Source organism: Mustela nigripes, chromosome 3, assembly GCF_022355385.1.
Source record: "Mustela nigripes isolate SB6536 chromosome 3, MUSNIG.SB6536, whole genome shotgun sequence".
Lineage (NCBI taxonomy): Eukaryota > Metazoa > Chordata > Mammalia > Carnivora > Mustelidae > Mustela > Mustela nigripes.
The window spans coordinates 128,243,545-128,315,633 of NC_081559.1; the positions used below are offsets into that span (position 1 = coordinate 128,243,545).

At 37.9% G+C, this 72,089-nt stretch overlaps 1 pseudogene; it reads right to left on the bottom strand.

Moving 5' to 3' along the window:
• Nucleotides 1-26,814: 26,814 nt before the first annotated feature.
• On the bottom strand, nt 26,815-46,858 carry LOC132014547 (glycoprotein-N-acetylgalactosamine 3-beta-galactosyltransferase 1-like; annotated as a pseudogene).
• Nucleotides 46,859-72,089: the final 25,231 nt, after the last annotated feature.

The window sequence follows — 72,089 nt, forward strand, 5'->3', positions numbered from 1 at the left end:
ACCAAAGGGGCAGGTAAAATAAACCTACAGGAAGGCAGGTTAAAAAAAAATAGGGAAATGAAAAACACAGGGAAGGACAGAAAAATATTTAAATGGCAGGCTTCATACCTAACACCAGTACTTTCACTAAATGTAAAATGATCAAAATACATCAATTAAAAGACACAAGATGGAGGAATGGATTAAACATACCCAAACTTTGATGAAAGGAATCAAAAAACAAAATAAGTGGAGAGATATTCCATATCCATGGATAGGAAGACAACAGTGTCAAGATGTCAGTTCTTCCCAACTTTAGAGATTGAATGTAATCCTGATCAAAATCCCAGGAACTTACTTTTGTGGATATTGACAAACTAATTCTAAAGCTTATATGGAAAGCAAAAGACCCAAAAGAGTCAACACAGTATTAAAGTGGAAGAACACATTTGGCAGACTGACATCATCCAACTTCAAGACTTACTGTAAAGTTACAGTGATCGAGATGGCAAGATATTAGTGAAAGAACAGATAAATAGGTCAATGGAACAAACACTGTATGATTCCAAATGTATGATATTCCAGGAAAGGCAAAAATATAGAGAAAGTAAAAATATCAGTGATTGCCAAGAGTTGGAGTGAGAGAGGGATGAGTAGGTAGAGCACAAACAGTGTTGAGGGTAGTGAAAATTTATGTATGATAATATAATGGAGAAAACATTTGTCATAGTAATAGAATATACAACACCAAGAATAAGGCCTAATGTAAACTATGGACTTTGGGAGATGACGTGTGAACTTAAGTTCTTTGATTGCAATAAACGTACCACTCTGGTGCAGGATATAGATGGTGGGGAAGTTGTCTGTGTATGTGTGTGTATGTGAGGGAGTAGGTGCTACATAGTAACTCTCTGTACTTTCTGCTTAATTTTATTTATTTATTTTTGCTGAATTTTCTTATGAACCTAAATATCCTCTAAAAATAATTTTTAAAAAATGACCCAATTACATGTCTTGTACAAAAAATTCATAATAGTGTAGGAATATAGGCAGTCTGAAAGTAAAAAGAAGGAAAATGATGTATTATGGAAACATTAATAAAAGATAATGAGGAGTAGCTATATTAGTATCATATAAAGTAGACTTCAGAGCAAAGAAAATTATCAGATAGATGGGGGCATCCTTTAATAAAAGGGTCAGTCCAAGAAGAAAACAGTAATTCTAAATATGCATGTAACAAACAACACAAATGAAGAATATAAATGAAAAAAAGGGATGATTCTTTGAAAACACCAATAAAATTGAATATACTCTAGCAAATTGAAGTAGAAAAAAAGAGAAGACACAATTTACCAATATCAGAAATGAAACATGAGATACCACTATACATCTTGTAGACATCAAAAGGGTAATAAGAGAATACTGCAAACAAGTGTACACACATAAATTTGATAACTTAGACAAAATGGACCCATTCACTGAAAAACAAAAGTTGTCAAAATTCACTTATTATGAAATAGATTTAGCTCAGAAATAATTGAGGAAATTGAATTTTTAATTTAAAAAGTTTCTGAGAAGAGATCTTCAGGCTCAGATGACTTCACTAGAGAATTCCTATAATGCTTAAGGAATTTAGTGCATTGTTATACAGTCTCTCCCAGTAAATAGAAGAGGGAACACTTGACACTTCATTATATGAAGCTATTAATACCTTGACACTAAAACCAGACTGAGACAGTATTAAAAAAAAAAAGCCTACAGATTAATATCACCAGGTATAGATGCAAAAATCCTTACGAAAACATTAGCAAAATGAACTCAAGCGATAGATACAAAAATTATACACCACGAACAAGTGGGGATCATTCCAAAGATGTAATCCTTGTCTAATTTTCAAAACCATTTAATATAATCCACCATATTTATAGACTAAGAAGAAAAATAACATGACCTATTCATCAATACAGAAAAGATATCTGAAAAAAAATTCAACACCTATTCATGATTTTAAAAAGTACTGTCGGGGTGCCTGCGTAGCTCAGTGGGTTAAAGCCTCTGCCTTTGGCTCAGGTCATGATCCCAGGGTCCTGGGATCGAGCCCCACATCGGGCTCTCTGCTCGGCATGGAGCCTGCATCCTCGCTCTCTCTCTACCTGCCTTTCTGCCTACTTGTGATCTCTCTCTGTCAAATAAATAAATAAAATCTTTAAGAAAAAAACCACCAGAAAAAGGGAATAAAGGAGAACATTCTCAGCTTGGTAGAGAGCAACTACAAAATACCTACAGCTAACATAATACATAACAGTGAAAACCTCTGTGGTTTCTTTAAACACTCTTATTTAACAAAGTTCTGGAAGATCCAGCCAGTACAAGATGAGAAAAGATCAGAGATGAAGAAATAAAACCATCCATATCTGCAGATGGTATGAAGGTCTATGTAAAAAAAAAAAAAAAAATCACCAGGCAACTACATAAACATTCTCAGAATTCACAGGCAACTTTGGTAAGATTAAGGAGACAAAACAAAATACAAAAATTAATTGTATCCTATATACTAGCAATAAACACATAGATATTGAAATTAAATATAGACTTCATTTATAACTACTCCCCAAAATTAAAGATTCAGGTGAAATCTAAGGACTCATGTAAAGGACTTTATAAAACACAGATGAAGAAAATCAGAGAAGACTTAAATATATAATGTGTCTCTCCAAATGGATACAGATGTTCATTGCAATTCCTATCACAATCTCAGCAAGAATTTTTTTTTTTTAGATACAGGCAAAATCATTTTAAAATTTATATGGAAATATATGGGTCCTAAAACAATCTTGAGAAAGATATAGTAGGAGGAATCATTCTATCCAATTTCAAGTTACATAGCTACAATAACCACGAGTGTGGTTTTGGCAGAAGGATAGACCCACAGATCAGTGGAACCAAGTAAGTCATATGGACACATAGATCAATAGAACAAAGTAAAGAATCCAGAAATGGACACATACTAATATGCCCAACAGATTTGTGACTAAGGTGCAAAAGCAATTACATTTAGACAGGATAGTTTTTCAACAAATTGTTCTGGAATATTTGGATATTCATGGGCAAAAACAAAAATAAGAAGAGCAATAAATTTCAAATTACATTTCAGATCAATGGAAAAATTAACTTAAATAAATCACAGATATTAATGCATAAATACATTGTTTAAAACTATAAAACTTTTAGACAAAAACTTTAAGAAAAAATTTTTAGGATCCAGGCAAAGAATTCTTGGGCTTGACATGAGAACCATAATCCATAAAATAAAAAATTAGTAAGGTAGAATTCATGAAAAGTAAGAAGTTTTGATCTAAAAAGACCCTTTCAGAGGATGGAAAGACAAGCTACATCCTGGGAGAAAACATTTGCAAACCATCTATCTCACAAAGGGTTAATATTTAGGCTATAGAGAGAACTCTAAAAATTCAAAAGTAAAATCAAAACAAACAATCCAACTAGAAAAGAGGCAGAATGACTTAAGAAACATTTCACAAAATAGATGTAAAAATGGCAGATATGCATGGAAAGATATTCAATGTTATTAATCATTAAGGAAGTATAAACTAAAACCACAATGAGATGTTAATAAACATCTATCAGAATCATTAAAATGAGAGTGGCAATGCCATAGGTTACTGAGGATGTGGAGAAACTGATTAGTTATGTAGTGTTGGCAACAAGGTAAAATAGTATGGTTACTCTAGTAAAGCTTTTGACTATTTCTTAAAAAACCAAACATGGAGCTACCACCATATGATTCAGCTATTTATCCCAGCGTTTATATATCCTGAGCCTTTATCCTAGAGAAGGAAAAACTTATGAATACAAAAAAGCCCATACACAAATGTTTTTAGAAGCTTTATTTGGAATATCCCAAATTGGACACAACCCAGGAGCCCCTCATCTGGTGAATGGTTCAACAAACTGATTTGTTTGGAATATTACTCAGCAATAAAAAGGAATGAACTACCAGTACCCACAAAACCTACACCTAGATGAATCTCCAGAGAATTATGCTGTGTGAAAAAGCATCCTGAGTGGTTCTATAATGTAGGTTCCATTTATATAACATTCCTTTTTATTAATATTTTTAATAACCATAAAAATTTACCTATTTAGACTGTACTATTCAATGGTTGTAGTATATTCACAGAGTTGTGCAAATATCACCAAAATCTGAGTTCAGAATATGTTCATGACTCCGAAAAGAAATCATGGACCCATTAAGCAGTTACTCTAATTCTCGTCCTAGAACCATGAAACTTCTTTCTGCCTTTATGGATTTACTTCTCCCGGACATGTCATATCAACTGAATCATGTAATAGATGGTCTTTTATGAATAGGTTCTGGTTTCAAGGTTCATCCATATTGTAACATGTATCAACACTCTATTTTTGTTGAATACTATTATATCATAGGAATATGCTCCCTTTTGTTTATCCCTGTATCAATTGATGGAAATTTGGGTTATTTCCACTTTTGGGCTACTATGAATATGTGCTATGAACATTTGTGTGTAAGTTTTTGTGTGGTTGTATGTTTTTGTTTCCCTTTGGTATCTGACAAGGACTGGAATTGCTTGTTCATATGGTAACTATGTATTTCACTTTTTGAGGAAGTGCCCAACTGTTTTTCAAAGTGGCTGCATAGTTTCATAGTATCACCAACGATGAGTTTATTTTCTAATGTCTTTATGCTCTCACTAAAACTTGTTATCTTTTTATTATAGCCACCCTAGTGGATGTGAAATGGTATCCCATTGTGACTTTAATATGGATTTAACTAATGGCTAATGATGTTGAGTATTGTTTCATGTGCTTAGTGGCCATTTGTAAATTTTACTTAGAGAAATGTTCATCAGAAATTGCCATTTTAATTGGGTTGTCTTTTTATTATTGAGTTTTTACATTATGGATACAAGCATCATATCAGATATATGATTTGTAAATATATTTTCCCTATTTTGTGGATTTTTTTTTCACTTTCTTTATGGTACAATTTGGAGCGCAAAGTTTTTTAATTTTGATGAAACTCAACTCATTACTTTTTTCCTTTGTTGATTGTGCTTTTGATCTCATAGGCAACCAGTCAGGTCAGCTGAGTGTAAGAGAAGGGTTCAACTTTATCATTTATTTATTATTTATCCATTGTACGTGGATATCTAGTTTTTTAGGGTCTTTTGTTGAAAATGCTGTTCTTTCTCCATTAATTATCTCAGCACTCTTGTCAAAAATGATATATCATATGTGAAATAACAGAATTATTGAAATGGAGAAGAGATTAGTGGTTACTAGGGGTTTAGGAAATGGTGGAGACAGGGAGGAAATTTGAGATATTTTTATAAGATTATAAAGCATGTAACTAAATATGAACATAATGTAAGATACAGGCCAAAAGAGAAAAAATAATAAAGGAAGAATATGCTGAAGATAGGCTTATTAATTTTTTTTCTATTAGGAAGAGAAATGACAGAGGAAAAATTGTAATCTAAAGTACTCATTACCCAGTAATTACACTGTGCTTTCTAAAGATAAAATGGTCAATAAGTTTTAGGAAGAGAAAAATATTGCATGATATGTCTAGGGAGATTGGCCTGGAATCAGTATCGGAGCAGGGGAATATCTGTTCTGCCCTAGAGTGACACAAACTTGACATAGTGAGCTAATGATGGGGAAGAAAGTTTATGGTCAGGAGGAAACAGCAAATGACCAGAAGAAAACAGCAAATGACCAGAAGGGAAAAGGGCGTGTTGGTGGCTGCTAGTCCATAGATGACAAAAGACATCAACACATTCCATCCTATTCTTTCCACTTCCAACCTGAGGTCTTGGCATCAAGGAAATCCATATAACACAGTCACCATTCTGGAGAAGTTGATGGGGAAAGACCTTAATTTAAGATTAAGCTTTAAACAGCCCACAGAATGAGTTCTCTAAAATGCAAATTATGTTGCTGTAGAAATGTCAGAAAAAATGCTTTTGTAGTATACATGAGTTTGTAGACTGAGATTTTATCTGCATTAAAATTTTAATATAACACTAAGAATCAGAATTATAATTTAAGAACACATGGTTCTTTTAATTGAAAGGATATTCACAGGTGCCTGGAAAGCTCAATCAATTCAGCATCTGACTCTTGATTTTCACTCAGGTCATGACCCCAAGGTCATGAGATGGAGCCCTATATCAGGCTCTGTGCTGGGCACGGAGCCTGCTTGGGATTCTCTCCCCTCTCTCTGCCCCTCCTCCCTCCCTGCTCATGCTCTCTCTTTCTCTCTCCCTCTGTCTCTCTCTCTCAAAAAAAAAAAAAATAAGACTATTCAAAAGAATATCTGAAAATCTCTCTCTAATGTATATTTGATCTTCAGACATCTTATTTTTTTAACCCCTACAGACAGATTGGCATGGTTATGATTAAAACACAAAGGAGTTATAAAACTTCTCTAAACTTTTCCAGACCTTCACATTCAGTTTGAGACAAAATCATTTCTAGTTGTTTTACTGGACCTCAAGTTTTGGTAAACATAGTTACTGTCACATTTTATATACTTGAAAAACACTTTAAGTGAAGAAAATTTATTTAGAATTTATAAGCATTTTTTCTTACTAAAATTTATTTCATCAAACTGATAATTACTCTCCTGTAAGCTTATAATATGAAAATATTATTATGTTTTTAGACACAGAGGCAATAAGAGATACAAATATAATCATTACATATATATATATAGTTTTTATATTTATATTATATATATAATTGGGTTTTGGGGTTTTTTTTTTTTGTGGTATGGAAGCTTTGACTCACTGTATTATACACCAAAACCAATATTACACCATATGTTAATAAACTGGAATTTCAATAAAAACTAAAAAGAAATAATATTTTCATTCAAATTATCATTATGTTTAACTTCATCAACTTTCAGTATTGAGGAAATGGATACTCCTACCATAAAAGTTTACACTATGAGAGTATATTCACAATGGGAAGTCATTTTTGCCTCTCTCGTGGTTATGAATATGAGACATTTTTTTTAGAATCTTAAAACATTCCCTTGTTTTCCTAAAAAGAGGAAAGAAAAGAAGGGAAACAGCCAGCTCCCTCCACAAGTGACTTAGGTAAAGTCTTGACAGCTCTATGGAGTCGGTTTCTGTTCAGGGCAGGTACTTTCTTTGAAGTGTTGATCTTCTCCCTATCTTCTTACCTCTTGTCACTGCCAAATTTGCCCCTGACATTCACGGATGACTGAAAAACACTTCTCAGAAATGGCCTCATATTCAACATCTCTTCATCCTGGCCCCTCAATTCCACTCTTCTGGCTGCTTCACTGCATCCCTCCAGCTCTGGCAGATCTATCTGTTTTCAGCTATCTGCTTGGACACTGCAGTATCTGGTATTTCTCCCTACCCAGTCCCAGGGGTCAGCGTGGCTTCTGAACCCATATAGTTTAATCAATAATTCCTATCCTATGATGATATGATAATCTCAATTATTTTCTAAATTTCTCATCTCTGAATGAATAGAAGAAAAAAAACAAAGCATATACCATTTGGGCCAACTATTTATAAGATACTCTTTGAATAAATAGTTAAATTACTTTGCAGTTACACTAATAATTCCTGCTAACATGTCAGAAATGAGTGGACTATGATTTAATAAACAAACTGGATCACCAGTGTACTAATCTAACCAGCTATTTGGTGATCAGTTATTATGGGGTCAATGGATAGAGTTCAGGAGATACTGCTAAAAAATTTCTTAAAAGATGATGTCAAGTGTTACATGACTTTACTCAACTTATACTCTTCATCATGTATAAAACACTGCACTATAAGTGAGCAGACATGGATTCTACCTTCACTGGTTTATAGTCCATTTAGAGCTGGCAGGCCAGCTGCCAGTTTTTATCAATAAAACTTTACTGGAACACAGCTACTCCTATTAAATTACATTTAATAAAAATAAAAAAATATAAATTATATATAAAAATATAAAAATATATAAAAATTTTAATAAAATATATAATTTTTTATAAAAATATAAAAATATAAATTATATTATAAAAATATAAATTACATTTAATATTTTTCAAAAATATTTACAGAGATACCTCACCTTTAGTAAAAGTTTGCTGACTTCTGGTCTACAATAATGTCACAGATATAATAACAATATCACATGTAAATCATTAAAGGAATTGAGAAGAATGTAAGAGGCATTCAGGCATTAAGAAAGATGCCTATTCTAGGGGCGCCTGGGTGGCTCAATGGGTTAAGCCTCTGCCTTCAGCTCAGGTCATGATCTCAGGGTCCTGGGATTGGGTCCCGCATTGGGCTCTCTGCTCTCTCTCCGCCTGCCTCTCTGCCTAGTTGTGATCTCTCTCTCTGTCAAATAAACAAACAAAATCTTAAAAAAAAAGATGCCTATTCTAGATGAGACACTTAGCAAATATATGTATATATTTATTTGTATACGTATTATTATTTACATATATGTTATTTACATATATGTTCAATATATAAAACATATTTAAGCTGTCATTTTATTTGAACCTTGAGATATTTGAATTGGGGAAAGAGAATTATACTGGACATCCAGTCTAGTGGAACAATGCAAAATGTCTTCCTCTGTGGTCTCTCTACATCCTACTTACCTGTAGTTAGTTACTCCCTGTATTCCGTCCAGTAAGACTTCTTGCTCTTCTCCTTAACACTTCTACCCTGTTGCCTGGCTCACATGCATTGATTCTATCAAATGCCTCTTCCCATTCTCTTCTCATTGTTCACCCGTGGAATCCTACCCACCCTTCAAGACTCACATAATGTATTATCCTGTTCCTATAAAGCCTCCTTTCTTTGTCCTCATTTTTGGAAGCATGTCCTCTGACATTTATCTTCTCTAAACTTTACCCACACTTTTCTTGTGACATTCACACCCATATGCATACAATAGTCTGTGTCACTGTTAAATTTTTAGAGGGCAAAATTTATGGTTTACTTGTTTTAGTTCTTCTCAATAGTAACAGCTTATCAGTAAGAATGTAATAAATGGTACCTGCTACCTGGCCTCCTCCTTGTTTCAACCCTCTGCAGAACATTTATTGTTATCTAGTATTTTCTTATTGATTGTTTTGGTGAAGGGCTGTGTCTCACCATCAAAATGTGGACTTGATTTGAGTAGGGACATTGTCTTTTTCCTTGTCATGTTCCACTGGCTAGTACATTTTAAATGCTCGATCAAAATGTTAAGTGAATTGATGATTGAGTGACTAAATGAAATCCTAAGTAGATTCAGGAAGTATCGGTAGTGACTTCATACACTAAAAGAATTTTATTTGGAGTCTATTTATTTATTTTTGATGTTTAATGTTTAGTAATAACTTTAATAAATAAGATTCCCTCATTATCTGAGCTAGCATTCTTATAGTTACAGTTTCCCGAATAATTATATGGGAAATAATATGCAAATCTGAAACCATTAATTCTTAAAATATAAATGTCAATTTATCTGTAGAAAGGTATAGCATTCTTCAAGATTAATTATTATAAAATATGGGCATTTTTAAAGGTTTTGTACTGATGCTGAAGTTCAGGAGATTGGAAAACTCAGTAATTATCTACTAATGCTTCCTACTGCCTTATAAATTCTAACAGGGTAATTACTAATATGCTCTATTACTATTCTCAAGGATACATGATGGACAAGAAATTTCTAGGCAATTATTCTTCTCTGGTCTGGTTTGAAGGTACTAGGCAGATAAAGGGACCATTTAATCATTCAAGAAAAGCACCCATTTACTGAAAAGCCCTGATAGAATTTTATCATGACCCTGGAAATATAAAAAGGCACTCCGGGTGGGGAAAAGCAACTATTGCACACTATTGACATGGCTGCAGAGATGATAAAGGGAAGAGATTTCTGGTAAGTCATTTGTTATAAAAGCTCAGGAAAAACAGAAGTTTCTACTTAAAATATTCTCTTTATTGCTTGCTCATTTTCTTTGACTTGCTAAACTCACATTTAAATCATACCCATATGTTCTCAGTTTAAACTACAACCATATTTCTAATCTCACCCATTTCCCAGCTCGGAAAATAACTCCACATCACTTTCAGTGCCTCCTTTTATGTTCATGTGTGATAGAGAGTATGCACACTTAGTGTGTGTGTTGAGCAGAAAAAGCTTAAAATAGCAAGGCACATTTCATACTTTCCATTGGCAAGTGGAATGATGGAGCGCTCAGACTCTGATCTCAGACAGATTCGGGCTTGAATCCTGGCTCAGACAACACTAAATTGTTGAGCAATTTATTCCAATCCTAGTCATCTGTAATTGGGGGCAACAATAGTAGTGATTTCATTTTTTTAAAAAGAATTATTTATTTATTTATTTAATAGAGAGAGAGAGAGCAAGCTGAGGGAGCAGCGGAGAGAGAGGGAGAAACGGGCCCTTGCTGAGCAGAGAGCCTGATGCAAGACTCCATCCAAGGACCCTGAGATCATGACCTGAGCTGAAGGTAGAGGCTTAGCTGACTGAGCCACCCAGGTGCCCCAACATCACCAATTTTAAAGGGCTGTGGGGGGATGGAATAAGGTAATGCATTGAGGTGCCAAAAGCAACTCGTGTACCTTGCCGTATGCTGAGCATTTTTAATGTACTGTCTCACTTAATTCTCAGAACAGCCTTAGAAAATCAGTAGTATACCCCACTGTCAGATAAGGAAATGGAGGCACAGATTATTGACAGTGACGTAGTAAGATCTCAATAAATATCATTTTTGTTGGTATATATGAAGGACTTTTATGTATTACTTGATTAAAAATATGCTAACATGGAGTGAACCAATATCACATTAACTGTTGAACTAGGCTGAACATTGTACATTAATTTCTTCTTTTTTTAATATTTTATTTATTTATTTGACAGAGAGACATAGTGAGAGAAGGAACACAGCAAGGGGAGTGGGAGAGGGAGAAGCAGGGCTCCCACTGAGCAGGGAGCCCGATGTGGGGCTCAATCCCGGGACTCTGGAATCATGACCTGAGCCGAAGGTAGACACTTATCGACTGAGCCACCCGGGAGCCCCTGTACATGGATTTCTAAATGAATCCTCCTACCTTCTGTCTGCATTACTGCGTTACACCCATTCTACCAATGAGAAAATTAACGTTTAGAGAGGTTAAAATATATGTCTGAGGTACTAGAGTTCGAAGGATAAAGGCTAAGATACAAACCCAGCAGCCTGATTTCAAGGACTGCAGAAGGAATCTGTGTTACTGGTGTTACTCCACCAGCTCCAGCCCTTCACCCACTATCCAGGTCATTAAAGAAGTCAAGTGCAATGGCTTTAACAAAGAGGTAGTTTGTGGAATAATAAGAAGAAGAGCTTCTAGAGCGACTTTAATGCAATTTAGCATACATATTAATCTAATTACACTAGGCCAAGGACTTGGGGAATACAAAGTGATACGATATTTAATTGGCTCTAAGATGCCACCACTTGTCATACAGATCATTACTTTATTTTCAATTATGGAACAAGTGCCCAGGGTGGGGGATGAGTAAGAGGAGACCCTACTGTAAGTTGAGACAAAGGCTATACACTCGATATAAGAGTTAACAAGAAATAAACATACCTGAGTGGCTCAGTCAGTTAAGTGTCAGGCTCTTGATTTTGGCTCAGGTCACGATCTCAGGGTGGTGAGATCAAGCCCTCCATCAGACTCTGCACTCAGCGGGGAGTTGGCTTGACGATTCTCTCCCTCCTTTTCCCACTGCCCCTCCCTGCAACATGCCGCATGCACTCTCTCTCAAATAAATAAATCTTTTTTAAAAAAAAAAGAAACTACCTTACCTTTAGAGAGAGAATGAGAGAGTGTGTGTGAGTGGGGCGAGAGTCAGAGGGAGACAGAACAGGAGAGAATTTCTGCTGAGATGGAGCCCAGTGTGGGGCTTCATGACCTGGCCTGAAATGGAGAGTCGGAGGCTTAACCAATTGAGCCACCAAGTCTCCCCTAAATAAATAAATAGGGTTTCTTTCTTTCTTTCTTTCTTTTTTTTTTTTTTTAAAGGCTTAAACAAGAAATAAACCTGACAGGCAGAAAAGCGCGAGGGAAGTTGCATGTTTCAATCTTGCCATTGTGTGAGGGAAGGAAAAAAATCTCCTCTGAAAAATGTGAAGCTGGTACTCACTCATCTTTGTGGTCTAAATATACAACCCAGATTTAATCTGAAGTGGTTTCAGATCTGTAGTTTCTGGCAGAAGCAAACTCAAATACTCTCCATGAGAACACGGACCATTCAAACCTATGATGATCCAAATTGCCACTGATTATAAAATGCATTCTGATTTCAGAGGTGCTAAAATGTGCAAAAATGCATCTTAGAATAGATGAAAGAGGAGGTGAACTGCATTCCTGCTTTAAAAGCATTTAGAGACATCTGATCTCATTATGATTAACAAGATAAAACACAAGCAACAACACAAGTTAGTATATTAAAGGGCAAAATGAGTGTTGCAGATGTGTAGGAAAATGAGAACTCAAACTTGACAAACTTCTGGGAAGAACAGTAAGGTGGGAAGTCTTCATGGGAAGGTGGGACTCAATCTGGACCTTAATACCTGGGTTGGGTTTTGGTGGGGGGGAAGGAGGAGAGACATAAGAAATATGGTGTGGGGTCAGATTAAATTAAACTATCCTTAGACTGTAGGAAATGAGGAGTGGAGTCCGATGGAATGGAGATCCTGCATTGAGCAGGGAAGTTTAGAAAGATATTATAGAAGACGTTACAGAAGACTATTAAGAGAAGGCCAAGACAAAGAATTAAGAATGGAAATGACATTGGTTTATTCTGTTAGCCACCTAATCAAACAGTGGCCCAACCAATAAGGATTAAGTGGCTGCTACATGCCAGGCGCTGTGCTGGGGAGTAAGTATAAAATGATAAATGATAGAGTGTTCCATCTTGTAAGTTATAATTATTTAGCAGAATAGTCAAATAGACAATTGGGATTATACCACAGTATGTCCTATCATATTAGCTGCAATTTATTGAGCAAATATTATTTCCCCAAGTACCATCTAGGGAATGTATATGTCACATATCCTTAATTAAAAGGAAATATATACTTATTTTAGAGATAAGAAAACTGAGGCTCAAAGAGATTGAGATTTCTGTATACCCCTTCCTCATACCTAATTAAAAATGGATTCTATTACTTATGATATACTCTCAATTACACAAATTATGTAAAGCCACAATCACAAAATATGAAAACTCTGGAGAATAATTTTGCAATTTTTTAAATTATATCTCGGTATTAGGAAAAATACACTGAATGATGATGCTCTAATTCCATTAATATACCTCAACTCTATATAAACTCTGGGGTTTACACACATTGTTCCAATTCATCACAACTCTGAGGGGTCATCTTCTCTGTAGGATAAATGAATTTATTTCAGTTTCTCTCTGTAGGCAGAGTAATGCTTTCCTCCCTCACCCAAAAATATCCACAACCTAATCTCCTGAACCTGTGAATATGTTAGTTTCAATAGAAGAGAGGAATTAAGGTTGCACATAGAATTAAGGTTGCTAATCAGCTGACTTCAAGATAGGGTGATGACCCTGCAAGATCTGAGTAGAAGAGGGACACAGGAGACCAGAGTGATGCAGTGTGAGAAAGATTCTACAGGTTACACCTGGATTCAAAGATGGATGAAGGAGACAGGAACCAAGGAATGCAAGTGGTTTCCAAAAGCTCGGAAAAGGCAAGAAAATGGATTCTTCCCTAGAGCTTCCAGAGGAATGCTCAGCCTATCCTGGAAGCCCTTTTTATTTTAGCCCAGTGAGATGTGTCAGACTTCTGTGGAACTGTAAGATAATAAATTTGTGTTGTTTAAAGCTACACAGTTTGTGGTTATTTGTTACATTCTCCTGATCAATTCTGCTCCCTTTCCTCCCTCAGGGGTATTGATTCTGAAAGCATTTTCTAATCAACTTCTTGCAGCCAATCCTTTCTCTAAGTCTTATTCCCATGGGACCTCTGACACTAACAAGCAACATTTTTTCCCCATTTTTCCTACTTGAAGTATAGATTCATGTTCACCTAATCACTGTTGGCGTTGATGAGACTATTATCTCAGCTCACAGGCATGAAATAGAACTGTTTTATTTTCAGTTTTGCAACTTGGATAGACTCGGTCAATCTAGGAGGGACCATGGTCAACAGTGTGGCCAAATTCTGTGAGTCTGGTGAACCAAAGACTTCTTCAGTGATGCCAGACAAGCTGCATAGGCTTGGGGTCACATATAGGAAAATCCCCTAAAGAAGATTCCAGGAACTCAGTGCTGAAGACTGGTAAGCAGAAGACTAAGAACCAAAGAGCCTGGTCAGTAAATTTCCTGTGTGAAAGGACTGAGGCAACTAATAAATGTTAGGTGCCTATTTCTATCCCCATGTGGATTTCTGAGAAATTCCTCCACTGCTTGGGAATTTTCTTTAGACTGTATTTTCCAGAGAGCAACAGGAGAAAGTATCTTTTGTTTGTGGGTACTTTAAAGCAAACAAAGCTATTATAGAAGGCGAAAGGAAAAAGTGTCAAATTGTCTCCTTTCTAACTTAAAAACAAAACTGAAATAACAAGACCCTAAAGGGAAAACAAAATGTGCTCGGCATTACCACCTGTCAGCGCAACGTATGGTGTACAGTGGAAGTGGGGATAAAAGCTACCATTAGTGTCATTGAGTCTGCACTGGGACCTGTGAGACATAGGAAATGCATTAGGCACATAATGTGCTCATCTGAGCGCTTTTCTGAAGATGTCATGAGGCTTTTCACATTAGTCTGCGTTTGAGGCTCACAGCCTTCTGAAGAGAATTCACCAGATACCAAATGGACTATGGTGCAGACTAACTTCATCCATGTTGTGAATTCAACTCAAGGCTGGAATTATCCCATCCCCCGAAGGAGGGATAGTGGCTGCGACACTTGTGCAAAGAGATCCAGAAAAGGCGACTTCTTCGTTTCTTTCTTTAATGCTGTCATTTCTTTTGAGCATGCTTTACCTGCTTTTCACAAATTTTGATATGCTGTGTTTTCATTGTCACCCACTTAAAAATGTTTCCCAATGTGTCTTCTGATTTCTTCTTTGACCCATGGATTATGCAAAAGGATATTGTTTGATTTTCAAATGTTTGAGCTTTTTCTGAAATCCTTTTATTATTAATTCCTAGTTTATTTCTGTTTCCTTCAGAAAACCTACTTTGTATGCTTTCTTTCTTCTTAAACTTACTGAGACCACTTTGAGTGTCCAGAACGGTCTCTAAGTGAATATTCCCTATTGAAGAGAATGTGTGTGGGTGGAGTGTTTTTTCTATAAAGTCAATTAGCCTTAGGTTGGGTTTGTTAATCATATTATTCAGCTATTCTTTATCCTTCCTGATTTCCTCTTGGCTTGCTCTATTAATTGTAGAGAAAGTGATATTGAAACTTCCAAGTATAACTGTGTATAGGTCTATTTTAATATCTGAGTTTTTATTTCACGTGTTTTAAAGCACTATTATCGGTGGCATACATATTTAAGAATGTTATGTGCTCCTGATGAGTTCATCTCTTTGATATTAGGAAATACACCATTTTTTAACCGAATAATATTCCTTGTTCTGTAATCAGCTTTGTGTTATATTAATTAATGGCACTCCAGCCATTAAACCATTGTGGTTAGTGCAATTATTGTTATGGTTGGTTTTATACCACCTTGCTATTTTTTCTTTTTTGTTGTTGTTCTTTTTTCTTCTGTTCCTGCCATCCTGTGATTTCATTGAATATTTTTATGATTTTTTAAAATCTTTACAGTTGGCCTATTAGCAAGGCCTCTTTGTTTTGTTTCTAGTGATTGTTCTAAGATTAACAAAATACATTTTTAATTGTCATAGTCTACCTTCAAACAATAATAAACTACTTTATTATACTACTCTGCAGTCTACTTCCATTTACCCTTCTCAACCTTTGTACTATTGTTGTCAATTACCTTACTTCTACATTTCACTCATAAATCCTACAAAAAAACGCCATTTTTGCTTTAAACAGTTTTCTATCTTATAAAGAAATTCTGTAAGTAAGAAAGATAAGGTGGAATATGTCTTTTATATTTATCCAAATAATTTCCGTTTCTGTTGTGTCTCATGACTTTCTGTAGACACCTGTGTGACATTTTCTTTCTTCCTGCCACACATTTCTTAAAAGTCCAATGTGATGAATTTTCTAAACTTTTGCATATCTTAAAAGTCTTACTGGCTTTTATTATTGTTAAAGATATTTTCATTCTTTGTGTCTTTGTAGGTAATCTTTTTTTCCCCCCAATATTTTATAAAGATGTGCTATGTTATCTTTTGGCTTGCATAATTTCTGACTAGAAGCCTGTAGATAAGAAAAGAAAAAAAGATACCTGTACTCATCCTTCTGTCTTTTTACATATCATGTTTTTCCTATGGCTGGTCTAGATATATTTTCTCTTTATCACTGATTTCAGCAATTTGATTATAACTTGGTTTGGTTTTTTAAAAAATTTTTATTCTACTTGTTTTTCTTTCATTGTTTTATTTTGGTTGTTATGCATTTCTTGGGTTAGTAGGTTTATAGTTTTCATCAAAATTGTTTACATTTTCAGCTATTATCACTTCAAATATTTTTCTGAACATACCCCTACCCTCAACTTTTTCTCTCCTTCTTGAACAATCTAATTATGTGATCAGATATTTGATAATATCGGATTATTTGATATTGTACCACAGGCCATTTTTTTTTTTCAGTATTTACTCTCTATTTGCTTCATTTTAGATAATTCCTATTGCTCTATCTTTATGTTCACTAATCTTTTCTTCAGCTGTGTCTAATATGCTGAAAAAATATTATATTTCATCGGTAGAGGTTTTATTTTAGTCTTTTAGTAAAAGTTTTAAAAAAAGATTTCTTTCCTCATATTGTTCATGTTTCCCTCTCTTTTCTAAAACATATGTGGAACATATATTTAATAGCTATTTTAATGTCCTTGTTTAATTCCATCCCCTTGGTCACTCCTGGGTCTATTTGTATTGATTGCTTTTACTGGTTATGGATCATATTTCTCTGCTTCTTTGTAGGTCAGGAAACTTTTAATTGAATTCTGTACATTGTGAACTTGCTATATTGTTGCAAGCTAGATTTTGCTGTGTTCCCTTAAAAAGTATTGGGTTTTGTTCTCGCAGGCAGTTATTTGTAATAGGTTTGGTCCTTTGAAGGCATGCTTTTAGGCTTTGCTAAGGCAGATCCAGAGTTGTCTTTAGTTTAGAGCTAATTTAGCCCCACAGCTAGTATACTTCTCATCTGAGGATGAGTTCATCTCTTTGATATTAGGAAATATACCAACTTTAGTTAGTAGGAAAACAACTATTTACAGTCGTGCATGAGCTCTGAGAATTGTTCACGCTATTGCTTTGTGTTGGTTCTTTGCTCAGGCTCATATGTGAACCAAAGCCTCTATGGGACCTCTCTCCACAGATCTCTGGATCTCTCTCTGTCTGTGTTTGTGTCTCTCTCTCTTTCTTTCCATAGCTCCCTCTTTTCTCATACACATCCCTGAAACTTTTATTTGCCTTAGCCTTTTTGATATATGATCTCTGTCTCTTAAGTCATTGAGAATGCTGACCTCTGCCTGGTTACATAGCTCTGCTCTGCAGCCTGGGAACTGTTTCTAGGAAATAAATTTGAGGGAAATCTTTAATGTTTATCTCATTTTTTCACTTATCTCAGGGATCACAGTCCTGCACTTCTACACCATAACCATTAATTAATATGCAGTTAAGTATAGATATTTGAACCATTTTTTTAATTATCCTATTTTAAGATCATAGTGTATCTTGTTTTTTTTATTATATACTATGCAACACACAGACTTGCTCACTATAGGCATGGAAGAAATACTATAACAAATGCACACTTTTCCATAAAAATGATACAGTAAATTAAGAATTTTAATTTTCTCCAGCTACCAAGACTTTGACACATTAATAGTTTTAGAAACGGTAGGAGAACACAAAGCCCATCTTAATATGTCCTCCCAGGTAATACTCATTGAAAGGGCACTGATGTTAGAATCACAACACATAATCATGATAGGCTAGTTGAAGTCTATATCTATCAACTAATTAGATGTTGACCTTGAGCAAGTTACACTGACTTCTTCGAGTTTAAGTGTCCTTTACTCTAAAATAAGAATCATGCTACTTGCTTTGTTTATGCTTAAAAATGATCACATAGGTCAAATGCCTAGCACTGAACCAACAGTGGACGCTTAACTAATTACATCTCCCTTAATGAATTAAAAAGAAAATGAAAATTACATGATACATAAAAGATAAAATAAGATTCTACTAGTTTGATTGACTTTGAAACATAATAGGCCAAGATATATAAACTTATTTCATATAGATGAGTTCTTCAGTGGAAAGGTTTGATTGAAGATAGTTGTCTAAAGAAAGAATGAGGCATTCAGAAAAAAGGATGTTGATCAGTCACAAAGTGGAGAGTTACTGGCATACATGAGTAGTGCCCACCAGAGCCTTGTTCTAAAGAGAAGGTGTTCTAGAAAGAAGGGCCACATGAAGGCCCCAAGTCTATGTTGAGGAGATGCAGGCATCTGACTTTAATAGTATGATGGTACTAAACATCTAAATTATAAAACTAATCACCTTGTTCTAGTTCCCCATATATGAGGTAATATTCAAATAATAATTTAGCTCTTCCATGTAGCTTACTTATAGGAGGAGACTGTATTGCTCAGAGTATGCAAGTGTTTGGCCCTTATGGTTAGTAATCTATTTTTTGCTTACATAAATTGTATTTTTCAGGAATACATTGATGTTGTATGAGCTCAATCAGCAAGGATCAGTGCATCAGTATCTATTGTTCCAATTGCTCTGAGGCACACACAAGGTCAAAATTCTGAGACTGTAAGAGAAAGTGGCTAGAACAAATTCAATGCCAGATAATCTTTCCAGATAGTGTCCAATTTTGAGAATTTAATTTGTTCTACTTAATATTTTATGTCTATGAGTAGAGAAAAATAGGTATTTACCTATTAATCAAGTTCCATAAAGTGAAGTAGAGTTGAGAGATAGTCTGGAAGTATTATGGTGCTACTGAGGGAAGTAAAGAGAGGAGAGAATTTGCTAAAATACAATCTGTACTCTGAGGTAACTTTATCAGTTACCTTATCAGTCGATAAAACACTAAGTCCATTTGTTTTGCATTTCACACTGTACAAAGTTGGAAATTCACATTCCATGAAGAACATCCCTAAAAATGTTGCTTAGCAAGGATGACAAAAGGGAAGAGAAAGGTTTCGGTGGAGCAATTCATGGCTCTGAATTAAAATTAAAATGCCTGGGATATATTAAAAACAGATCTTTGTCATATTTAATCTCTGCAAATATTCTCTATATAAAGCACGCTCTTGTTGATTTACATCACAAGCTCTGGTGCAAAATGGTGAAGATATACATTACATGAAACATCCAGATGTCACTCATATTCCCTTACAATAGCAACATAATGGAGGATCACTGGACACTTGTTGGCCAGCTGCCTGTGAAGTTTCCTTTTCTTCCTGACCCTTTTCAACAGCTCCCAGTTTTCTTTTAGGGAGGATTCATGTGCTTCTGGGAAAGCTGTATCTACCCACCACCACTGCTATGGGGGTGGAACAAATGATGGAGAATTAATGAAGCAGTACATTTATCTCATTACTCCCACTACAGTGATTAATTCAGGGGTGGATGTGTGATTGAATTCAATTAAATTGAAGTGGATATACAAAGTTTTGTTTAGAACTGTGAGACACGGGCATATGACTGTCATCCAATTGATGTAGGGTATAGATGTGAGGCCTAGGAGTAAAGCAGCCAATTTTAACACCACCAACAAAGAGAAAGGAAGAACCAAGAGAATTAGGAAGACAGAGACAAAGTCCCTATGACATCATAGTCCTAAAGATGAATCTGTGTCTAATGATGGATTTATATTTGTACATCATCTCAGTTATATAAACTAATACATTCTCATTTATTGATTAGGTCAGGTGAACTGAATTTGTTTGCAGCATAAAGTTTCCATGTGAATACAGAAACATATTGTACTTAAAAAAAAAAAGATTTTATTTATTTATTTGATAGACAGAGATCACAAGTAGTCAGAGAAGCAGGCAGAAAGAGAGAGGAGGAAGCAGGTTCCCTGCTGAGCAGAGAGCCCGATGTGGGGCTCGATCCCAGGACCCTGAGACCATGACCTGAGCCGAAGGCAGAGGCTTTAACCCACTGAGCCATCCAGGTGCCCCATCATATTGTACTTAATAGGACATTATTATGACTGGATACTTATTTTCTCTAATTTTTAAATAAAAAACAGAGTTAAATAGAAATTTATAAACCCACATCAATTTTATCTTTTTAGGAAAGATTCTAACAGTGTGAACAATCTTCTAATAACCCAAGTGCTTACTTATCTGCACCATCAAATCGATTTAATCTTGGCACTAAAATTTCAGTTTCACAGTTTAATCTTAAACCACTATGAAGAGCACCTGAAAGTAATAACAGAATGTTCTTGGGCACAAATAGATTTCTTAAACATACAAAGTTGAGAGATAAGCTCTCAAAAAAAAAAATTGAAAGAGAGAAAGAAAGAAAAAAGGAAATAAAGAAAAAGAGAAACTCAAACACTCAATTCATCAAGGAAAACAGGATGAGAGAAAGCCTAACAGCATTTTGTCTCACAATCAAATTGGTTGTGCCCTCTCACTTCCCACATAGATCTAACATTTCAAATGTTCAAGAATGAAGGTAGCACACTGCAACATTTCATGTAAGGATGGAAGTGTTCATGAAAACATGATTGCATCCTAAGATGCTTCATGAACTTTTTTATTCTATCACACCACTCATGCCACACTTCCATTTTTCACAAATTTAATTATGAACGTTCAACTTTGGAGGACTGGGTCAAATACACACCCTTAGAATTTTAGTTATTTCCTGTTCTATAAGATTTAGAATCATGGTATCAGTATTAGGGATTTATTTATTATTTTTTGTCACAACAGAAACTCATTCTAACCTGAGCAAAAGGTATTTGTAAAAAAAGGATATTACAGTTAGCGTATGTATATGTGTGTGTGTGTGTGTGTGTGTGTGTGTGTGTGTGTGTGTGCAATCCCAGGTATGAAATCTCACACAACTGATGCAAGGCTAAGGTAGCAAGCCTGGAAGCAGGAAACAGCAAAGAGAATAACAAAGGGACACATACATGCATACAACTGGAAACAGGCAGCACCGTAACCATCTCTAAACAGCTCTTAACACCTTGGGCAGGAATCCTGTCCCCCTACAAGAGGGATGAAATACTGTCAACCTTCCCTCTTTTTGGGTCAGGATGCAAGTTCCCAGGAGACATGGATCATATGGTCAAATGGAAGCAACATGCAAAGAAAAAGAGGTTCAGGTCTCTTTGGCTTGTGCTTCTGCAATGAGAAGTAAACCCCTGGAGTTCCTCTCCCCAGAAGAAATTGGGGTACTATTAAGAAGAGGCCTGGGCTCTATTCAGATAAACTGGTGCAACTGGCAAGTGCAGGATCTTCAGAACAGGAATCCAAAGGATTCTTAGCTTCTCAGATAGCCAGGATACTAAAGGAGTAAACAGCATGATTGCTGGCATTTTGTTTTGTCATTTTAAGCTGGTCAGAAAATTGCCATGTTTCTAGAAATATACATCTTGAAGGTAAAATGCTACTCCTCTGGTAGGACAATTTTGAGGAGGGAATTACATAGAGATCATGCTGTGTGACTCTTTGAAATGTAGTATGAAGAAAAGCTCGAGATTGTAAGCCTGCAAGCTATGCTCTGCCTCCTAAGGCGACTGGCCCCTTTTAAGTCCCATGCCAGTCCTAAAGAGCACTCTACTGAAGAGAAAGGGCTGGTTTCTCAAATCCACCTTTAAGGAGAAAAGAGCAGATGAAGTCAGTTAATTCATGAAAATGTCTTTACAAGTATCCCTCTTTTCTGAAAGACCTGCACTAGGTGGTGTGACTTTGTAAAGGCAAAAATCCAATTATTTCTCTTGGTTAGAGAAAACAGGTACTAATGTAGGACTTTCAGAAAAGCAAAGTAGCCCAACATGAACCTTCACACTTTCAGAAAGTGGAGGACATGAGTCACTTTACAGAAGGTTTCATGGGAATGCCCTCACTTTCATAGGATGGCAAGGGTGGGCGGTGAGAAAGGGGGTCTGTCATGGAAATGGCACGCTGTGAAAGAAAATAAAGTGGTGTATTTATTCCAAGTCTTTGTCCTCTAAGTTTCTAGTAAGCAATGTGCTTTATTTTTCTTGTCTATAGAATCTGCCGTGAGGAACCTGATTTCCAAGTGCCTTGCCTTTGCTGTATTGGATTGTATAAAGCTAGCGGAAGGAGTGTTCATCCTTAGACTAAAGCCTGTGAACAAAAGCTTTGGAGTTTGCTTCAGTCGTAGCTAAGCAACACGGAAGAAGTGGTAGGATGAGGAAAGGGAAAAATGCATCATTGTTCTTTAACTCCCAGGCCCTGTCCTTAACGCTCAGAAGAATAGTCACAGAAGAGCAATCCCACTTTCCTATGACACAGCCCTTTGTAAATGTAATACACTAGTGCAATATCTAAATACTCAGTGTGTCCGACGGTTCCATCCACCACATCCCGTCACTGCCGCAGAGGAATGGATGCAAGATGACAGTCATTCAACCAGGCAAATAGAACGCACCAGAGAAAATATATAATGTGAAATCACTTAAGCCCTTTGATATAGCTTTGCAATATGTATCTCTTCCCCCATCCTTTTGTTGCCTGTGTGTAAAAGCCAGCATGATTACACACTTGGCACAAATTCATAAACAAAACTCATTTCCCTAAAATAGAAAAACATAAACTCAGAAAAGGCCGTAGCTACATTAAAATTGATTCCGATTCTGTTACTACCTACGCAAGATTAGTCAAAGATGAAGGTTAAAAAAAAAAGTGTCACCTCTTTACTTTGTCCTTTTTTTATATTACTGTAGAGAAATACGGTCTAAAATTTGTAGTCAGGTAGAGTATAAAAGTAACAATTATAGCATTTACTCTAATTTTTTTCTTTTATGCAATAATTCCAGGAAAAATGGACTATGTTTTTATGTACATTTAAATGTTTATAGAGTCACTTCAAAATAAGTATAGACAATATGGATATATAGAGAGCTATATATCTATAATTAATAAATAAAATAAACGGAAAGAACCAGTTCTCTCCTTTTCTTTTCCTATGTTTGTTTTGAAATACATTGCCCTGCATATATCACTATTTAAGATTATCAGGTGTTGACTCAGCAATAAATCTAATTTTTCATCCAGATAGCTTAGTGCAGACTATTATACAAATATATGTCATCTTAAACCAACACATTTTTATTTAGCATACCATCGAGGAGAACAGCTTGAGTGGTATAATGGAAATCATACCAGGCATAAAGTGAGAAGACAGCTCTGGTCTCAAAGTCTTCTCTTACGGCTCATAAAACTAGTTAATATCTAAGTTTCAAAATAAAATTTATTCTGTTGCACATTTTGATATGCACTTTTATTTTAATAACATTAAAATGTACACTATCAAAAATCATTAAGGACACTATTTCATCTGAGGTACTGGGGATATTCCAGTGAACAAGACAAAGACCATGCCCTCTGGGAGCCTAAGTTCTAATGGGGGAGTGAAAGTCAACAAGAAAACAAGTGATATTATTTGTGATAGATAAGTGCAATGGAGAAAAATAAAGCAACAAAAGGGGAGAGAGAATGCCATTTTATTCATGGTCATTCGTGGTCAGAGGAGGCCTCCTCAGACAAGAGGGAGTTTGAAGGAAAAAGACAGTAAGATGTGGGGGAAGAACATTTCAAGCCCAACCAGGGAAATACTAGAAGTTACTTCTGTCCTGGAACAATGTCGCGCTCTCCCTGCCTGCAGAGATGACGCAACACCAACACACACACAGGTCGATGCATAAGCTCTTGTTTATTCCCTGGTCGATTTTTCTCCTCCCCCTGCGGAGAAGTTCCCTTGCCTTATATAGGGCATAAGAGCCAATCACAGAGGTGTTCACGTGAATAGGAGGTATCTGGGGCTCCTAGGCAGTGGTGGCATGCGGTGTTCATGTGATGAGCACGAGGTCACGTGTGGCCAGGGTGGATGTTTTTTAGGCTGTCCGTGCTGCTCGGGCTATGTAGCCAGGGCCATCTTAGGGGCGCGACCCTGACAGAACAATACAGTAATTTAACAAGACTCATATGTGTCTGTGAACTACACAAACAAAAGCCATTGAACTCGAACGATGTGCATCCCCAACTCAATTTCTCACAGACTAGCATTTCTTCTTACATTACCTGACACAGGAAAACTGATGGAAGTGGACAGACAGGATTGCAGAGCCTCAGTGGGTCTCATTTTGGCATAAGCTAAGTGACCCCGAATCTAAGGGCTGATAGATTCACAAATGACCCTGACAGGTGAACTTTACTGGTTGGAGCCAGAAAGAGACCTGCTCAGCAGTGGGGTGCTGGGCTCCCCAGGAGCATGCCCTGACTGAGTGAATACACTGGGAGATACATCAACTAGGCTGAGGAGAGACACAGGCAGAGTCTACAGTTAAGAATGGATCTATTTCGTCTGGACAGAGATCAGCCAGAAGATAGCCAGAACCAAAGAGCCGGTGCAGGGGGACAAGCCCAAGACCTCATGTAGGGCCAGGACCTCTTTCCTAATCCCGACATCAGGAGGACAGGAAGCTGTCATTCCCGGGAAGCCAGCCACCATGTGGGGAAGGCACAGGGGAGATGGGGAGGAGCAGGTATGTTCAAAGTGAACCACATCCACAGGCTTTTCACCCAACAGATGTGATCTAGACTGAAACTAAATGGGCACTCATCACCTACATCTCCCCGACCTTCTTGGCCCAGCCCTGAGAAGCAGAGGTTGTTAAGCAGGAGTAGGTCAACCAGAGAAAATAAAAAGGTGCTATTCTGTTTGTTTTTATGAATTCAGTGTGTGAAACTGTGACCTGTCAACTTGGAGGTCCAGGGCTGTGAGAAGGGCAGCTTCATCCAGAAACCAAGGGGTGCCCTGTAGCTCAGACAGAAAAGGACATCCCGGTCCTCAGCATTCATGGTCACACAAGGATAGTGGAGCCTAACTCGGAAGGGTGGGGAGACAGAAAACAGCCAAAGGTCCAGACCGTAGCATGAACTTACTGACCCAGGGAATACAGCTGACTGGCCTGGAGGAGGGTATCTGTGTTTTGAATCTGCTTTCAACACCCTGAATAAAGCAAGTGTGTTTGTGTTAGGATTCTACATTGTGGAGCACCAACTCTCCCAAACTGCCTGGGCTGAGTATTTTGAAATCCCTTAGAAGGCAGTGAGATTCAATTATGTACTTGACACCATGCCCTACGGCACTGTGGGTAGAGGTTATTCCATTGCAGGAACGGAAGGGGAAAAGGTAACAAAAGGAAAGTCTCTTGACGCCCAGAGGGTTACAACATAAAAGTTCCCAAGACAGCAATGATTAAATGGGCTCCTGGTTGTTGTTGGGAAGCCTTCCTTGTTCCCACAGCATTCCATTCTTGGCGGGATCTGAAGGATGTGAAGGAAGATGTAAGGAAAGGGGCTTTCCGTTGTTTGCCAAAGGCTCTACCGTTTAACCTTCCCTCATAAAATCCCCATAGCCAGAACTGGGTTAAGACTCCATCTTTTTCATCCTTTAATGCCCTTCATACTTTTCCTTTGTGAGTTACAGAGTTAAATGTTTAGTCTAGAAGATCTGATGGGTTATTCTCCATGATCAGCTTTGTTATCTCCCTGGAGAGTCCAAAACGAAGGCTGCGTTAAGGTCACAATCTTTGTGTTTTTCCAGTTCATCATCTCTCTGGATGCGATCAAGTAACTGTCTTCATTTTCTTTAGGAAGATTTTTTAAAATGTGAACTCTCATTTTTAAATGTATAATTCAGGTGTGGCTCTCTCCTCACTATTTATAGACTTAATTATGGATTGTAAAACTAATTATAATCTCTGTGGTGTTTCCCTGTGAAATTGCTCCAGATTTCCTACATTAATCTTCACTACATCTTTGTGAGGCGTGGTCATAAAAATCTATTAAAATTCCTCTAATAGAAAGAAGAGAAGGGAAGTGGTTTTCCCAAGGTCATTTGCCAAATCAGTGCTGGGACCCGGCATAAAGCCCAGGTCCCATGATTCCTGCCCTCATGTTCCATCCAGGAAAACTTGTTGCCCCCAAACCATGACACTGACTCAAGCCTGGCTCCAGTTCAGCTAAGACATTCCCCCAAGGTGTCTGGCTGGCCAGAGAGCGTGCAAGGCCGAATCTTTTTGGACCCTTACACCAGAAAGCAGCACAGACTAGAAGGATTACAGAATGACAAAGAAGCAGTTGGCCATCTCCATTCAGTGCGACAGACTGTGCTGGACCACGTCAGTCTCATAAACCCTTCATCGTCACAGTGACAGCAAACACAGAGATGCAGTGTTCCAGACAGACACATTAATCTATTAAAAAATTGAGAGTTTAATACATGCAGGACTCTGATGTATTTCTCATGTCGCATTCCGTTTAATCCTTCCAAAGCATCACAAGATACATGTAATTATCCTGACACCCGGCCCGTGTCCTCTGTTCAGGATCTGAACCCAAGTCTCAGGGCATCCTCCACTCTCAGAGCAGAAGGCGGGTCCTTACGGAGCGGGTCAATGCTGCTCCTAGGGATGGGAGAGACGAACCGGGGTAGGTCTTTCAGAAGCCGGCTTGCTAGGGACCAGGAGAGGGAGCGGAATGTGTGTCCCTCATGTTGCCTCCTGGCTGTGGTGCTAATTTAACTTTGTGACCCTAGAAATTTGGGGATGAGTGTGAAAGCGAGATTGCACAGAGATATAAATGATATTTAAACAAAATAGATGCTGGAGGAATGAAATAACGATAACTATCTTTATGGGGGAGGGATACATGGAGAAATGTCTCTACGATAGGTCTGGCCTCTGATATTTCAGGGTATCACCGCTCTTTTTCCAAGACAATGAACAATCCCTGCTTTGCAGACAGATTGCTGCCTATACATGCAGTATATTCTGACATTTAAAAATATGCCCATCCAAACTGGGACTGGTTGGAATGAAAGTGTGGCCAGTAGGGATAAGGAACAGAAATGAGTGGGGGATATGTCACTTTCTGAAGTCTAGAAGGAACGTTTCGCCTGCCAATGGTTGCACAGTGAGTGTATCAGCCATTTCTACGTAACAAGCTACCCCCAAGCAAATGATTTATTTAGCTTATAATCTGTGAGGCAGAAAATGGGTCTGGGATCAGCTGAGTGGGTCTTCTGCTGGTCGATGAGCCGGTATCTCGCATACATGTGTCTTCGGTAGCTGTCAGCTAGGTGGTTCAGACTCCAAGTATTTATGGGATTATTTAGCTGGTACAAAGGTGGTGATTTGATCACATCTTTCAGATCACCCCCACCAGCCAGCCCGGACTTCTTCACAAGGTTCCAAAAGCAGCAAGCGAGGAATTCCTAATGCCCTTGCACTTTTAAATTTTCTGTTTATATCATGTTTACTTCTAATTAATTAGCCAAAGCAAGTCACAAGGCCAGTCTAGACTCATGGAGATGGAAGTAGATTTTACCTTTGGCGGGAGGAGCTACAAAGCAACAGGGGTGGTTCTGCAGTTACCTGTGGCTGCAGTAACTCGTGCTGTTCTCACTTGCAACATACGTTCTTCATCTCAGATCCCTAAGAAGTCTTATCTGGTTAGGGCATCAGATTTGATGTCCAAGGTCTCAGCATCTTTTCTAATGTGCGTCCCTTATATCCAGAGACAAAAGAAGATAAGATATATGCCCCTGCCACACACACTCCCTACCTCCATGCCATACAGACAGACCATACCTTATCATACCGTGTCATGCCAGATAAATATGACATACCATAACAGATTCTACCAATAAAAAAAGTGACCATTTCATAAGAATTCTGAAATGCTGTAGGACAAACACACCAGAAGCAGAGGGCACTCCTTAATTAGAGCTTGGTTATGCTCCCTCTGAGTACTTGGCAGCCCATCTCCTTGACCGTGACCTGGCAATGGCTGCCTGATCCATTGTTCTTTTTTGGGCTTTTGGTTCCTTCTCTGAAAAGTCTTTTCCTTTTCATGAAAAAAGTGGCCCATTTTGCAGGTGAGCAGCAATTTCAACCTGCTTTCTGCTGATGCAGCTTTGGGAGTCTAGAAGCATTTTTGCAATTTGAACAATCTCAGTCTCTGTAAATTAAAGCTAGTGTTCTTTTGCTTGAATAAAACCCTTAAAACATGTTTTTCAGTTTTCTTAGAAGCTTTTTTATGTAGTTGAAAGGTGTTTCTAGGTATTATCCTAAATCTTTTATATAGGTCTTAACAATTTTTCTTAGAGCCACCTTCTTGATTTGATCTTTACCATTAAGATAGAATTTTTTACTGTATAGAAAAGCAGAATGTGAATTACTGTCTAACTCAACAGGTCCTGAGCCTTGTAAATTCCCTCTAAATTCTGTTTTAAAACTAAATAATTTTTAAAAGATTATATCTATTTATTTGGCACAGAGAGAAAGTACTCACACCCACAAGCGGGGGGAGCGCCAGAGGTAGAGGGAGAAGCAAGCTCTCTGCCCAACAGGAGCCCGATGTTGGGCTTGATCCCAGGAGTCTGGGATCATGACCTGATCCAAAGGCAGATGTTTAACTGACTGAGCCACGTAGGTGCCCTGAAACTAAATAATTCTATTAGAGATCCTCTAAAAACTACATCTTTAACTTATCTCCCTCTTCCCACATTTGATCACAAAAGAAATTTCTGACACGTCTGAGATTCTTTCTGGTGATCTCCTTAGCAGATATAAAAAGTTCATTAGGTACCTCCTCTTTCCCAGGTCGTGACAGGTGTTAGTTTTGTCCGATGTACTCGTCTATATAATGCAGGTCACTGTCTTTCCAAATTTGCAAACAGCTGTTCATGCCTGCTGCCTCGTCTCAAAGCCAGGGTCACATCTTCTAACTTTTTCTTTCGGCAGCACCCCGCATCTAGCTCCCAATTTCATCATCAATTGTGTTGTACAGTAGGAAACCTGCCCCCACCCAAACTCAGTTGCTTAACACAATCACCATTTATTTGACTTATAGTCTTCTGAATCGGCACTGTGGATTCACTCTGGGTCTGAATGAAACTGAGCCAGGGACCTCTGTGTTACCTGGTTGGGCAGGAGAGATGGGAGTATGGAGGGGCCATGTGGTTTTCATCATACAGTGGGCAATGGTTTTCCTGCACAGTGGAGATGGTAGGGGTCCCCAGCATAGTCTTGAGAAAGCTCTAAGACAAAAAATGAAGGCTTTGCTTGTGTCACTTTTGCTACTGTTTTACTGTCTTAAGAAAGTGCCAGGCCAGTCTAGATTCAAGGGGTTATGGAGGAAGCTCTTCTCTATCACTTATCATCTCTTCCCTTTACCCATGAGTTTCTCTTTTTCTTTTCTCTTTCCACTTCACTCTTTTTTTTTTTTTTTTTCATATTCTCCTAAGAAACGGTGTTCTTTTTTGTTTTGTTTGAAAACTTTCTTATTTGAAAACATCCTTATTTTGCTCTGGCTTGATTCATAGTTTGGCTTGGTGTATAGTCTAAATAAGAAATATTTTTCCTACTAATGTTTGAAGTGTCCCTTCATTGTTCTCTGTCTTTCAGGGTGACTATTGAGAAATGTGATGAGCCTCTAAATTTTGATCCTTTGTATTTGACCTGACTCTCTTAAGTTGTGAAGATGGGCCTCAGCTTCCTTCTGTATAAAAAGTATAAAAATCTGGTGCACCTGGGTAGCTCAGTGGGTTAAGCCTCTGCCATTGGCTCAGGCCATGTTCCCAGGGTCCCACACTGGGCCCTCAGCTCAGCGGGGAGCCTCCTTCCCTTCCTCTCTCTCTGCCTACTTGTGATCTCTCTCACACTGTCAAATAAGTAAACAAATTCTTTAAAAAATGTATAATAATCTTATCTTTTTCAATGTGTTATGTGGAACCACATAAGAAGGTGACATGAATAAAGTGGTTGGCAGAGGTCTGGCAGATAGGAACAGTGCAATACTCTAACTTCACCCTCGTTTACCGGCATAATTAAAAACAAGGAATAAGGACTTGGCATGTCTAAGGCCACTTCTCATTATGCCCCATAACTACCCTCTTCAAAATGTCCTCAGAAATATTTTGCAAATTAACTGACAGAGAAGGAAGAAAGATGGTTTCAGAGCTTTCTATTTGTTCTGTCATTTTTGGAAGGGGTTTTTTCCTTGCCCTTCTAAGAAGGCTTTATCAGTTATTAGCATTACACGGCTTTGGCATCTGTCTGGCAGTGCCGCAGACTAAGCTGCTCGATCAAAAGTGAGAGGAGAGCTTTTGGATCATATGCCAACCAAGCTATGCTGACTAATGGTAAGGAACAACTTAGATGATTATTGTTATCACTGAAAGCCCAAACTTCCATCCCAGAGGTGATCCCATTCGAAAAGAGGGGGTGTGGGGGAAGCTGCCATTACTGAACTGCCATGAATCTGAACACAGTGATGAAATATTCATTCCAAACCTTCCAGGAGGAAGATGGTTGTCTGCCACTGCTAATTAGTGCTGAATTCTGGAGGATTAGGGAAGTTGATCCAATATGAGATTTTAAAAATCCTTACCCGTTTTCATCCCTTACTTCTTTTCCCTCGGTTACTCAGATGATAAAAAGGCGTTTAAAAGTGACATAGCATCTTTTTATCATGCAAATGTGAATATGAAATGCGAATAAAAATTAAATCATGAGTTATAAATTAAAGAAAAATAAAAACGTTAAAATGGTTCTGAAAACTCCACTTTTCCCTGAGAAAATGAAGCTTGCAAATGTGTTCCTTTTTCTTTTAAGAAAATATTTTTTCCCAATGCAGATGGGAAATCAGAAAATATATTCAAATGCATTTTGATTTTCAGCATATACATCTTATTGTTTACTGCAGGTAGTACAGAAATAGCTTACTGCAGGTAAGAGTCTGAAGAAGAATGTAAAGTCTCAGTTAAGATCTTGCAGAAATAAAAAGCAGAAGGAAATGGGGCAAAGAATGATTCATCTAAAGTTTTAGTCAGTCATCACTGTTACTTGTGCTCCACCAATTTTTCATGATCTAAACCATGATGACTCAATTTATTAAAACTGTAGGACCAAGACTGACACTGGATTCCCTCTTGACCTGGTCCATGTAGCAAAATGATAAGCACTCAGATTATACTTCCAAGAGCTAAATTAAAACTTGATATTGGGGTGCCTGGGTGGCTCAGTTGGCTAAGCGTTTGCCTTTGGCTCAGGTCATGATCCTGGGGTCCTGGGATCAAGTCCCGCATTGGGCTCCTTGCTCAGCAAGAAGCCTGTGTCTCACTCACCCTTCTCACTCACGCAATGGGGGAGAGAATGACGCTCCCCCATTATCTTTCTTGCTCTCTCTCTCAGGTAAATAAACAAATAAGATCTTTAAAAAAAAAAAAAAAAGGAAACTCAATATCTACTTGCCACATGAGTATTTAAGGACATTTCTTTCCATTTAATTGCCTTGTGGCCTTATTAATGAATTGAAGTCCACAGAATCATTCTCCAACTTCAAAAAATTTACAATGCTTTATGGAAGATCTGACAGATAAACTGAAACACACAAATGCCTACAGCTACTTTTGATAAAAGGTTGGCTACTACACATGCTATAACAGAAGTATAAATACACTGTAGTTATAGGGTTATCTAATACCTCTGCATACTAAGGCTCAGACATTTGGCGAAATTACGAAATTATTAAGCTGTATGAGGGCGCAGGAACGCAGGCAGTGGCTGGAGGCACAAAGACCAATTAGGACGCTGTTCCTTTATTCTAGGCCAGTGGTTACGAGCACCTGAATCTGGGAATGCAACTTGAATGAGAAAGGAGCATATATGAGAATTATTATGACAGAAAACGGGGGTTCCAGTAACTGATTTGTTACATTTCTAAGAAAAAAAATGAAGGAAAGAATCATAAAATGGATCTAAACATTTCTACATCTAGTCTTGAGAGTGATCAGACTTTGGAAATTTCACCAAAATAGAATCTTTTCAGGCCTGAGGGGGACACCATATTCTGTGAAAACTGCAGACTGAGTGATCCTGTAGGCCAAGCATCTCAAGTGAACCCATATTCCACAGAAGTCCAGTCCTAATCCCACAATGGGATTAGGTACTTTGGAGAATACACCTTAAAATCAAACCTAGTCTTTATCATGGATTGCCTGCAATCTTTCAGAACTGAGGGGTCTGCTATGTTCTGACCCCAGAGGTCCAGAACCATAGGTTCGAGGATGCCAGACACGCTGCATTTGTCAATTTCACTTTATTTCAATTTGTCATTTTCACTTTATTTGTCAATTTATTATTTGTCAATTTCACTTTATTTCAATGTCTGTCTAGGATTGTCCTTCTTAGTCCTTTGGCAAGTAGTGAAACAGCTTTCTAAAGCTTGTGGAAAGAGGATGAAGAAGTGGTTAGAATCATCCTGACTTCTCCAGTGCTGCTGCACTGCAATCATCCTCACCAAGACCAGCGGTTTCTATCATGAAATCCAATGGACGCTTCTCTGTCTCTGTAGCAGTCAGGAGTGGCAGATAGGAGAGAAACAGAATTCTAACTGACCTCAGCAAAGAAAGGAAATTCACTGGTTCATAAAACTTGAAAGTCCCAGGCCTCCAACTCTTTACCAGTTGTTCCAGTGAAATTCCTGGCATGGAGTCCCATTGGCCTGGTGGGCTCAGGAGGTCACCTGATTGGTTGGATCTGGGAACCAGTTGGGTGGGGCTCACTGGATCCAAACTATATGAACCAAGAGTGGGGGAGGCGTGGTTTCACAGGAAAACTAACGCGTATCACCAGGAGCAGAAGGAAGGCGTGCCTCTCCAGGTCAGTGATTATTGTGTATGACTAGACAGAAAGAAACCTTAGACACACTTCTTCCTTTGTTCTCTGATATTCCTTTTTCCACTCCAACTTCCCAGTCTTCCTCACAGGATGTATCAGACCCACTTTCACTTTGCCCTTTTAAAACTTTCTGTACTTCAGAAAGTTTTTCTTCCTCTCAGTGATTTGTCTGTATTCCTAGCTCTAGAGGCTCCACTGAGACTCACATCATTTCAACATTTGCAAAAGCCCAACCCCTGCCAACAGGGCCACAACACCTGACTATCATTTGTCTGGGACCCCCTGAGGGCTGGGCTTCAGCAAAGCCCCATTGTGCCCATTTGGAGAAGGAACTAGAAGTTCCAGCACTGAGACTTGAAAAAAACAGACCCGCAAAGACTTTTGTTTCCTCAATGGCTGCCTGGAAGGACTGGTTCTAGTATAACTAGGAAGTGCCAGGAAGTTAATTCACAGGGAGGGTAAGTGATTTGTAAGAGGCAAGAAATGAGAAGGAACGAGAAGTCTGCCTGACAGAATATTTCAAAGGCAACGTTTACACAGGGTCTCTCTCTTGAGACTGCATGACCAAATGCCAGGCTGTGTTTTCTTGTGAGGCTGTGACCACCTAGATAATGCACCCTTTGTATTTGCTTTTCTGTCTTTCCAACCTTATTCCTATTTTTGTCTTATTCTTACTGCCCTGTCACAGTGCCCCCACAGCCCTCCAGTGAAGTGTTAGTGCGTCCCTTGCTTTGGCTTTGCTTCTTAGGGATCCTGGGCTAAGACACGGGACTGTCTTTCCCCTCGGGTTTCTTCCTAGACCACTTGTTTTCTCACAACACATGTTCTTCTGGAGAGACACTGCCCACTTCTGAGGTTCCTGTGATATATATTTTTTAATTACTTATTTAATTATTTATCAATTAAATAGTTTAATTAATTACTTAAATTAATTAATTATTTATTGAGATATTCATAAATTAAATTAAATATATAATATTTTCAAATATATTTATATTGTGTATATTTATGTATATTTATTTCTGTGATATATCTGGGTATATATCTGTGATATATATAATATATATCCTATATAATATTATACAGATACACATACACATATGTTATATATGTGTATATATATCATACGTATGCAGTCTCATGTGTATATCATACGCTATAATCTGCAATCTGATGACCCCCAGACCTCCACCTCTATCCTGGGCTCCTCTCCTGAGCTCCAGTCCCATGGACCCAGCTCCTACTGGAGGTCTCTCCTGGGAGGGCTCACAGGAATCTCCAACTAACATGCCTCAAACTTATCTATGGGCCAAATCCATGCTGCTCTTCCCTTGACATTTCCTCTTCTTGTTTTTGACATGTCCTTTCCTAGTAAATGGCACCACCATGTTTGCCTAAATCAGACACCTGGAGCCACCTTGACCCCTCGCTGTCTCTCATTCTTCCTGTCCACATCGTCTCTCACCAGGTCTTGATAATTCTATCTTCTTATCGACATTATCCCACCTTCCCTACTGTAACCTCTCTAAGCCATCATCCAGCCTCTACTGCGGTCCTCCAGCCCATTCTTTAGAGAACGATCCCTGTGAAACACAAATCTCAAAGGCTCTTTGTTGTCCTTTTGCAAATATTCTTTGATGTTATGAAGTCTGCTTTTTATGTCCTTCCTTCTACCTATATGTTCAGGTTCATTTCTTGCCTCTCAACAATCCAGGTGATCTCCAACCTTATTGAACTTTTATTTCTTTGGGGGCCTATGATTTTTCTCCCCTCTGAGTCTTCTCATAAGCTATTTTCTCTGCTTGAAACAGTCTTGTCTCTCTTTACCTTGCTAATTTCTACTTATACTTTGGGTTCCAACCTAGTTATCCCTTCCTCCAGGGAGTCCTCCTGGAGGACTCTCTACTCCTTCTCCCAGCATAGCAGGGCTGGGTTTCCTGCTATGCTATCATTGCACCTGTACCTGTGTTCCCACTGTACTTACCCAGAGAGGGTTGTTTAGATATCTTTCTTTCTGTATAGAGGGAGGGCCTCTGTCTACCTTACCCATAACTGCTTTACCACAAACCTGGCACAGTGATAGGCTTAAAAATATGTCTGATGTTTAAGCACATTTGTGAATGTTTTTGTCTTCTGATTTTGTCAACTCTAGAATATCCAGTTTCCTTTCCCAAGAATTTCAGGAAACTAGCATGAATCATTGTGCTTTTGCAGATTCTTTTAACAGCTTTCATTACAGAATTATATGAGGTAGAATTATAATCACTTTAAAGATATCAAGCTTTTAGCTAGATTATAACATCAATTATTAAAAGATATCACCACATAGATGTGAATGAGATTGTTACTCCATGTTTCAAAGTTCGTTTGCTTTCTGTTTTACATTCTGGTTTTGTTGAAACATAGAACTTAAAATCTATAGTCTTTAAAAATTGATTTCAGTGCAAGTGACTCATTCGCCTTTATTGCCAGGACCTGTCACTTGTGCTCAAAGAGCCCAGGACACAAGTCACATTATTATACACTTATTTTATAGTGCAGACGTTTTACTCGTGGGTTTTTTCCCCCCCCTTGGACTTTTTATTTTGTGATTGGCTTAGCCTAATAGACCCTTAAAAGTTTCTTTTCTTCCCCTTGTAGTGCTTGTTTCTTTTAGCATGGTAATTATTTAATGCAGTGGTTTAGACCTGTTACTTAAAAGTGGCCAAAAGGCACATCAAAATGTTTCCAAAAAATACTTTTTCACTTAAAATAAGCAAGTCACCAGACTCTTTTTAAAATATTTATGACACTATTTATGATGCTGTTAACATAAGTGTTTTAAAAATTCCAATGCATAAATATTTTCTGTGCCATATAACACAATGTTTAGCATAATACTAATTTCTTTTTTTTTTAATTTTTTAAATTAACATCTAATGTATTATTAGCCCCAGGGGTACAGGTCTGTGAATCGCCAGGTTTATACACTTCACAGCACTCACCATAGAACATACCTTCCCCAATGTCCATAACCCAACCCCCCTCCCCCTACCCCCCCTCCCCTGGCAACCCTTAGTTTGTTTTGTGAGATTAAGAGTCTCTTATGGTTTGTCTCCCTCCCGATCCCATCTTGTTCCATTTATTCTTTTTCTACCCCACAGACCACCCACGTTGCCTCTCAACTTCCTCAAATCAGGGAGATCATATGATAATTGTCTTTCTCTGATTGACTTATTTCACTCAGCATAATACCCTCGAGTTCCATCCACATCATTGTAAAAGACAAGATTTCATTTCTTTTGATGGCTGCATAGTATTCCATTATATATATATACCACATCTTCTTTATCCATTCATCTGTTGATGGCATCTAGGTTCTTTCCATAATTTGGCTATTGTGGACATTGCTGATATAAACATTCGGGTGCACGTGCCCCTTTGGATCACTACATTTGTATCTTTAGGGTAAATACTCAGTATTGCAAATGCTGGGTCATAGGGCAGTTCTATTTTCAACATTTTGAGGAACCTCCATGCTGTTTTCCAGAGTGGCTGCACCAGCTTGCATTCCCACCAACAGTGTAGGAGGATTCCCCTTTCTTTGCATCTTCACCAGCATCTGTCATTTCCTGACTTGTTAATTTTAGCCATTCTGACTGGTGTGAGGTGGTATCTCATTGTGGTTTTGATTTGTATTTCCCTGATGCCGAGTGATGTGGAGCACTTTTTCATGTGTCTGTTGGCCATCTGGATGTGCAGAAATGTCTGTTCATGTCCTCTGCCCATTTCTTGATTGGATTAATTTGTTCTTTGGGTGTTGCGTTTGATAAGTTCTTTATAGATTTTGGATACTAGCCCTTTATCTGATATGTCGATCGCAAATATCTTCTCCCATTCTGTCAGTTGTCTTTTGGTTTTGATGACTGTTTCCTTTGCTGTGCAGAAGATTTTGATCTTGATGAAGTCCCAAGAGTTCATTTTTGCCTTTGCTTCTCTTGCCTTTGGCGATGTTCCTAAGAAAAAGTTGCTGTGGCTGAGGTCGAAGGGGTTGCTGCCTGTGTTCTCCTCAAGGATTTTGATGGATTCCTGTCTCACATTGAGGTCCTCCCTCCAGTTTGCGTCTATTTTCATGCATGGTGTAAGGAAAGTTTCATTCTTCTGCACGTGGCTGTCCAATTTTCCCAACACCATTTGTTGAAGAGACTATCTTTTTTCCATTGGACACTCTTTCATGCTTTGTTGAAGATTTGTTGACCATAGAGTTGAGGGTCTATTTCTGGGCTCTCTATTCTGTTCCACTGATCTATGTGTCCGTTTTTGTGCCAGTCCCATACTGTCTTGATGATGACAGCTTTGTAATAGAGCTTGAAATTTGGAATTGTGCTGCCACCAACTTTGGCTTTCTTTTTCAATATTCCTCTGGCTATTTAAGGTCTTTTCTGGTTCTATATACATTTTGGGATTATTTGTTCCATTTCTTTGAAAAAAAAATTGATGGGATTTTGATAGGGATTTCATTAAACGTGTAGATTGCTTTAAGTAGCATAGAAATTTTCACAATATTTGTTCTTCCAATCCATGAGCATGGAACATTTTTCCATTTCTTTGTGTCTTCCTCTATTTTATGAGTACTTGATAGTTTTCTGAGTATGGATTCTTTGCCTTTTTGGTTAGATTTGTTCCTAGGTATCTTATGGTTTGGGGAGCAATTGTAAATGGGATCCACTCTTTAAAACTTCTCTTTCTTCTGTTTTGTTGTTGGTGTATAGAAATGCAACTGATTTCTGTGCATCAATTTTATATCCTGACACTTTACTGAATTCCTGTACAAGTTCCAGCAGATTTGGAGTGGAGTCTTCTGGGTTTTCCACATAAAGTAGCATATCATCTGCAAAGAGTGAGAGTTTGACTTCTTCTTTACAAATTTGGATGCATTTAGTTTCTTTTTGTTGTCTGATTGCTGAGGCTAGGACTTCTAGTACTATGTTGAATAGCAGTGGTGATAGTGGACATCCCTGCTGTGTTCCTGACCTTAGCGGAAAAGCTCTCAGTTTTTCTCCATTGAGAATGATATTTGTTGTGGGTTTTTCATAGATGGCTTTGATGATATAAGACTAATTTTTAATAACATATTCAGTTCATATAAATTATTAATTTTCAGGGTCCTACAATGTTTTTTAAACTTATCTAACATAAAATGAAGTAGAGGTAGGGATAAGGGAGTCAAAACAGAACAATTCAGCTCTCTAACTGGTTTTGGATTGGAATTCCCTAAAGAGAAGTTGTAAAATTTCTTATACATCTGTGCTGAAGTTTCTATTTCAATTTTGTATGTAAACATGACTTATTTTTTTAAAGATTTTTATTTATTTATTTCAGAAATAGAAAGAGTATGTGCACAAGTGGGGAGGGGCACAGAGAGAGGGTGAAGCAGGATTCTAGCCTTGTAGTAAGCTGGACACGGGGCTTGATTTCAGGACCCTGGAATCAGGGTCTGAGCCAAAGGCAGATGTTTAATCGACTGAGCCACCCCAGGCACCCCAGAACTCTATTTTTTTAAAAATTAGTCTAAGCTACATTTGGCAAAAACCAAGCTGTAGCTTCCCCCCACCCCCAACAACACTAGGTTCCTTAAGTCTATCTCTAAAGGCCTACTCAAAAATAAAGTGGGGATGATTTATTAGATATTTTTTTCATGGCTAGCTTTTCTTCTTCATTTAAGTTTCTGGTTCATTAGACTATTTCCTTCTTTGACAATGACCCAGCAATTGCACTACTGGGTATTTACCCTAAAGATACAAACGTAGTGATCCAAAGGGGCACGTGCACCCAAATGTTTATAGCAGCAATGTCCACAATTGCCAAACTATGGAAAGAACCTAGATGTCCATCAACAGATGAATGGATAAAGAAGATGTGGTATATATATATATATATACAATGGAATACTATGCAGCCATCAAAAGAAATGAAATCTTGCCATTTGTGACAACATGGATGGAACTAGAGCGTATCATGCTTAGCGAAATAAGTCAAGCAGAGAAAGACAACTGTCATATGATCTCCCTGATATGAGGAAGTGTTGATGCAACATGGGGGCTTAAGTGGGTAGGAGAAGAATCAATGAAACAAGATGGGATTTGGAGGGAGACAAACCATAAGTGACTCTTAATCTCACAAAACAAACTGAGGGTTGCTGGAGGGAGGGGGGTTGGGAGAAGGGGGGTGGGGTTATGGACATTGGGGAGGGTATGTGCTGTGAGTGCTGTGAAGTGTGTAAACCTGGTGATTCACAGACCTGTACCCCTGGGGATAAAAATATATGTTTATAAAAAATTAAAAATAAAATAAAGTGGGGAAAAAGGCAGGGAGAAACAACCTAAATAGCTTTTAACTTCATTTTTTAATAAGTGTATGTGTCAAATTGATTTATAATGTTAGTTTTAGGGGTTAGCAGGAATTACTCTTAAGACATCTTCCCCATCTCCTTTCTATCTCCTGAGAAACCTACAGTTTGTCATTAAAAAGTTATAAGTGAAGGGCGCAAACTCTAATCTCACTAGCAACAGCACCCAGATTAACCTTGTGTATCACAGCCACATTAAGAGTAGTAAAAAATAGAAGTTAATTATGAAGGAAATAAAGGTCTGTGAACAAAGAAATTTAAATTGTCAAAGAAGGAAATAGTCTAATGAACCAGAAACTTAAATGAAGAAGAAAAGCTAGCCATGAAAAAAATATCTAATAAATCAAATTAGGGATTCTACCATTTATAATAGTGCCTACTCTTGGCACGAATAAAGTTTGGTAGGCTCAAGGAAAATAAAAAAATAATACTCAAATGATCATAAAATAACCACTTTGGAAAGTTAATGCTGAACTAATTACCATATTTAAAAAATATTAAATATTGGTTACTTATTTTTTAACATTATTGCAGCTACCAAATCTTTGGAATTTAGGGTACTTGATAGTAAATCATTTGAAGTCTGGGATGAAAACTACTTTTTTTTTTAAAAAAGATTTTATTTATTTATTTGACAGATATCACAAGTAGGCAGACAGGCAGGCAGAGAGAGAGAGAGAGAGGGAGGCAGGTCCCTGCTGAGCAGAGACCCTGACGTGGGGCTTGATGCGGGGCTCAAACTCAGGACCCCAAGACCATGACCTGAGCCGAATGCAGAGGCTTTAACCCACTCAGCTACCCAGGCACCCCTGAAAACTACTTTTTTTTCTTTTCTTTTTTTTTTTTTAAATATTTTATTTATTTATTTGAGAGAGAGACAGTGAGAGAGAGCATGAGCGAGGAGAAGCTCAGAGAGAGAAGCAGACTCCCCATGGAGCTGGGAGCCTGATGCGGGACTCGATCCCAGGAATCCAGGATCATGACCTGAGCCGAAGGCAGTCGTCCAACCAACTGAGCCACCCAGGCGTCCCTGAAAACTACTTTTTAATCTGTGTTCTTCCCACTAGAACCTTCAAGCCTATCGTTATTAAGAACATAAGACAGCAAAAGCCTTTTTTGTTGAGACCACACTAAAATCATTTATCCTTATGAGAAAGATTTTCTGTTTCTAAAAGATGGTGAATAAAACATCATCACCAGGAAATCTGGTTTTATATGCTCCATTGGTCTTAGATATGTTTTTGCTTTATCAGTTTGTATATGAAGTAAACTGATTCTTAAAAGTAATGAAAGTTTCAACTGGTAATATGAATTAGCAGGAAAAAAAATTCTACATTTCTAAAACAGGATTTTGTTATTTTGGGGAAATAGAATTAAGAACAAAAACTTCTCCCAATCCAAAAACTGTTCTCCATTAAAGTATCAGAGACAGAAAACAGTTGTTATTGAATGAGCATTAAACCAGAATGTGATGATTAAAGGCAATTTACGAAAGGACTGCAGAGAAAGAAAGAAATCTCATCCTTTTGTAAAGCCAAGCAGATATAATCCCCATGTTCTCAAGAGAAACCATAAGTCGTCCTCAAGTTAGAGGAGTTGGCATCACCGCTTATTAGATATAGTTCCTCCTAAAATCACCTGATAATTCCAGTGACCATATCTCTCTATTGGTTGGTTTTAGACAAAGGAAAATAAACTTCTTCTATCTTTACTACAAGAAGTTGTTTTGTAACTGGGAGCCAGGAGCTCATCCAAATTAGACTCCTATCCTCACGAAAACTGGGAGAGAGGGGTATAAGCTCTCTTGATGATTACATTTCATAAGAGATGGCTCACAGGTCCTAGAGAAAGACACTCCTGGGTCACAGTGCTTGCAAGAAGCTTATTCAGCTTCTAAAAAGATTTATAAATATTTCAAAGGCACAAGTTTTTTAAGATAAGTGTTCTAATAAAAAAGAGGGGAGAGATATCTCTTCCATTATTTTCAACAGGGAAAATTAAGCACCTCCCTTTTTTGGACATTATAGCTACCTTAATTTAGTTTTTTGTTGTTGTTTACTAACTGTGGACATTTTTAAGTGAAAGTCATTTATATATTATTTCAATGAATGTGACTTAGTACTTAAGGGGAAAAAACCCTTGTCCCAAATATAGAATTACCACTTATCAAAAAATATAGATTTTACTGAGGGCTCTAGTGCTAGTAACTCTGGTGTTAGTATCAACATACTGACTGACAGTGCGAGGAAAATTGAGAAGCTAAAGAATTTTGCTAAAATGAATGTTCTCTCTCTTTTTAAAGATTTTATTTATTCATTCATCAGAGAGAAAGAGAATGCACGTGAGAATAAACAGGGGGAGTGGCAGGCAGAAGGAGAAGCAGGCTCCTTGTCAAGCAAAGAACCCCATGCAGAACTGGATCACAGGACCCTGGGATCATGACCTGAGCCCAAGGGACCCACTTAACCAACTGAGCCACCCAAGAGTCCCATTTGATATAGTGTTATCTTGGACTACACTGACTTAAAAACATGAATTGTCTAAACCTTTGAAAAATACCTGATTTATTGGTCAGTAATTCTCAATGTGGTCCAAGGATTGTTTGTAGGAGAATTGCCTAGGGCAGTGGTTCTTAGATGTTAACATGAGTAAGCCCCACCTGAAGGGATTGCTAAAATCCCGGTTGGGATTGCTAAATCCTACCAGTTTTCCTCTGGTAGGTCTGGCATGGAGCCCAAAGATTTCCATTTATAACAAGTGTCCAGGTGGTTGGAACCACACTTTGAGAACTGACATAGGGTATGTGGTAAGTACACATGCTCCAGGGGCCCAAGCTAGCACCAGATTTTCTGGAATTGGGTTCTTGCTGTCTTCATTTGAACAAGCACCTTAGTAAGAGTTCACAAATCACAGTTTGAGAACCACTGTGACAATTTGTTAGGTTAATTTAACTATCATTAACCAACAGATCAGCCACATGTCATCTGTGAGGCTGGAAATGATACTAAATGACTAACCCCATGCCTGGCATGGTGAAAAGAACACACGAGACTTTGCATACGAACCCTAATCTGCTACCCACCACCTTTGTGACACAGAGAATGTTTCCCAAATTATTATAATAAATGTAAGAAATAGTGTCTTTAGTATTTGATTTGATCAAAGTAGGCTTTTTCATTCATTTGAATGACAGTCATACTCCAATGCAACAGAATAATAATTAAAACTTATATTTATTAGCCACCTATTCTGGGCTGGGTTGTGTTCTAGAAGCCTTACATATATTAGCTTGTTTACTCCTAATACATATCTTGTGAAGTGTGTGGCAGTGTCACCTCTGATTTATAGAGGAGGAAACAGGAGCACAGAGAGCCCAAGCAAGTTGCTCAAGGCTATTCATCATGTTAATTTTAAGGTTTGTGTGTAAATTTTAAGGTTTCTTATTTACCAGAAACTATGTATACCTACAGTATAAAAAAGTACAAATAAATTGATGTCCACATTAATATAAAGAGTTGTTCACAAAAATGGATCTGAATTCCTTCAAATTCTGGTCAATGCTACCATTGCAAAAATAAACTTAATGGGTAAATATTAGTGAATGTTTTGGGGATAGTACTCTGATTTATCACTAAAATGAAGATCCTTTCTCAATTCCAGCCAAAGTGGTCATGATTTTCATAAGTTTTTGCAAATAAATATAAATCACTCAGTTATTTAAGATTAGCAACAAGATTTTAAACATGTAAGAATTTGACATCTATAACTTTGAAGATAATCTTAGGAAGTCTAAATTATCCTGTTACAATGTATTTGGATACTATTGGTAAATTCAAAAAGGATTCAACGTTTAATTTTTTTTCCAGAAACTTTAAACAGAGGATCTCAAATTTAGAATGAAACATTTATGAATGTATTTTGAAAGACCATTTTGAATGAGTATCTCCTTAGTTATTATCCACTCGCAAAAGTTATCATTCAGAAATAGTAAAAATCAGCAAACTTCAGTCTACTGTTCATAAATTATTTGGTCTTTTAATTTCTGACTTTTTTTTTTGAGAAAGAAAGTGCACAAGGAGGGTGTGAGGAATAGGGAGAGGGAGAATCTTAAGCAGGTTCCCCACCTGGTTCAGGGCTTGATCTTATGACCCTGAAATCATGAGTTGGTCACTTAATTGACTAAGCCACTCAAACACCCCTAATTTCTGATTTTTAAAAGTTTCTTTAAGCACTCAAAATTTTCTAATATTTTTAATTACTTTTTAAATCAAAATTCTGCATTCAGACTATTTTGTCAGTATAACTGGTGGCCACAACAGATACTAAAAAGGAAGGATTTAAAACCACTTTATGTAAGTCCTGAAAGACATAAATAAGTTTTCAGCTGTCAACATGATAAGGATACAAACAACCACAACTATGTAGTTGGAAAGAATTCTGATTAATCATTTATGAAGGTGACTTAGGAATCTCTGAGAGTGGTACTAATATAAGTGACACCGATCTAAGAAAAGCATTGAAATGATACCCCTGTAAGAAATAGCATTACATCTACTATTTATCAGCTATTCAAAGCTAAAAATGGGTACATTTGGGACAAGAAATTTAAAAGGCATGCTTATAGAGTGCTGTTAATATTTGAGTAAATAAATATTAATAGTGGAGAATGAAACTCAAGAAGTGGTAAACCAATTTTTTAAAAAAATATATTTATATATTTATATATTTATTTATTTGAGAGAGAGAGAGAGGGAGATTATGGAGGGAGAGGGAGAAGCAGACCTACTGCTGAGCAGAAAGCCCAAGGCAGGACTTGATTCCTGAGATCATGACCTGAGCCAAAGGCAGATGCTTAACTGACTGAGCCACCCAGGCACCCTAAGAAGAGCCAAATATAAAACACAATCAAGACCCATAATTTCAAAATGTGATTTCTTTAGTGTATTTTAGAACAAGCAGAATTCTTATTCTATCTTTTTTTTTTTTCTGGAAGAAATACCACTAATTATAAATAGTCACAACAAAATTTCTATTAGAAATGATGTGGGTAGAGGTGAGTTCAGTTCATTTATATCATATTGCAATTCAAACACACATCTTGAGTTTAAAAACATGCTGACTGTTGGGGTCTGTTATCAAAGGAACGAGACTGAGACAAAGTGAAAGTTATGCAAAGCCTTATTCTATGCCAAGCATTAGAAGTCAGACTGACCGGCCAGGGCTGCCTGCAAAGAGATCTCATAGGCTGGTTTTATAGGGCATAACCCCAAACCCAAGGTATGTGGCTTCTATTGCTAAAGCGTTTACTCCCATAATCATACCCAGAACCGATTTTAGGAACTACGGGGGCGTTTATTCCCGGAATGAAGTCCGTGGATGTAAACAACAATATGGCTACCTAGGCAATATGGAGTCGCTCTGGCTAAGTAGGCCCTAATAATTAAACAGATTTTAACATTAAATCAGCCCTAACATTGACCATCAATGCTTCCTTCTAGAACTTTCATTAAGACAAATCTATTTATTATCGTGGATGTTTTACTTAACATGGTGAACTGTAGGTTTAGTAATTTAACTGCTTTCTCTCCCCCCCCCTTTTTAAAAAAAGATTTTATTTATTTATCTGAGAGCACAAGCAAAGGGAGAGACAGAGGGAGAGGGAGAAGGAGGCTCCCTGTTGAGCAGGAAGCCCGACGTAGGGTTCGATCCCAAGACCCTAAGATCACAGCCTGAGCCGAAGGCAGATGCCCAACCAACTGAGCCAACCAGGCAACCCCTAGCTACTTTATTTTCTTAGTGCCACTAAACATCTGGTCAGAAACAGGAAACAATATCTTTCATCCTGACCACTGTTTTATTTTATTTTTTTAAATTTATTTTCAGCATAACAGTATTCATTATTTTTGCACCACACCCAGTGCTCCATGCAATCCATGCCCTCTATAATACCCACCACCTGGTTTCTCCAACCTCCCACCGTTTTAAAATACAACATGTAAGAGTACTGTACCAAAACATATTTTAAAATACTCTACCGCTCCTGCTAAAGCTTCAGTTTGCAGCCATTTTTATGGAAAATTCTAGTACCGTATACTCACTTAGAAAGAATCGCTCACTGGGACCCTAGTGTTGCCTTCAAAGATGCAGAGTCTTTTTTCAGTGTTACATTACACACCTTTGTTCTTTTATGGGTTTCTTTCGAAGGTTTTCCTCAGTTTGCTTCTGCACCTTTATTTTTGTTTGTTTTACTCATTTCCTTTAGTAGATTCTCGGGTAAGGCAAGTTGATAGCCATATAAATAATCATATGGATGAAAATGATCAACTACGTATTTAACACAGGCATAGCTGTACCTTTCCATAGTGAGAAGAAATTGCAAAATCAGAACAGCAACTGGAATCCTCTATAGGAGGGATGTAGTAGTTACATTTCCAAAGAGGTCTGCCCAGAGAAGCTTACATTAGATGGTGCAGGGTTTTTTTTTGTTGTTGTTGTTTTGTTTTGTTTTTGTTTTTTATTTTTTTGCAAAAAGGGATAGAAAGCTTCTTTTCCAACAGGATTTCTGGAATTCCCTTGTTCTATGTTTAGTATTTCCATGCATCTCCTCAGGGCTATGACTTCAGAGGTGGAAATGGGTATAGATGTGGATTTAAACCACATGAACTAATCTCAAGGGGTCTTTGCTCAGCGCATTCCCGCCTCCATTCACAGTAGCCCTGCTTCACATCACACTTGCATCTTCTCCCATGTAGACAGTTCTTCAGGATCACAGGTTATAAGCAGCCATCTCAAGTCACCCAGTATGACATATATATCATCATCTGCTTTCATGAACCAGTCAGCATATTCTAGACAATGATCACAGACATACTGGAGGGCTTTAATTGTCTTCCAGTGCAATTGATCTCTGCCTACTTTGGTGCTTAATTCTGTAGTAGAAAAGTCTTTATTTTCTTCTGGGTTCATAAACCATGCTTTATTACAACAATGGGTCCTTGTAGCTCTGATATATTTGGACCCAGCAAAGAATTTTCACCTGATATAAGGTTCCAGGTCCAGTGAACAGTGTTTCCATGTTTATGATAACTAGTATCTGCTGTCAATGTCATCTGTCTTTCTAGATGAGTCTGGCTGGTATCATCTAGAAGTCTTACATGAGGGTAATTCTTCAGAATATTAGGCTGGATATTACCCTGTTCTTCCAGCAAAATACTAAATAACTGAGAACCTAAGAAAAATAGGATTGCTGATCCAGAGAGTAAAGTTAAACAATGCAGCCAAGAATTTGAGGCCATTTTCATTAGCATATATTTGACTTACTAGGGTGGTGAGACCAGTCCGGTTGGCAGAGACAGCCCAGTGTGCTCCCACGCATGTGCTCTACTCTCCAGCATTATTTTTAATAAGCAGTTTGTATGTGTACATGTATGTGGGATTCTGTGTTACTTTATGCGAACATATACATAGTTTCCATTAAATTTGTTGCTCTGTAACAACTGTGAAAGCTGTCAAATTTATCACTTTGAATCAAAGTTGCTCGTGGCAATTTTCAGGGTTATTAAATATATTATAGGCTCAGATCATAAATGAGAATTTTAGAAATCTCCAAAACTTCTCCCCAAAATCAACTTCAAAACAAAGATAAGTCTGTTAGGAATGGGCATTCTAATGACTTTTAACAAACTAAAATATGTAAATTGAGTTTCTTTTTCAGTTTTATGTTCAGAAAAAGGTATTATAGGCTTAATAAGGATATTTTATTTTGAAGCATACTCTCTTCTAAATTGATTTGTTTTGTATTATGTCTCTGAAAAATCATTTCTAGATCTTCAGTTATTTAAATGTTGGGGTTGAGTTGATTACAGGGGTGGAAGAAGGGTGATAAATTTAAGGACCTTTCTTGTAAGGAATATTAAACATAGAGTCCCTCTCTGGGTGTTAGTTTAATCCATCTAATGAGACAATGCAAAATAGGTCTCATTTTTCAGAGGTAATAAAAGTAAGCATGGTCTGCCTGCATACACAACCAGAGCCTGCAGACAACCGTATAAACAATTAATTATGCAAATAAGTCAATCTGCCTGCAGTTATTAATCAACTATTCTGCACCTAGCAGTGTGCTAGATGGCACATGATGCAGAGTGATGGCCTTCCAGATACATGCTAGTTTCTCGGGAATTATTTTGGGAAATAAAATAACAAAAGCTATTCAAGTTAAAGGCAATTGGTATTTAAAAATCAATGTGCAGTCATTATTTGGTTTTCAGTCATAACCCCAAATCACTGCTCTACACTTGTCCTTTCCACTGACTTGAGGAGGTCATTTAAATTTACAAAGGTCCCTAAATCACAAACATAACTGTCTAGTAACTTTGGGATGGGTGGGTGAGACTCAGACAGAAAGACAAATTGAGTTATGTTCTTCTGGTTGTCTAAGAATATCACTTTGAAGGATTTGGGTGCTTTAAGTACTTCCTTAAAAACAAAACAAACTACACCCCAACACCAACAATAAACCAGCTCTCCTCCTTAAAGAGAATGTTGTGCTTTAGCTTCCTTTTTAAACATTAGGATATAAAAATCTGACATTTGGATCAGCTTCAGGATTCCAAGAGGAAAGAGATGGCATGCTCAAATTGGGTATTTCAAAGAGCCTTTTATTGACAAAGAAAAGAAAAGAATTACCATGGTAGAGTCAGGGTATATGGAACCACAGGGGACAGAGCAGGAACCCAGTAGCAGCTGACGTGCCACTAGTCCCGGATCTGAGAGGCGGAATCACAGATGCTAACAGAAAGGAAGCTATGCAAGCACGTCTTGCAGAGATGACAAGCAGGATCCATTTTTGGCTGTCATTTCTCCTTCCTCCTGCAGATGCTTTAAACATTTTAAAGTTGTCCTTCTTAGTTCTTTACCAGTAGATGAACTGGCATTTGAGGAGCTGAAAAGAGGATAACGAAACAATCACTTCTTCCAGGATTTCACCACTGCTACTGTTCTCTCCAAGACCCCTACTGATCTGACATGCAATCCAATGGACAATGATCTGCTCTTGGAGTTATCATGGAACTCTCAGTTATAAATGATAAAAATCCAGCTAAAATTGGCTTAGGAAAAAGGATCATTTGGATCATGTAATTGAAAAGTCTCAGTTCATAGCTTTTCCCCAATTGTTGTGAAATGACCTGGCTGGTTGGCAAGCCATTCCTATGAGCACAGAGATGACTGTCGGATGGTATGTGCCTGAGTCATGTTCTAACTCTGGGGCTATTAGGGGAATTTACTCCAAATAGAGCACAAGAGCCAAAAGTAGAGGAAGCATGGCTCCCCACAGCAAAGTTAGAATGTCGTTGCCTGAAGAAGGGACAATCCATTAAAATCCATTAGAGTTGTTACCTTGCTTGTCTTACTTGTGAGAAGTATTTGGCATAGATGGCCCCTCTATGAAATACTTCTTTCCTGCCTTCTTTGAGATTATTTAACTTTTTGACCACCTTGGGCCATTTCTACCAGTACTCTCCGTAGTTCATATACTCGTGCCAAGATTTGTTTAGACTAGTGGTGGCTCATATTCCAACATTTCTAAACTCCTGGCTTCCGTTGCCATTGATTGCTTTGTCAACTTTTCCACCTTCGGTCTTTGCTTCCAGTGGGGACAAGGGTCTGACCTCTGCAGATCCTGTATAGTGCTTACCATGGGGATGCTGTAGCAGCTCCAGCACCCAAGTTGAACTTTGCCCTTTCTTACCCTGAAACAAAATCCCTTTCATGGGCTTCGTATGACTTTTCTGAAGAAGTCTGGCATGAACAGGCCTGTGATTATTTTGTCTTGTGAGTCTGTGGCTAGTTGGGCAATGCATCACCTTTTACTTGCTTTCCCTATTTCCTAGACTTACTTGTGTTTTTATCCATACTGTACTTATCCAGGCATGGTACCCTAAAAAAACTACCAGCACACAGCTTTGTCTCAGCATTTACCTCTCAGAGAAACTGGCATAAGATACAAGACTCTTTCTTTGCCTGTCATGCAAATTTGATATTTATCGGGGGTACTTCCCAGGTCCTCTCCATTCCTCACAACCCACATTCTGCCTGGGGAGGCCTCATCTGCTCTCATGATTGGAATCCCTGAGACTCCTAGGTCTCCGTCCAGGCTTTGCTCCTGAGTTCCAGAACCAGCTCCAAGCGAACATCACTACTCAGATGCTCTGCAGGTATTCAAACACAATATGCCCATATGTCCAAAAGTTAAGTAATAGAATCTTGCACTTATTACTCCAAATTGCTTGTGCTTTGACATTTCATATCTTGTGAATGACTTCTTCAAGTAGTCAGGTGCCTACGTTAGAAATCAGAATCATTGCTGACTCCATTCATCCCACGCAGTACAGCCTGTCTCTCCCCAGGCTTTGGCACTTCCATCTCCTAAGGGCACCTTGGTCACATCCATCTTCACTTCATCTTCACTGTCACAGCATGTCCAAGCCATTCTCCCATTTCTCCTATAGCTCTCCAGCCCATTCTTTAGTGAGCGGCCCTTGTAAAACATATCTCAAAGGCTTTCTTTTGTTCTTAAATTTTCCTTAGTATTATGTAGTCTGGCTCTATTGTATTACTCCTGCATATCTTTCTGGCTACTTTTTCTGTCCTTATGAAATCTAGGCTTCAGCTCTACTGATTTTTTTTTTCCTCACAGTCCCATGATCTTTCTCACCTCTAAGTCTTTCCATATTTATTTTCCTTGCTTGAAATGGCTTTCCCTCTCTTGAAATGGCTTTCCCTCTCCTCTTCACTTTGTTGACTTCTACTCATACTTCAGTTCTCAGTCTACATATTACTTTCTTCAGGAAGCCCTCCTGGATCTTCTTTTCCATTAGTTCATGAGGACTGTTCTTGCTGTAGATTCCATGGTCCCCTGTATGTCTGCTCTCATTGCACTAGAGCATTTAATCAGAAAGGTTCACTGTCCTTCTCCTTTGTATATAGGGATGAGGCCTATGTCTACCTTGTCCATAACTGCTTCCCTCAAAAAGTGTCATGGTGACCGACACACAGTAATTGATTAAATATATACTGGAAAAAATAAAAAAAAGAAAACCAACACAAAAACCTCACTTAAAATCATTTTTCTGATTGCAGGTTTCCAAAATTTCAGAAAACAAATGGGGATAGTCTTGCCTTTTTAGATTATTTTAGAAGTTCTCCTTAAAAAATGACAGGAGGTGGCATTTTAATGACTTTGAAGACACTGAACTCTAGGGTAAAATGGACTATCACTCATTCTAAGAAATAACACCACTGAGATGTGGATGCAATTCCTATTACATAATCCAAAGTTTCTCTGGTTTCTGTTTTGAATGCTGGATTTGACAAAATATAGAATGTAATGCTTATCATTTAAAAAAAGTTTTTAAGAATGGGTTTCACAGGAAGTGACTGTTGAAGGACTTGGGGTGGATTGCCTGCCAGGACATGGACTGTCACCCATACAGATGTTCCCATGACACACACTGCATTCTTACACACTTAGTGTCTTTCACTTTTAACAATCCATTGCTTGTCCACAATAGCCCAACTATGGAAAGAACCTAGATGTCCATTAACAGATGAATGGATAAAGAAGATGTGGTGTATATATATATACAATGGAATACTATGCAGCCATCAAATGAAATCTTGTCTTTTACAACGATGTGGATGGAACTAGACGGTATTATGCTGAGCAAAATAAGTCAATCAGAGATAGACAGTTATCATGCATTGTTTCCATCTTATGTATTCCTGTATTTACAGTTTATCATCACTTGAATAGAAATTAATGATAGTGATTTGTAGGGTTATGAAATGAACTTTGGGTTCATAAAGAATGAGAATTTAGAAAATGTGGTAAGTTTCCAAAGATATCAAAATTAATAAAATCTACAAGTGTTGAACATAATACAGTGCTGTATACATATAATAGTATAGCTTTAAACTATAAACACCGGAAATATATAAATTCACCTGCATGATAGGGGACGGGTTTGACACAGGGAGGGGTCTGCCCAGAGGGATTTCCACTTCTCAATTCTAGGTCTAGAGCAAGTTCTATAAACTCAGCAAGGGATTCTTAATATCTAAGCATATTATCTTCTAGAATTGCTTTCTCTTTAGTATTTAAATGCTTCAGTTGGCAATTTTGGAAGCGAATGGAAAAAACAGAGGGCAAGCACCATAAGACAGATACAAAACCTTGTCCTGTGCACTGTTTTGCAGTTTTAAATGTAAATAGGTGTCTCATATATTATGAAGAGAATTGGTTTAAGTCTCTGAAAATCATTTTCTAAGCTCTATTTTACTTGTACCTCTAAATTAAGCCAGGCTGCAGAAATTAAACTGTCTAGGAGATATATGACCAAAAAAGTCCTGTCAGCCAACAATTTCTACATTTACTTTCCCTACAGGATGAGAAAATAACTTTAAATTTTAGGCCATTTCATCCAGGCTCTGTACAAAGAATCATTCAAAGTAGTATCTTCTTCAGTCTCAAGATTAACTCTGTCTTCTAGGATGGCTCAAATGTGGCACCTTCCATGAAACTGCCCCATCTTTTCCTCCCCAGGCAGATCTAGCTCCATGGTCCTTGGAAATGCCTGAGACAGCTCTCTCTCCCATTTGGACTTGGAGTGATTCAAGTGTAGAGGATAGTATTTTGTCCCACATTGTAGCCCTGGGTCAAGCACAGTACCAGTCTTTTTATAGCTCATCAGTAAATATACGCTGAGTGGTAGATGACAACTAAAGAGGCCTCTTGGAGAGACTATTAGAAAACCAGAGGCTGTGATTGTTGGGATGCTCTATTAACACATATTTAAAAATATAACCTACTGTTAAGCCATGGTTCCATTATTTTATTCATTTTGTGGGTAGTTGATTATCTGAAATATGCCTAAGAGATATGATGATATATCCCAAAAGATCCTTCAATTCATTTCAAAGTAGTAATTTTGAAGAGTAAATTATAAAACAAGGCAAAGTTTTGGAGAATAGTAACATCTTAGGGAAGTATATTTTTGGGGAAATAATGTCATTTTTTCTGTATATTTAAGTGGATTTTGGATTAGATGGGAAATGTGATTTTTGAAGTATTTTGATTCAAAACTGTCACATGTGAAATCTGAGTTAAAGATCATTCACATCACAAAATTAGTCCAAAGTCTCCAAAATGGAAATATAGCATGGGAATCCCAGCAGACCCCTAGTTGTCCAAACTAAAACAGACACTACATCAGTAATGCACTTCATTCACATAAACCCCAGAGTAGATCTACTTAAGAAGATCTTTGAGTTTCCACAGAATCAAGCTCTTACTATAACTTGCATATTTAGCAAATACTTAAAATAAGTATATTCTTTTATCTTCAATTTGGGAAGATATTTGAAAAATTGGGATCTAAAAGTATCTGTGCGTGTATGTGTGCACATTCATGTATATGTGTAGAAAATACTGTCACCTCTTTATTACTTTAAGCATAGTCATGCTCTTTCATATGTAAATAAGATCCCATTCAGAAAAATTAGTTTTCATTTTACTACCACCTTCTACTCAAAAATTAGTATGATTTTGTTATATTTATTAAATGTAGGTGAATAAACTGTATCATTTACATATCATTTAATTGATTTAGGCTTTATTTCCCTCTCCCTAAAAAATGTACAAAAAGTGAAGTAATAATTTTGAGAAAATGCAGGAATTTTGGTTGAGTTCTTGCTAAGTATGAAGTAAAAATCATCCTCAAAAAATAGCTGCTTTTCTGTTGAATTATCCTTGATCTTATGATAACTAACTTTGAGATCAAAATGAAGAGGGGGTGAAGAGGTATTTGTAGTAGTTACCCAATCTCTATTTTTATACTGATAAGCTTCCCCTTGTCCAATTAGCATTGAGAATGGTCAAGATTCTGCTGTGATTTGACTTAGGAGGGTATATCATTATCGAAGTAATGTAGATCCTTTCTATCAGTAGTATTGGTCACACAATTTCTCTCTGGATGTTAATTTAATCTATTTAGGAAGAAATTCTTTAAAAATCATATTTTTAAGATAGTAAAGCTGTGAATAGCAAGCTGCACATATAACTACACAGCTGTATGCAGATGACTGCGTGTATAATTAGGGAAACAAATCATCTGCCTGATGTCTAACACTGTGCTAGGTGTTCTAAACAGTGCAGAACAAAGACCTTTAAAATTTATATTGATTTTTGGGAAACTACTGTAAATAAACTTTATAAAATCATTCAGAAAAAAGGCAGGATCAATATTTAAAATTGATGCATAGCCATTACTTTGCTTTTAGTAATTACTAACATGGCTACTTCATACTTGTTCTTTCTAGAGCCCTGACAATTAGGTAAATGTCTGATTGACTTAATCTTTCAAAGGCTCTCAGAGTCATAAACCCAAATGTCTAGTAACTGGGATAGTGTCAGATAGATAGACAGATGCCTGTCTGGGAATGTCATTTGGAAGGATTTCACTGTTGAATGGCCCACTTTCCAAACATAGAAACACAAATCATTTTTAAGTCCTACCTGAAGACTGGTACTGATCAGTGTTCCCTAATAAAGGTAAGGATATAAAACTTTGCCATTTGTATCAGTCAAGGTCACACGAGGAAATAGATAGCACACTGAAATTAGAGTATGTTGAAGAAGTGTCACTGACAAAGGAAATAATTAAAAAGATAGGGGGAAAGTGTAGGGAACCACATAGGTTAGTGCAGAGTATGGAATAGTAGTGCAAATGTTGCCTTTGCTTTGTCTAAAAGAATGAGGGATTATTGACATGAGGAAGGAGAAAGTTCTTTCATAAAGATCAGACCGAGCATAGTAGTGACCTTTGGGGAATACTCAGTTAGCCTGACACGAACTCACAGGAGCTAGGCAGGAGAATAATCCCTGTCCTCTCTCTTTCTCCTCTTTTTCAACTACTGACTCCCCATTGGCCAAATAAGGCTGAGAACAAGTGAGTTCTTTGTGTCCTTTAAATTTGGGCTAGACATGAATGGATGGACAAGGCATGGATAAGGGGAGTGGAAGGGCAAATGGAGGATAGTCAGCACAATGTCAAAACTAATTGTTCTTTTATGTCACTAGGGTTAGTTCTTTAGAACAAAAACACACCTAGTGACTTCACAGCTTTTTTGACAGGAAGAGTTCTTTCTCAATAGAGGGGAGGCTATGTTACGAACGTTTGAAGCCCCGAATGGGAAAATTCCCTTAGGTGGGTGTTAAACTATAAAGGCAAGTGACCTAACAAGGAAGACAATGGGTCTTATCGGTGGAGCAGGTTAATAGGACCCCTTTCGTCCACTGTTCTCTGGACAGCCCATGGGAGGCTAATAAGGCCCAACATCAGACTCTACGAGGGAGACCCAGCCCTTGAGCAATGTGGCTCTTAAGCTCTATGACTGTGGCAGAACCAACGTGACCCCGGCACGGTTAGGAACTGGGTCTAAGCTTTGCTGCTGAGTTAGTATGATTTGGTCTTGTGGTGTAACATGCTGCCTCAGTATTCTACAAGGCTTAATTGCAGTGAGGGTTAGGATAGGACACAATTTCATAGGAGACCAGCCACAGAGAATTGGCCTTACTTCTGTGGGTAAGGTTTTGTGTAGTAACTTCCCAGCTGATCAGGACATTCTTCCGTTTCTACCAGATTGAGGGCTCTTTAAGCAATGCTGGAGTTCTGTGGAGGCTTTAAGTACTAGGACTCAGACACGCTGAGTCACAGGTTCTGATCTCAGGACTGATTCTAATGAGATGAGCTTGGCCAAGTTCTTTCCTTTTTCTGGCTTTAACTTTTCTCAAAATAGTAGTTGGGGAATGATCAGGTGGGTGCTGGATCAGGTTACTGAGAATCATTCCTTCTGATCTAATATCCTGTGGTTGTACCCTCTGTAATTGTTATCAGTGTCTAGTCCTCATCAAAGTTCTTAAAATTATGACCTGAAAAAATTTTTTGAAGATAACCTGTCTCTGTTTAATACTTTGTAAATGCTAGATAGTGAGTACTGGGAGAATTTGGAACGTACCCATAACGTTATAGGAAATGTATGCCTCCTTTTGGGTTTACCAGCAAAGATTTGTGTTTAGGATTGGCTTCCCTATGAATTACTTTAAAAAACACCAGGACATTGAAAATCAGCCCCAAATGTCAGCTAAGGTAAATAGGATATACCTGTTTAGAAAAGGCTCAATTCTAGTTGACCTGCACTTAACAGGTGATGAAGTGATTTGCATAACACCTCTGTGTTTAAAGAGAGTAAGACAGAAAGAAACCAAAAAACAAAATGAAATAAAAAAACTCCTTTAAATATTTTTGAAGTTTTAAATCACATAGTAAATATGTTTTGACTCTTCTAAATAATAATAACTAGTTTCTATATCAAGAGATTAAATATCCTTGTCCCTGAGGGATTGTCTTTCACTCTTTATAATTTTCTGAATTTCTGGAATTTTAATAATAAACTTGAATTATTTTTATTCTAAAAAGTTCCCATTTTCCTCACTGATGCATGGTTGCATGCTAGTGTGGCTTAAGGTCCCAACCTATCCTTACCCATAAACACTGGACCTCTTCTGGCCACTAACTCTAAGGACCTGCTCTGTGGCTGCTGGCCATTTTCTCATACGGGTTTAAAAGCATAGAGGGGATTTATGTGTCATAAAATTAAGTGGAATTAAGTGGAGAATAACTCCTTCAAAAGAAGGCTCTGAAAAAAATTTGTGAGATTTGTGGCACAGGGGAAGGTTATACCTAAAGGTTTTTTTGTTTGTTTGTTTGTTTAAATTATTAGTCCTCCCAAGTACTTCCGTGAAGGTAATTCTGTGACTTTCTTATTTTGAAGTGATCTCTTCCTGGATTTACACTATATTCTATCCTGGAAACATTTCCCTGTGCTTGGGAACTTAGTGCCAAGATTAGCCTTTAATTGACACTGATGTAATTTTCCTGAATGCCAGCTGTCCTCGGACTGGCTTACCTATGACAAGCCTAAAAGAGCAAACATGGTATAAAGCATCTGCGGGCTTCTGAGAGCATTGTTGTTATTGCGACTAGGTATTTCATGGTTCATTTCTTAGCCTCAAAGACCCATCCATGGGAACAAGGCAGCTTCTTCTAAGCAAAGTTCCGCCAGCCTGACAATTACTTCGATCACCTTCCTGTTTTGTAGGTCAGTATTTACCCAGCAGAAATGTAGCAGTACTGCATAACTTTATGAACACTAGTCAAAAAAATCCATTAAGTATTTCAAGTATTCTCTAAAACCATTAGCATAATTGCATAATTGTACTTGGAGATTTCTTTCATCTAGAAAATAAAGCTGTTTTCAATTCCTATGGAAAAGTCTATGATTTTTCTACCATGTTCTTGGGAGATAGAAAAATTTGGAGGACTGTGATGTAACATTCAAAAGAAGTAAATGGTGTAGACCAAGACTGATGGACCGAAAACATAGCTAAGTTGGACCTGCCTCAGGGATCTTCAGAAGGGACCCACTGGATTCCTTTGTTGGCACAAGTCAGCATACAAAAGAATACAAAAGCAGCCAGAAGAAAATCACAGCATCTTGCCTTAACCAAATCTAATTCCCTACTTCCCTTGCATCCGTAGTTCCCTCCTTCTCTTTTTCAAATACGTCTCTGTGCCTGAGTCCAATCCCTCAACCTGTTCATTAGACTTCATCACCTCTAGTTCACTCAAGATCATCTCTGCAATTATTGCCTTCTAAAAATCATTTTTTTTCTCCGAAATGGATCATTCTCATTGACACTCTTTCTATATTTCAATAAACAAAACCAAAAATCCAGCACTCCCTTGAATGTTTCCCTTTCCTCAGTTACTACTTCATTTTTTTACTTACCTGGGTAACAAAACTGGGAATATGGTTTCCAAATCCTTCTCTTCCATTCTGTACTCTTTCTGTACAGTGTTAGGGAGCACCACTCCTCACCTGACCATGACGGGGTTCCTGTCGAAGACAACAGAGATTTCTGTTCTGTCAAAACCAGCAGTCAATCCTCCCTCCTTATCTTATTACAGTTCTCAGCAGCATTTGGCCTGCTTCACTATACCTCTCATTCTTAGAACATTCTTTTCTCTCCAAAACATCACTCTCCAGGCTTTTCTCAGGCTTCCCTGTCTCACACTCTTTCACATCTTTTGGTGACTTCCCTCTCTCTGATCAGCCTTTGCATGCAAGAATTCCGTTCCCAGGACCAGCCATGTTCTCTTTCTCTTTTCTCTCTATCCTGCTCATAGGTGAGCTCATCTAGTGCCCTGGCTTTCAATACTATCTTAATAGGAAGTGTGGAAGTCTGAGAGTTTTTCCTGCCTCTGGAGGTGACAGAACAGTGCTGAGGTTTTAGCTGACAGCACACGGATGCAAACAAAGTCGTTAACATCTCCAGGGCCAGTTCTAAGGATGGCTAGCTGTAGTATGGGACGCTTCCATGCTACAGGGACAAGAGGGTTAGAATCACCTAAGTGTGTGTCTCCTGGATGGCTCAGTCAGTTAAACAGCCAACTCTTGATTTTGGCTCAGTTCATGACCTCAGGGTCACGAGTTTGAACCTGCTCAGAGGCCAGTGCCTAACCCTGTGTGGGCTCTGCGCTCAGCTGGAAGTCTGCTTGAGATTCTTCCTCTCCCCTTTGCCCCTCCCCATGCTCACATTCTCTCTTCCTCTCTCTCAAATAAATAAATAAAATGTTTGTTTGTTTGTTTAAAAAAAAAAAAAAACCACTTAAGCATCAAGAGATTTCCAAGGAGAAGGAAAAGTGAGGAAGAAAGAAGTGGTCTTTGAGAAGAATGTGGGGGATAAGAGGACATCCAAGATCCTTCATATAAATTTATGGGAATCTGAATCATTGGTGATTGATTGTCTCTGTTGGGAAAGTGGTTTTACTTTAGGTGAACTGGCCAGACAGCATTTGATTGTGGAGTGAGGTAGAATCAATAGCAATGTGACAAGCAGCCTGCTATTGAACAATTAGACGTGGACTACCTCTTTTCTTTTTTCCCCAAAGATTGGTCGATCGATCGATTGACTATTTATTTATTTATTTGAGAGAGAGAGACAGAAAGAGCATGTGTGTGAGCATGAGCGAGGGGTGGGGCAGATGGGGAGGGTAGGGGAGAGGGAGAGAGAGAATCTCAAGCTGACTCCGTGCTGAGTGGAGAGCCTAATGCGGGGCTCAAGGTCATGATCCTGAGATCATGAGCTGAAACAAAGAGTTGGTCACTCAACAGACTGGGCCACTTTGGTAATAATTATTTACTTGGGGATTGGCTTGAGAAAAAAAAATAAAACATATCAGAAACATTAGTAAGTGTTGCTGCATTTGGCAATCAGAGCCTGGTCCTACACCAGTCTAGAGCCCTGCTTTATCTATTAAATCTGCGACCATGAGGGTTAGCTAGGTGCATTCACCTGTAGATCAGAAGATCCTCTCAGGCAACTTAGAGGATATGATATCCCTTTTACACCCAGGACACACATGGGAGATACATTCACAGCCTATCTCATCTCTGTCTGACTCTGTGTCTCATTTCCACTTACCTTCCCCTTACCTCTGGCACCAGGAACGCAGGTGTGGAAGACCTATATAACCTTGGATTCACAGGGAGAATGAAGGGCAAAAGTGCTTTTCAAAATCACTTATTTTAAAAAGCACTTTTATGTTTACATATATTTTAAAATATGCTTATTTCACCCTGTAGAAAACTGACCCTTTCACTATGCATTCTGGCTCTTTACCTCTTCTTTTTGTTTCTTACTATCATGTTTGAGACATTAAGGCCTTGATCCCAGGCCCCAGGTGATTGCCCCAACCCCTGAATTCTGACCTTTGGAACATCTCTTTCTGTCCTATTATATGCACTGTCATGCACCTTGATCCTCTAGAATGCATTCACCATGGACTCTTAGGAATTACAGAATTCTCTCCTTTGTAGAAACAGAAAGACCGAGAAGTCCATCTAGGCTCAAACACAAGAATCCAAAGAACAAGAAGAGTGGACACAGAGGATTCCTTTTGATGGATCACTAAAGACAATTCTGAACGGCACTTTCTGTGAGGCCTGCTACTTCTCCATGTCTTTATTTCCTTTCTAGGCAGTGAATTCTGGCTTTCATGTCCATCGCTCATTCCACTGCGACCTTAACAGTATCTTCCTACTGGAGCTTTCCTGTGGGGTAGGATATAAGTAGAAGCCACCTCATCCGACAGGGTTGGCTGAGATAAGAAGCTCATTGCATGCATATCCTACTGCAAGAGATGCCCAGCATCTCTCTCTAAAGCTTGCTTGTCGTATGTAGCAAAGAGGTGACAATTACAAGGAAACTGAGCAATCTCAGAGGTGCTCTTCAAAGACTCCTACTCATGAAAGAGGAGATATACTTGTTTTATGTCTGGTTTTGTCTTCATTAAAATAGTCTTCATTAGAATAAGAGACTTTAAACAATACTTTCCCAACAAAGTACTGAAATGCATTTAATTTAAAAGAAAAACTTGATTTCTGTTGGTGTGTATATGAAATAGAAAATTCTGCATTTTAAAATAAAAATATAAAGATACAATTCATTACAAATAATCAAATTTTCTTTAAACAGTGTAAAAGCATAGCTTTATGTTTCTCTAATGCAGCAACGAGATTTGGTAATAGTTGTGCCATTTACCAACAATAGATACCATCATCATCCTCAATGAATTTAAAATTTACATTCTTAGTTCTCTCTTGCCATCCTTTGCAGCAGAATTGATATGATGGCATAGTTTCCTCTCATTTAGGAAATCAATGCACTGAATGACATACAAATAACTTACTTCTCTAGCACTTGTTAGCCACACTTCTACAAGTGCCATCCAGTGTATGAGGACAGTCCTGGAGAAAGGAGATAAAGCATTCAATAAGTGTCAATGAAGTTACAGAAGGACACTGACCAAAATGTGGCCACATGGGCAGTTATGATTTACATAGACTCAAATTAGCCTTAAATTTACATATCCTCGTATTGAGTATTTATATATATTCAACTTACATATACTTAAATTTAGTCCTAGAGGGAGGGTTTTATATTCAAGCTAAGACTTTTCTTTGAACTGCTAAGGACATGACTTTTCAAGATTTCTGAGAGATTTATACTTTAAAAGTTGATGCTTACTAATGCATATTTCATATTTTTTTTTAAAAAAGAGATTTTATTTATTTATTTGAGAGAGAGGGAGAGGGAGAAGCAGAGGTAGAGGGAGAAGGAGATGCACTGCTGTGCAGACAGCCCAATGTAGGACATAGTCCCAGGTCCCCAAGATCATAACCTGAGCAGAAGACAGAGGCTTACCCAACTTGGCTGTGCAGGTGCCCCTACATATTTTATCTTTTAAGGGCAGAAAGGTATTTCCTCTAGAACTACTTGGCAGGAAGGGGAGAATCATAGGATGAGTATGTGGTTGCATATGTGTCAGTGTATGTGCATGTGAATTCTTGTGTGGCTTTAGATGTTAAGTTATTTGACTCTGGAGTCCGTAATAGAAACACAGAACATACACACACACACACACACACACACACATAAAACCCAAAAAGTAATTAATGACATGGAGAATCAGAAGAAGAGGAAAGTGTATCTTCAGAAATCATTTCATTTTTAATTTCTAAAATATTGTCTAATAAGAGCAATGTTCACTGTGTAATAAACTTCCTCCTTCAAATAATGCCCATGGCAACCATGTGATATTTGAGCTCATTTTTACTGAAGCAGAGTGAGGTTAGGTGGCTGGCTTAGGCGGCCAGCTGTTCGGGCCCAGAGTGACGGTCTGCTGCATTGTAGCTCTGCACATATCATCTAAGAATCCTGTGGAAGCTGTCCGGCTCTGTCCCTGCAGCAGAGGGCCATTCAATCTCCAGTCCTTAGCCTCTCCCAGCAGAATGAGCTAGAGATGGAACACTTCCCCTCAGGTAGGAAAAACCTGACAGTGATGTGTTTTAATTAAGTTTCAGTAAAATTTCCATTCTAATAAAAGTATGAATTTATTTTCTTTCATAATCCTTCAGGGCCACTTATATCCTATCTTCTAATTAAAGATATTGTACCAAAATTGTATTAGTGGATACTTTGCTCTTCAAACTCCATTTCAATCTAAGAATATATTTTCAAACCTACAGAACTTAAAAGAGTAAAGCACCTTAAAATTCATGTTGATATACTCAAAAGGAAGCTTGGTATTTTCACTTAAAACCTTGGCTCAGTGTTTCACAATGTATTATGGAGGGAACACTAGTGTTTCTTGAGTCCATTTCTAATAGGAATTCCTAATTAGGAAAAAAAATAGGCTAACACTATATTATACTATACACACATACATGTGTACAAACATATGCATATATAAAATGCAAAAACTATAAAATTTTGTATTTTAAATAATTTACATGAGGAGTTGTTTTTCAGAAAAAGGGTATTGTGTCTGTGAAAGGAGCATTACCTGAAAGATGCTCTGATAAAGAAAGATCAATTTCCTGGAAAAGAATTATTGAAACAAATCATCAGAGTTGACAGTAAACTCTAAGACAGAAGAAGCTATATGTGTCACTCTTCAGATTTCTTTTATTGCTAAATAAAAAGGATGTATTGCCTTGTTTTCATATGAAAAACAAAATTTCAGCTTTTATTTTAATGATAACTATTGGCACATGCAATTTCATTGTAAGAACTGCAATTAAGAACCTTGGCATACATGCTTTAAACTGCCTGCAAAACATCAAGAATTTAATAAATTAATATGAACACTGAAAAAAAGTGTACATACACAGCAAATTTATTTTCTTCCCAATCACAGAGAAATGATCAAACATAGCCTGTACCCACAAGTGCATTTGAATTATGGTATCTCTGCTCCTCCTTCGAGGAGCCACCATCCCTTAGGACAACTGAGGCTAATAATTTTTACTTTTTTTTTACTTTTTCAAAATTCAAGAAAAAATAATTTTTGTTCTAGCTCTAACACCAGTCAAAAAGAAATTAAGGGGCGCTTGGGTGGCTCAGTGGGTTAAAGCCTCTGCCTTCGGCTCAGGTCATGATCTCAGGGTTCTGGGATCGAGCCCCGCATCGGGCTCTCTGCTCAGCGGGAAGCCTGCTTCCTCCTCTCTCTCTGCCTGCCTCTCTGCCTACTTGTGATCTTTGTCTGTCAAATAAATAAATAAAATCTTAAAAAAAAAAAGAAAAGAAATTAAAAGAGCACATACAAAAAAAAAAAAAAAAAAAGCATGGAGAGAAACTTACTCTATTTCTCAATTGTACCAGTTTCCTAATGTAACAAAATGCTACAAACTGGGTGGTTTAAAACAGAGAACAGTCTCACAGTTCTGGAGGCTGGAAAGTCTCTACTCAAGATGTCTGCAGAATTACACTCCCCTGAAACCCATAGGGGAAAAAACTTTTTTGCTTCTTTCTGGCTTCTTGGGGAGACCAGCAAGCCTTGGTGTTCGTTGGCTCATACCTGCAGTGCTCCCAACTCTGCCTCTGTCTTTTCAGGGTTCTCTTCACTGTGTGTCAGTGTGTCTTCTCAAGAGGACACTAGTTATGGGCCAACTGTGTGGCTCAGTCAGTTAAGCATCTACCTTTGGTTCAGGTCGTGATCTCAGGATTCTGGGATGGAGCTCCTCATCAGGCTCTCTGCTCAGCGGGGAGTCGGCTTCTCCCTTTGTGCTCTTCCTGCCTGTCTTTCTCTCTTAAATAAATAGGTGAAATCTTAAGAAAAAAAAAAAAAGGACATCAGCCATATTAGATTAAGGGCCCACCTTACTTCAGTTTTACATCATCTTAACTAATTATGTCTGTAAGGATCCTATTTTCACATCAAGTCACATTTGGGTACTGGGGGTTAGGACTTCAATATATCTTTTGAGGAAGACGATGCAACCCATAACATCCACTGACCTTTTTCTTCTTTAAAATGTTTTTCTAAAATTTTTGTATCGAAACAGTTTTAGATAATCACAAACTTTCAACAATAGTACAGACGTTTCTCCCACCTAGCTCCTACTAATGTAAACAACTTTCATAGCCCTGATATAGCTGTCAAAACTAAAACTAAAAACTTAACGTTGGTAAAGCTCTATTAACTAAGCTAGGAACGTTGGTAAAACTCTATTAACTAAGCTAGGGATATTTATTTGTATCTCACTGATTTTCCCACTGACACCTGATTTAAATATTTTTAAAAATATTTTTGTTGTTCCAGGATCCAGCCTAGGATATCAAATTTCATTTATTAAACTTAGTTGCAGCTCCAATCTATGAAAATGTTTTGGTCTTTACTTGGTTTTTATGAGCTTGGCATAGAGACTTTTGAGGAATACTGGCTATTTTTTAGAATGTCCTTCATTTGGGCTTTTCTTCATAATTACACTAGGATTATGAATTTTGAGGAAGGATATCAGAGTGGCAAAGTGCCCTGCTCATCACAGCGTATCGGGGGGCATCTGATACCAACATGGGCGTATTCTTAGTGATACCACCTTGGATGATTTGGTTGAGGTGCTTTATGACCAATTTCTTCACAGTAATGCTGTCATTTCCCCCTTTCTGTGCTCTATTTTTGGGAAGCAAATCCTATGTCCAGTCCACACTGAAAGGGAGGAAAACAAAGGTTTATCTCCCAGAGGGAAGAGGAATGTCAAGAATTTGTGGACATAGGTTAAAGCCAACACAGTAATTAGAGAATAGTTAGGGGTAGATACTTTGAGGTTGTGCAGATAACTTACTTCTCCTCAAATTTTTGTCCATTAATTTTATCCATCCTCAGTGAAGCTTGCCCACAGCAATTATGACTGTGCCATCCAAAGGTGATTTTCTACTTTGTGCATACCATATTCTTTTGAAAAGCAACTAAAAAAATAATTCTGGCACAGGATTAAAGTAATTACAATTACTGGGATGGTTTAGGACTAAATAAGATGTATTCATAGTGTTTTCTTTGAAATAGCATCAGTTCTAAGAAATAACAGCCCATCACCGTGCTTTCTCCCGGACAAGCCAGTGCATTAGAGCACTGAGTCATGCAAAGGTGCTTAATGGCACTGAGAGAAGGTGCATCACCTCGCTGACAGGGCTCATTTGCATACACATGTTTAATCCCAGCAGGAGGTGTGCTTTCAGGGGTCTCCCAGAGCAGAAATATAGACATTCTCAGGTAAAAGCAGTTCCTCATAAACTTTATAACCTCATTCCAAACTCCAGTTGTCAGTTTACAGCTTTCAGAATGACATCTTATATCAGGAAAATGTCATGTGTGTACAGTAACTGGCCTAATCTTTTCTGTAAATTGCTGCCTATGGTTTTCAAAAACATAGTAAATTGCTGGCAACTGACATTGTGTCTCCCTGCACGATTAACTTCACTTCTGCACAGCTAATAAATCAGTTTTAAATTATTCATCAGATCGCCTAGTGTCTAGGCTTTGATTGACAGCCATTGATTTGAGGGACCCATAATTCTAACTGTTATACTGAGGCAAAGTTTGCCACCTTATTATTTCCATTCTCTTCAAATGCAAAATTAAAACTGTAAGCAGAAAGACGGCAATGTAGGAAGATCCTGAACTAACTTCCTCCCAAGGACACACCAAATCTACAGTGACATATGGATTATTTCTTCCTGAAAAGGATCTGAAATCTAGAGTGACTGTTCTGCACAACAAATAAAAGTACCACATCAAGTCTGGTGTAGTAACACACAATAGGGTGGAAGCTCACCAGATAGTTGTTTCTGCCAGAGGAGTGGAGAATGGTGCCCCACACTGGGCACCCTGGTTCCTGAAATCTGCACTAGAGAGGTGAACCCCCAGAACATCTGGCTTGGAAAACCAAGGGGGCTGAAATCAGGGGTTCCAAAGTGCTAGAGGAAACCAGAAGTCCCTTCTTGGAGGGCTTGTGTGCAATCACACTCACCACTAGACCCAGTGAAAAAAACCCAGCAGTTTGTTAAATGTCTAGACTATATGTGAGGGAAGACTCAATTGCTGATCTGGGGATATTGGCTGGAGGTGGGGGGCATTAAGGTGTTCCCCAGAGGTAGAAGGGTTGGCAGATGACATTGCTGCACACTCCACATAGCCTGCTAGCACAGGTGGGTAAGCTTGGTTATGGCACACCCCCTTGCTGGAATGAGTTGGGGGAAAGTGCTCAAGGCACTTGCTGAGGCAGGGGAATGTCAGTGGTTGTGGTGCTCCTCTTGCTGGAATGAGTTGGGGGAAAGTGCTCAAGGCACTTGCTGAGGCAGGGGAATGTCAGCGGTTGTGGTGCTCCTCTGGCTGATGAGCCAAACAGCTGTGGCATTCTTCCAATCCCAGCCCAAAGGCAGTGCATGTGAACAGACAAAGCACACTCATACTGCACTGCTGAAACCATGGGTACATGTAGTCAAGACATTTTCCTACTGTCCTCCTGAGGACAGTGAGTAGCCTACCCACTATACTCTCCAGTAGTCTTGCTAAAGCCAGAAGGTAAATATACATAAAGAGTACCCCTTCATTGCCTGGCCATGGTGGACAAGAGAGATGGTCTTCTAGAGTTTTGTGGGGCTTTAACAACTGGAAAGATAGTACCTGGCAGGCCACCACTGCCAGGGCAGTGCACAGATATAGATTTATTTAGCCTGGAGCTTCAGCCTAAGAAACTTGCTTCAGGTTTCCCACACATGTAGAGGCTCAGGAGGTGCTTCCAGGAAACATAAGCAGGGAGACCCCATCCCTGACTTCACTATAGCTCAATGAAACTTCCCATAAAGGACCTTGTGCATTTATCTGGAGCCCTGATTTTTGCAACTGTCACTTAGGGGACACCTTCAGGCCTCCTGGTCTGGAGGTCAGCAGGGTTTACAACTGGAGGCCCATGACACTGTATATATTTGAATACTTTCAAAGCTGCTGCTTGAGAGTCTGGCTTCCAATCAGCCTGAAATCAGGCACTAAATGAGATTCCTCCCTTAGGATCACTGACAGGTCTTGGCGCATCCTCCACAAACCAACATATAAAAAAATAAATCCTGTAGTTTGGACAATCACAAAAGTTCATTAGAAAACCAAGAGCTGGGGCAAGGTTGAATTAATCACCTACACACAGATACTCTTTCAACACTAAGAGAGGAAGCTCTTTTGCCTCACACATAGAAACAACACAGAGTCAAGCCAAATGAAGAAAGAGAGAAATACGTTTGAAAGAAAGAACAAGACAAAACCTCAGAAAAATACCTTAATGATATGGACACAAGTAATTTACATGATAAATAATTCAAAGTAATAGTCATAAAGATACTAACTGAATGTGGTAGAATGGATTAACACAGAGAGATACCTAACAAGGAGATAGACCACATAAGAAAATACTAAACAGAAGCCACAGAACTAAAGAATACAATAACTGACCTAAAAAATAGGTAGAGGGGTTCAACGAAAGACCAGATGATAGCAGAGTGGATCAGGCACTGGGAGACAGGACACTGGAACTCATCCAGACAGAGCAGTGAAAAGTGGCTGGGTGATGGACATTGGGGAGGGTATGTGCTATGGTGAGTGCTGTGAATTGTGGAAGACAAATGATTCACAGACCTGTCCCCTGAAGCAAGTAATACATTATATGTTAATTAAATGTTTTTAAATGAGAAAAAATGAAGATAACCAAGGTGCAAGGACCTCTAGAACAATACCAACTATAACGATGTTGGCATGATAGAGGTCCCAGAAGGAGAAGAGAGAGAAAAGGGGGGGTGGGGAGAGCAATTATTTGAAGAAATAATTGCTGAAAACTTCCCTAATTTAGGGAAGGAAACAGACACCTACGCCTGGGGAGCCCAGAGAGTTTAAAATAAGTTGAAACCAAGTAAGAGAGCTACATCAAGGCACATATAATGTCAGAAGTTAAAGAGAGAATCTTAAAAGCAGCAAGAGAAAAGCAAGTAATTACATACAAAGAAAATTCATATGGCTATCAGTAGATTTCTTAGCAGAAACTTTGCAAGCTAGATGGGAATGGCATGACATAATCAAAAAGCTGAAAGGAAAATAATCTTACTTTAAGAATATTCTTCCCAGCTTGTTTTGTGAGATTAAGAGTCACTTATGGTTTGTCTCCCTCCCAATCCCATCTTGTTTCATTGATTCTTCTCCTAACCACTTAAGCCCCCATGTTGCATCACCACTTCCTCATATCAGGGAGATCATTGATAGTTGTCTTTCTCTGCTTGACTTATTTCACTAAGCATGATACGCTCTAGTTCCATCCATGTTGTTGCAAATGGCAAGATTTCATTTCTTTTGATGGCTGCATGGGGGGAGGGGGTTTGGGAGAAGGGGGTGGGATTATGGACATCGGGGAGGGTATGTGCTTTGGTGAGTGCTGTGAAGTGTGTAAATCTGGTGATTCACAGACATGTACCCCTGAGGATAAAAATATATGTTTATAAAAAATAAAAAATTTAAAAAAAAAAGAATATTCTTCCCAGAAAGTTTGTCATTCAGATTTGAAGAAGATAAGCAAAAGAGTTACCCAGACAGGCAAAAGCTAACACTTTTGCATTTTGTTATTGTTACTGCTGCTGTTGCTATTTATTGTCTACATTTCCTATTATATAGAAAATTTCATGCAGATAGAAGCTGACCATCTAGACCATCTAGTATATTCTTATGTTCCTGTTGCCATGTTTATGATCTCTAAAGTAAAATTTGTGTGCATTTGTTTTGTTAGATTGGGTTGTATACTACAGAAAAGCTCTTAAAACAATAGCTTAAGAGTATTTTCTCATATAAAAGAAATCCAATATTAGAGATGATATAATAGCTTCACAAAGATATAAGGTCCCAGGCAGTCCTTCTATCTTTCCATTCTATTATCCTAATCAATAACTTATCTTCTCAAGGTTATCTTATGGTCCAAGCTGTTCAGGCTCCAGCCAATCTGTTTCCCCATCCTTCCCTATATAATTGGTTTGATTTCCTCATCATTCTGCGTGACCAGCATTCTCAGACCTGCTCTTTTGGAGTGAAGGATCTGGGCATCCTGTGACTGCCATTCCAGAAAATCACACATCAAATGCACAGCTACTCTACTGCTTCTCTTGTTCAAGGCCACTCCAAAGTCTTTACTCAAAATTTCATGCATCAATAATAAACCTTCTCTGCGTGAAGAGAAATTTTTTAGAACTGCTTAAAAGAAAAATGTGATTTATGTCAAGTGAGTTGCAGAGGCAAATTTGTATATCTAATTCAATGGCTTTTTTTTCTTTATAATTTCCCAGAAGGTAGGGCTGCATAATCATACTGTAAGCTCTATGCCTGCTAAGCTCTTCGACTAAATGTTCATCAGTTATATAATCTGTGGTAGTACTCTTTGTTATTGTACAAAACTACTTGAAGGCATAAATTGCTATTCTGTTAAGGAAAACAAGAAGAGACATGCAAATAAACATGCTTATCAGGCTCTCTTCTATAATCTTTGGAACCACTGTGAATGTCATCCAAAGTTCTTTATTTGGATTTTCCTCTTAATTGGAGTTTCTCAACCATGAGATTGTATCCATTAAAAACACGAATTAACATCACAGCAAGAGAACCGACAATCTCAATGGCATTTACTAGTGTTCCGTTTGTTCTACACACTGTTACTGTAGAATGACCTTGTGTTCAATTTGCTCCATCATGACTTCCACCCATACTACTTGAATTTCCTTTAAAAAAGCAGAGTAACATGTTGTACTAGACTGTTATTAAAGCTGCATTTTCTGGAGCACAATATTGCTTTCATTAACCCCGATCAGCCACCGCCACAGTCCATTCTCAGTGGTGTATTTTTGACAAACTGTAGCCTACTTCTCATATATTGAAACAACTAAAGATTTATTGAGAAAGAAATCTTGCTTTCACTGATGAAGTGACTGACTTGGATATATCTGGAGATCATCACAAGAGCAGAGCCCCAGTTATATCAGGAAAGCTGAGGGAAAGCAGGATCCCTTCCCCACCTACCTCCAGTTTTAGTCTGGCTGAGTAAGATGAGCACCACTGCTCTATTCTGTCCCCTGCCCAGGTGGCAAAGTCTGGGGAAGGAAGTGTGGGGAGGGGAGTAAACCCTCGAGCCACAAGCCATGCATGTGGTTTTTTTTTGGTCAGGGGAGGAGACATGAGAGCATGTTTTAGCAATGAAAGTTTTAACAGGTAAAGTTGATGCAGACTCTATGCCTGGAGCATTAAGGAACTGGAAAGGGGGATTTGACACAGAATCATTAGGGAGGGAGTTAGTGAAGATAATATAACCATTTCATGCTTGTATAGTCCTGAAATGACACTATAAAACAATTACACAGATAAAACATTTACTTCTTTTTTAAGATTTGTTTTATTTATTTGAGAGAGAGAGAGTGCACACACTGGTATGAGAGGCAGAGGGAGAGATAATCTCAAGCAGAATCCACAAAGAGTGTGAGTCCAATATGGGGCTTGATCTCACAACCCTAAGATCCTGACCTAAGCTGAAAACAAGTCAGCCACTCAACCAATTGTGGATTCAAGTGCCCCCAACCCTTTATTTCTATTTAAAATTTGTTCATTCTCATATCTTAATTTGGAGAGAGACTAGTATAAATTAAACATGGCAGAGACAACATACTGTGGTGTATTCAATTATATTTGCACAGACCTGTTCAATACAGTGATGCTAACATAGAGCAATAAATGCTGCTACTATGTATAGAAAATTAACCCAACTGCTTGAAAAGGAAAAACAGCCACAGCCACCTGCTTGCACTAAAGGGGGGCATATTATTCATATTATTCATAATAGCAATTCATGCAACCTAGGCTACAGTGATTACTTGCAAATTTGGACTGATTCTACTTGCCATTAGACTGTATATCCTGGCAGTAAATTTCTTGGTTGTCTCCTGAGAAAACATTTGTCAAGATCTTTGTATTTGCATTTAATTATAATGCTAAGGTACCATACAGATTTCAACTTGCATATGTCTTTTCTTTATAGGTTACAAAGGAAAAAAAAATAGATAACCACATCAGGGAATGTTAGAACTTTATTTTTCAGAAATTATATTCACTTAGAACAATAGGGTCTTTGGAATAAGGAGTTTAACTATGTACCTTTAAGCTGATTTCTCCTATTTTCTTTAATGTAATTGCATCCCTTGATTTTGCTTGCTTGTTACCCCTATCACCACCCTTCTGTCACTCCTCTCTCCCATCTACATTTGAGAATAAAAACAGAAAAGCAGGATATATACAATAGTTTCTCAGACTTACAAAAAAGTTCTGGTAACCAAGAAGTGTTTATGCATTAAAAAATGCCTACTTGATACTAATTAGAATATTAAGGGAGACATGATTCTTGTAGATCAAGAGAAGGCATAGATTTTGCTTCATTTACAGAATTTTTCGATAAATGCTTCTGGATCACTTTCTAGAGTAATTATTCTTGAATGCAGGTGTTAGTAGTTTCTAGAGTTTCACAAATATCATATTTCAAGATTTCTTTTCACAGTTCCTGGGTAGGAAGAAATCACTCAAAGGGAAAGCCAAGACTAAGTAGTAGTAAAATATATCTATTTTATTAATTTAAAAATAAATTAATTGTAATAAATTGATTAAATCAATTTTACTTGAATAAAAATAAAATATGCCAAGCACAGTTGCCCAAGTTTAGTCAACTGAAAATAAAAAGGAATCAATGAGGCATAAACATATTTAGAAATTTTATTAAATATACTAGATGAATTAGAGGATGCCAGAATTTGGGTTTTCTATGTTTATAGAACTCTTACTTTGTTCTTCAAAAATATTTCCAGTTTAAAATATCATGCCCTCTGAATCAGCAAAGAAGAAGTCAAACTCTCACTTTTTGCAGATGATATGATACTTTATGTGGAAAACCCAAAAGACTCCACTCCCAAACTGCTAGAACTCATAGAGGAATTCAGTAAAGTGTCAGGATATAAAATCAATGCACAGAAATCAGTTGCATTTCTATACACCAACAACAAGACAGAAGAAAGAGAAGTTTTAAAGAGCGGATCCCATTTATAATTGCTCCCCAAACCATAAGATACTTAGGAACAAATCTAACCAAAAAGGCAAAGAATCTGTACTCAGAAAACTATAAAGTACTCATGAAAGAAATGAGGAAGATGCAAAATAATGGAAAACCCTTCCATGCTCATGAAATATTGTGAAAATGTATATGCTACCTAAAACAATCTACACATGTAATCCAATCTCTATCAAAATACCATCCATTTTTTTCAAAAAAATGGAACAAATAATCCTAAAATTTATATGGAACCAGAAAAGACCCTGAATAGCCAGAGGAACATTGAAAAAGAAAGCCAAAGTTGGTGGCATCACAATTCCAAATTTCAAGCTCTATTACAAAGCTGCTATCATCAAGACAGTATGGGACTGGCACAAAAACCAATACATAGATCAA